Source organism: Copidosoma floridanum, unplaced genomic scaffold, assembly GCF_036245765.1.
Source record: "Copidosoma floridanum isolate Cflo_tuat_1 unplaced genomic scaffold, Cflo_Japanese_pri ptg000019l, whole genome shotgun sequence".
NCBI classification, from domain to species: Eukaryota; Metazoa; Arthropoda; class Insecta; order Hymenoptera; family Encyrtidae; genus Copidosoma; species Copidosoma floridanum.
In genome coordinates, this window is record NW_028321896.1 from 11,987,764 (window position 1) to 12,059,852 (window position 72,089).

Sequence of the window (72,089 nt, forward strand, 5' to 3'; positions counted from 1 at the left end):
CCGGCATGGGACAAACACCGCCAAGAGAGAGAGAGAGAGAGAGAGAAAAGCAGCGCTTGAAAGTCGTATCGCGTTACGTAACGGCGCAGCAGCCGGTGCATTAGGCTCTCCCCGATATTTGCATATGCCCGCCCGACGACGATATTTATCGCGACTCGACGCTCTTTTCGCTGCTGTCTCGGCGGATCTTCTCGATTACGATCGTATCAGCATTAGTGCACGTACAACCAGAGATGCGCATTGAAAAAAAAAAAAAAAAAAAAAAAAAAAATAGCATCCCCCATTAGAGTACGTTATTTGACGCGGGCAAACACAATTTTGTCGCGCGACTCTTTCCGATTTGTTCGCATCTCGCTTCAATAATTCAGTATACTTACGTACACTCTTGCACACGATATAGTCCGGAGTCTAGATTCTCCATCGCGCAAACGTATAACGATCCATCACGCGCTCGTCATCGCGTCGTTTCATATGTGTACGAGGTACATTGCACAAGCATCAGCTAATAAGCCAATTTTTTTTTTTTCGCTTGCTTTCTAGAGCGAGTGACGTTAATTTGTTTGCGCTCGTACATCTGATTGATAAATGTTGAGATTTTGCCTCGTTTCATCGTGTGTACCCGCTGTAGCGAACGAACGATGGAAATAATCCTTCGTATACTTGAAAACAATGATTTTGAGAGCATGTGCTTCAATGTAATTGTCTTTTCCAACCGAAGCGAGGAATTTTTCATTTATAGCGTAAAACAATCGAAACGAGGAGAGGCTGCTGATGATCATCTCGGCGAGCCTCCACGACGCGACGCGTGATAAATCGAAACATATATATATATGCATCATATAGACGCGTAAATCACGCGAATTAACGAGAAAATGTTGTGTATTATACGTATACCTACTTTGTTTCGTTAACGATATATATATTTCCACGTAACAACAACAACTTCCCCGCAGCTAGTAACGACGACAATTTCCAAGTGGCGCGTAATACGCGCAGAAGCGTCATTTTTCAACGTCTCGTAATATTATGTAGCCGAGTCGGGCCTGCACTTAAAATCTCATTTCGCGCACACTCCATGTATATGTATGGTGTACCTATATAGTGCGCGATATAAGACTGCGTACGTATAAGGCCGACACTTGTATTTACACGCTAGTGCCATCGGCGCGCAATTTTCCCGTCTCCTTCTCAATTGATGCTCGTATAACAAGCCGTCGCGCGAGTACTTAGTGCTTCGTTTCGCACGCCCAAAAGTGCGCTTATAGACACGTGCATAGCTTTTCCGCAAACTCTCGCTCCTTCCCTTGTCCCTCGACACCTCTTTCCCTTCATTTTTCATCCGTACGAAAAAAAGCGTTGTATTCCATACGTGGATTAGGCACACCCACCTCTGTCGCGCGTCGCGTAGTCGCGTATGCATAATACAATAAACTTTACGCACGTATTGTTCGCTACTATGATTTCACACATACGCACGGCTGCCATGTGTGAAGTACTAGTAACACCCACCGCATTCAAATTTTAATGCCACACGTGCGCGCTTCTGTGTTATAATAATAGTATACACACCCACAACAGTGGGCGCTTTTGAAACTCGAGTGCGTCTTCCATGATATTATAACTACTCTAAAACTCACGTGTGTGTATAATATACACAACGCAAAGTTGAGACTGCCGAGAGCGCCAAGAGAGAGAGAGCAAAAGCTCGGAGGCAATCATGAGCTTTCGAATGCAAAACAGCCGAGCAGCTTTCGCGCGCATACGCCCACGGAGCATATACATGTGTATATGATGTATGGTTGAGCTGACTGACACGCGCCGACTCCCACTTTTACATTTAAATGTAAGCTCGCAAAGTGCGCGTCTGAGGATATACGTATGATATGTCTTGCCTTTATATACATTGAAAGTCACAAGTGAGACAGAAGAAGATCATACACCACGTATATGTGCGCGTTTCGAAGGTGAATGGTATTTTGACGGGAAGTGCAGGAAATATCAAACGCGTGTCCTTATATTATATTGTACGTTAGTGTGAGAGAGGCTGTTTCTTTTTTTTTTGCCCTTCAAATATTTATATAACCGAGATATATGCGTTATTGCGCATCGGTGTAGGCACTGGAAACGTAATAAATATGATAATCCGGACGCGAGTCGTAAAATGAATCATGATGGTTTTTGGAATTACCTGGTGTCTCTCGAGTCAAAAGATAAGGTTGATTTTGTTGTGCTCCAAGCAAAATGTGGATCAAAAAAATTTTTTTAAATAATAATAACACGACGTAAGTATAATCTTATCGCTGTGTTTACGATGGGTGACTTCATAAATTACGAGACTGAATCTCTGGAAGATAACATTACAAACCCCTTTGGTCTACTCTGATGCGCGTCAACACCCCCGCGGTGCTGAAAAATGCAGATCCCTGTAACTATGAGTTACGAGAGTAAAAAGGTCTGCCGCCCACCCAAACGAGGCTGGATGATTCACAAGCAAAAGTGGTGCGTATATACACGCGCGACATCAGCCGGGGTAAAGAAAAAAAAAAACAAAAAAAAAAAAAAACAGACACCGTCATCATCAGCGAGTGGCCTTAAAAAGGCAGAACTTTAATATTTTACACCTCGAATGCGCGAGAAATGCAAATTGGCTGATGCAGCCTGGTGTCCGCCTCCAATTTGTCGCCGCGGCTGCCACGGCATTAATTTTGGAGTTTTGAGAGCGCCCGTGCCCCCCCCCCTTTTTTTTTTATTAGGGACCGGGTGAGAAAAAGAGTTGACGCGGACAAAACTAACTTACGAGCTGGATGCTAATGAGCTCGACTCTCTCTCTCTCTGTGTCTCTCTCTTTTGCCTCTCCGCGAGCTTTAATGCAAAGTGGAGAGCTTCGGGTCTGATAACGTTTAATTGCGCTCGAGTTTCGGCCCTCCCTCAGTTATGTACAGTATCGGAGAGTAAGTGGCGCTTTTGTTTTTCGTATATTATTGTATGAATATATATAAAAAGAAAAACATTCACAATAAAGTGAGACGGGCAAAATTATTATGAAAAAAAAAAAAAGTATACGGGGATGAGCAAAGGACTCAAAGCAAAAGCCGAGCTAACGAGCCAACAGTAGGAGCCAGCGGGAGGGAATTAAGCTGCACATAAAGCGCGAATTTTTCGCAAACGTAATCTCGGAGGTGTAAAGTGTGACCTTTTATGTATACGTATATACATATACACGCTATATATATGCTGTTATACCACCCACTGGAGAGGAGTCGCGCGAGATAATTGAGCAAAATAACAAGACAGAGGGGGGGGAGGAGAGAAGCGCCGTGGCGCGCCCCCGCTTTATAATGTATATACATGTATAGCGGCGCAAAGGGGATTCACGCACACGCGGAGGCTGGGCTCGCATCTAAATTTAAAATCTGCTTTGCATAATGCCCGAGTCGAGTCGGTGCCGCCCCCTTCCTCCCCGGCTATACGTGGGGAGGAAGAAAACACATATACACGAGGTGTCGTACGAGTGCCGCGGAGGCCTAATTGCCGGGAATGACGCGTTGGGCAAGGAGCGAGGGACTTTTCGACACCTCCGCAGCTCTCCCTCTCGGCAGCCATTTTAATGAAAGAGGTGAGTAAGAGCCGACGATGGCTCTCTTATAAATATACCTTTTTTTTTTTTTTTTTTTTTTTTTTCGGAGACTCGCGAGCGAGGCGCGGCTCTCTGCAGTGTATATATAGGTATGACTTCCGCTCGTGTTGCGATTTTCTCGCTCAGTATGTGGATCGTGACGTTGTAGAGGGAGGAAAATGTGGCCCCTACATATTTTTTTTTTTCTACATTATTAAACTAAGTTTTAAAATCGACTCGATTACAGTTGGTTGTTTGAAAAATGTTGACGAGGCGCATTATTTTGTCATTATCCTTAACTTTGATGTTTACAGTTTGCACGATTGTTTCTTTTTGTTTATGTATACTTTTCTCTCCCAAAGGCTGTCCAACGTATCGCGCGACTGATTGACGGGTGGAACAGCAGTAACGTTACAGCACCCCCTGAAAACGGATTGTTTTACAAGGTTTATGTCTTCCTGTGCGCGAAAATCCGCGCACTCGTAATTAAAACCTCCCATACATCTCAGGGATGAGCGGGAGTTGTGGTTTGAAATACGTGCGCTCGGTAAAATTTTTCTTTTTCTTTTTTTCCTCCTTGCGTTTGCCGCAAGTACATCAGCGCAATCGTATCTTCGAGAATGCCGAGGGATTTATGGGGCGCGCGCGCGCAAATATTAAAAATTATTATATTGACCTTTTTTCGAAGCGAGCCATGCTTTGCGCAAAATATGTGGACCGGAAGGTTATTAAATTTATTAGAAGGTATTTATTTCTTCGCAGTTGGCTGGCTACGTATGCGTGGGTATACAATACATGTTCGTGCACTCTCGTAATGATACGGTGTTTATGAAAAGGCAGTTATGCGAGTAGGTATACATGGGAATCGCGCGCGTCGGGCGCTTTATGTCCTTCCGTACTTACGTCTGTCAGTGCAGTGTTTGTTATTAGATATTGCATACTGTTCCCTCTCTATCTATATACTCGACTTGAGTTTACACCCGATGAGCAAATAAATAGGTGTACCTATATGACTATAAATGCATTTACTTTACAACAATAAGCTTTCATGAGTTTCAATCTTAAATGTACATCCAAACTCGTCCAAACTCGATTTTAATTTTATACTCACGTTGTTTTGTCAAACGCGTGTACATGAATCATTTTATTTTCGCAGCGTGGATCAAAACTATTACTTGCTTATTTGCTATTACATTAGCACTTGTTGACATTGCACAGTTGGTGTGTAGAAAGTCCGTCATGTAAGATAGATAATAAGGTTTCAATACCCGCACGTATCTGATGCATATAAATGGCAGCGCGAGATATAACAGCCACGATCCTTTGAAGTGACGAAAATGGTTTTGGTCAGTAATTGTGATTTTTTTTTTTAATTATTAATTAAAATTGTGCAATTAAAGCGTTTTAAACATAGTGATACATCATAATATGTCCAAAAAAATATCTTATAACTATACGATGGATCAGGCTTTCAATCATAAATATTTAATTTTAAAATATACTATTTGAACAATAAAATAATACAATGTTTATAAGAGAAAAACGCGAACCTGTTGAAATATGGTCAAACTTTCATTCATTAAACCACACTCAAGTCCTTGCGTCACGTAAATGGCCATTATAACACTGTTTTCAAATCCAGTTCAAGTTTTTATGCTCTTCAGTTCACAGAGGGATGCTTTTGAGAGGTTTAGAAAAGAAATCACAACTGCATACGAGTATGGAAGAAATTTTTCTCTTAAAAGACAAACGGTTCGGACCACATGAGTGACAGAAAGTAGTAAAAAAATTGGTGTTTGTATTCATAATAAATTTTAATCGCGTCAATGTTGAAAAAAACACACACGCACCATATCGTATTATAATTTCTTTGTTTTAAAATTAAAACAAAAATCGTTTATTCTAAAAAAAAAAAAACAACCTTTTTCACGCAAACAATCAAAAAGTGAAAAAAAATAGTAACGTACACACACGCGATGGTTGAAAAAAAAGGTAAAAAAGCGCTCTGATACACTCGTATTCTCAATCGATTAGCCGCGCCGCGACGAATCGCCCACAGTCATTTTCTCACACGTTGTCCGTAATAGCTCCGTGCCATCCATCGCCGACGCGCCCTTCTCCGCATTTTCCATCAAATTTCCCATTATTGCATCCACTTCCGTCAAACATTCACTACCGTACACTACACGGTCCAACCGGCACGCGTATACATTCGGTACACGATTTTCCTCTTCCGAATGACCGATCGGTGCGTCAACTGTATACATGTACACAGGCGAGGCCGATAGCTCAATGTACTGTTAAATCTCTCTGGCATTGTGGAACGCTACATGTGTGTATACATACAAGCCTCTCCTATGGGTCTGTCGTGCAAATTCGGGCCAAAAGAAACTCACCCCCGTGTAATGCATCCGATCGACGGCACGTGCCGCTAATACTGCCCCCCCCCCCTCCACCCCTCCTTTTGTTCATCTTCTCTATAAATTTGGGAAAGCAAATTCAGGGAGCCACTGCGCTTTTTTTTCCTGTACCCCGATTGTTCCGTTCCCGCCTTCGTTGACACACAGGGTCAAGTGAGTCGGCGAAAAATCGAAAATCTGTTTCACTGCACTGTTTATGTCAGCTTCGTTCTGATAGAGTTTAAAATATACATTAAAACAATTCATATGGTCTATGTAATCTCGAGAGTTCGGATGTATATATGTATCGTCCGATTAGGGCAAAGCGCCTATTTTTCCTCATACAGCTCTAGCGGAGTTATTTATGCGATCGCGGCAGGAGGAGGAGGAAGAAGAAGCGAGCAAATGGCCAAGGTCCATATTTTATGCGGACTCGGGTGTACGAAGAGCGTCTCTCCTCTCGACGGTAATGGTGGTGGAGTTTTCGAGTCGGTTGGCAAGGGAGCGAGCAAAGAACACGCGACAGAGACGGGCTCCTTTTGGGATGTATAGCTTCTGCTTTTCCAAACTTTCCGAGCGAGGAAAGCCTCGTGGCATCTCTCCTTTGGGTGCTCGTGGGTACGTGTGCGAACTTTCGCGTAAAAAATATGTCGAGTTGTACAAGTTACCATGTACCGATGGGGGACAAAAGTATATATTATTACGTCGTTTGATGAAAAGAAGAAAAAAAAGTGTACATAAACGATCATTTGATACTGCTGATGATATAATACCAAAAGATTCGTCAGAGCGTGTACAATCTATGTATACACGGCCATGACGTGCAGTGGCAAAAAAGCGAATCTAAAGCCTGTTTTGTGCATATACATTTAAATGGTCGTGCGCGTATAAGCTGACCTTTTAGACGACCATTACAGGCAGTTTCCTGATGCCGGGGTGGCCACAGCATCAGCAGACACGGGGGAGGGGAAAAAAAAGTGCGGACGCGTCACAATGGCCCGACGTACAAATTAGGCTCGGTCGCGCGTTTATAGCCGATTCCGGCCATCCGTTTTTTTTTTTTTTTTTTTTTTTCAATCGGAGCTGTGCACGCACGAAGGGAAAATACAATCGGACGCGCGCGCGTATTTTAGCATTGGTTAGCTTTATGGGCCGTTCAGTTCCGGAGTCCCGACTACTCCGGGGAGAGTCAGTCGCCGGTGGATCGATAAAATCAGTCCGCGCGGGAAAAGTGATGCCAAATCGACTGTCCCTCTTTCGCTCGCACTTGTGCTATACCTCCTTTTTTTCTCCATCTACTCGAGCGCAACTTTTGCCGAGCGAAGCTTTTTTTTTTTTTATACATACAGTTTCCAAATCCTCTGATTTTCTTGATCGGTATATAATATATACAGAGGGTCGAGGTTTCAACTCTGGTGTGAAAGCCAATTCGTGACGATTACCAGAGAAAAAAAAAGTAAATTTTTGTTGTTTCCAAGTTAGCTTGAATAATAATCAGGAGCCTTAGTAGAGAAAAGGGTTGACACTCTCGCTCGTACACGACACGCTTGCAAGCACGAGTCGGTGATGGCTGAGGGCAATTAATCTTCGCTCCGACCTATGACGGCCGAAGAGAGCAACACCACATCCCACTTAGCTCGCTCGCCGTGGCCAACAATTAATGCGAAATCGATTAATATAATTACACTCCCCCAACTCCCATATACGCGCTTGTATTGATTCCCAGCGTCGCCGGTAATTCATCACCTTCTCCGTACATTGCGGGCGAAAATTATAAATTAATTCTGCGCGAAAACAGATACGATTGCATCACTCCCTTGTATTTTGTATGCACAAGGACCGATCGTCGCTTGGATCCAGATATACAAGCTTCATTGCTCCTCGTGACCCTCGAACCCACCACCACGTATACGATAGAAAAAAAAAAATACAGGGTGAAAATCGAGAAAGAAGTGCTCGGTTGGTTGGCGGTGGCTGCGCGGCTTTTAGCAGAAAAAAAAAAGGAAAAAGAGCCGAGAGCCAATTTGTAGGCTGTCGCAAAGTTTTAAAAACACTATAGTTGACAGCCGGGAGACGCTCCGCGCCCCGTTGACGTCGGACCCGATGGATTGTAAAATAAAACTAACTTGGCTCTTTCCTTCCCTTTCCGAGTCTCCTTCGCCACCCACGCGCCGATGGTAAATCTCATTCCACCCGGGGTTCGGGAGGCGAGGGAATTTTCTTTCCTCCGCTTCTTGAAAGAGGAGCAAGTAGAGAGAAGGGGTGCTTTGATCGTCACAGTTTTGCACTCGGGATTGGCTTGATGAGGTAATAATTTGTGTTTTCTGGCTCTACCTTTTTTTTTTCTTTTCCTTTTCTTTTTTTACCAGAGTTGCCTATACATAAATTCTGGATTCACGGAGGGATATTAAAACAGCAGCCCCAACGGCTCGTCGATCGGATTCACGTCAAACAATAAAAGTTGGTTCATTTTGTCATTCGCAAACGTCAAATGTTGGGCCCAGCCTCGCTTTTACCAGTCACGAGTCCATTACGAGCCGGGTAGAGCCAAAGTACGGAAGTCGGGGTAATTTCCTAACAAATCGCCGTACTTACTACTCGCCCTCTTGCTCCCTCCTCCATTGCATCTCTCGAGCATAAAAGTAAAAAAAATAAAATAAAAGAGAGAGAGAGAGAAATAAGAATCCCTTTAGTCGCTCCAGCTTCGTCCTGGGGGAATATGCGAGCAGCGATCGGGCGATTGAAATCCGGGAAAAGTTTTAAAGCGTATTTTGACGTTAGAGCACCCCAACCCACGTACTATACCTACCCTTTTCTCTCTCCACCCTCTGGGCCATGTTTTTCCCTTTTTCCTGCGTATTAGCGCCAGAACGACTAGACTGATTTATATCGGTGATGTAGTTGCAGCTTAAGAGGAGGCGAATTATCGGCCGATCCCGTGGGAGATGCTTTTTAAAGAATAAAATACGTCCAGGATAAAAAGTGGCTATCGGCAGATCGATCGCCCGTCACATGTGTCTCGTGTCGTTGCTGATGTTCCTTTTTGTGGGTATATGAAATATTAGGTTGAAAGAGAGAGAGAGAGAGAGAAGGGAATCCGTAAGGACTTGGAAGCAATGCCGATTTACGGGATACATAAGTGATTGGTACGGGAGTAGGTTTGGATTAATAATGAATGAACGATAGCCCTCTGTGTAGGTATCTTTTTCGATCGCAAAGTGGTTCCAGATACAAGTTTCTGAATTTTCGTCCAAACACTGATCGGCTCATTCAATATTCACTGTATCGTTGATACGTAGTTTACGTGACTCTGATGCTCTTTTTTTTTGGGTCGATAAGACGTTGCTTAGTCCGTATCTTCATTACATAATGTGTGCCGCACAGATTATTATTTTAGTGAAACTCAAGTGGGTCTATTAGTTGTTAATTTTGTTTATAATAAATAAACTTTCATATTGAAAAAAAAGTAGGTATATAATTATGCAAGACTTATTAAATATATATATATATATATATATCAATAATATACACATATGCCGAAAATGATGTGGATCGGAAATATCCTCGCTTTTATGCTATCAGTCAGTTCAGAATTATTCCGCTTTGTCACTAGCCTATAGGTATATTTACAGTATGGTAACGACCTTACATATAATAAAAAATAATAAGTACGACCGAAACGCAAAAGTTTATCGTTTTTTTTTTTTTTTTTGTTTCAGCTTCTATAGATCAGACAACCTCATGATTGCGGGGTCGTATCACAGGCTGAGGGTGGTCGAAAACGTAGGCGATATCACAAGACAGGTACGAAGGTGTTTTGGGTACATTGGAGTCTCTCAAGCTACGCCCGGCCGGCGACGAGGTTACCATAGTACTTGTTCTTCCTCTGCTTTCGCTTTCGAGTTCGTTCATGTACTCTTGTCGCGCCGATGAAACCAACATCCAAAAGTATGAACTAAGTACTGTGACGAAGAAATAAATTTTTTTTACATTTCATGTAATCATATATTATACGTATGTGTAGTTTTCATTCGTCCATATTTAAAGAGTGAAGTTGCGCACTACTTTGTCGCGTGATAAACAGGAAAAGCGAGATTCTTGATAAAAACTCTGATTTACGATTCTGTGCGCGCAAGCAAAGATAAAACGCGATAATTGTAGTTTCTTTGAATTTCTACGTAATAATCGATGAAAATCCAAAATCCAAACTCACCCAAATAAATACTGCAGGCAGGTAAGTACAAGCCCCATTTGTCCGGTGCATCGTTGCTGCTCAATTGCACAGCAAGTGATATCGTTTGGTCGATTATGCTGATCATCTGCATGTACATCCACGGCAGGAGATAGTCTGGTTTTTTCTGAAAACAAAAAAAAAAAAAACTAGTTTGGCTTTTATTCTTTCATTTACACAAAAAAATATCGACTAGTTTGGCTTTTATTCTTTCATTTACTTAATATTAAGAAAAAAATTTTAAAAGCATCACAAACAGAGCTCGATTAAAGTGCGAACGACTAATTGTCAAAGCAACAGGGGGATCATTTGGATTTTCGTACAGTTTGCCAAGCTCCGGTGAATAAATATTTGTGTGTCACACTTACCAAAAGAGAGCCCAAGGTCATGAGAGCATTGGCAACGAGAAAGAGAGACGAGTAGATAAGCACGCAAATCAACAGCATGCGGGCTGTAAAAATACGTTTGTTTGATTTCTCATCGTTTTTAACCTGTTTTTTTTTTTAATTTTTTGAGTCACATAAGTATATACCTGTCTCCACGACTTTCATGCTCTTTATGACAAAAGTCCAGTTGAATCCGAGAAGCATCCACGACTCGAGGGCTATGATTAACTTATCTTCCTTCCGGCTCGAGAAAAAGTTGCTTATAAGCATATTTATCATTAGGATCGAGAGGGACTGAAAATCCAAAGAAAAATGTCCTTTGTGAAATTGAATTGAAACATCCAACCGTAACTTGATCTTGACGCTTATATATTTGAAGAAAAAAAACAATACTCACCATTCCATAAGTCCCAATCAGCTTCACAGCCAGAGTCAAACTCATGCAACACATTTTCTCTGTTATGCTTATTAATTGTTCTGTTCATGTGAAAATTAAAGTCGCGCTAAAGTCATAACTACTTTAATCAGCGTGTACATAAATATTTATACAATATAGTCACTCGTTAATTAACGAGCAATCGTCACCGGGCACTGTATTTTAAAAGAACTTGACTTTAAGTAAAATAGCTATACCTTCTTATACACAACTGTTATCGAGTACCCCACGTAATAATGATATACACACTGTACGTACTGTACGTATGTGCTACGAGACACGCGCGAAAAGTCACCACAGCGGCACAGCTTGATAACTATTTATAATACAAATCGTCGTACACGACCGTCGTCGTCTGATGATGTAAATTAATGTGGGTGTGATAATACGTACGTTTATACGAATGTAAATACAATAATCTACGGTCAACTATACACTTGCGAGGATATACGGAGCACTGATCCTCTCGTTCTCTCTGTTTACCGTTTAAACTCGTTTATTGTCGCTGCTTTCCTTCTTCTGCCGCAAATGTAGCGTATGTAGGTATTTTTTCTCCAAATAATGTTTTGTGTTGAATTAATAAATTTTCGCTGCGTCGCAAACATAAACGAGGAATCGTCTTGACTCTCGATTGCACGGCGTTCTTTAACACAACTGTCCATCGATGAGTACCGGAAGAGTACAAACTATTGAATAAAGAACGCGTTTACTCGATTACATTGATCTCATCGTCACCAATAACACTCGAGGACGCGCGTTCGTTCTTTTCTTTCTACCGTTACTTATTGTAAATGATATTAATGCTCGTTGCTCTTTTGTATAGCTCCAAATGCGCGTGTGTGGGCATAAAGACTCGAATTTACATATTGATAAGAGCTATGATGAATTTTCAAACGAGAGAGAACATCTGCGCCGGTTTTTCAAGCGCATGCGCAATGCAGCCTTTTTTCCGGAGTTTCTTCTGCATCGTCGTGCGCTCTGTGTTTTGATTAGCTATATATATATATATGTCTGCACGTGCTTTTGAGGTTAAGCCTCAGTTGTGGACTGTTGCTGATGGTGTCTGTGATTTTTGGTTTTTATAAGTTTTTGGTGAAAGAAATATAGTTGATCGTGTGTACAAATAGTTACTGTGCAAAAAATGGCAGTCATGGATGATATTGATATTTGTCTGAACATAAAAGGGGCGGATGAAAGCAGCAAAAAGGTAAGGGATGCATGTGATACCCTTTTCGTTTCACTAAGCATGTGTTTGACATATTATTTAATCGTTATTCGGGTGTCTATGCTTGTTTGTCTTTTTAAAAACAGTCCACGACGATTAAGAATAGTAACGTTAAAATTAAGAGAGTCAAGGAGACTGGTGCAGTGAAAAAGCCTTTTCAGAAAAAACAGTCAATCGACTCTTCGAAAAGCCTCCTAGTTGGGGCCAAAAAGAGAATAAAACAGAAAAATCTGGCTGCTATTGTGGCTAAACAATCAGCTAACTCATCAGAGCAGTCAATATTAAAGAAGCCTACTTTTAATTTCAACAATCTGATTAAAAACAAAAAAGCTAATGATAATAAAAAAGTCAGCTTTTCTCAGAGTAAAGATAAAGAGTCGAGTGAGCCTCTTGTTAAATTCACAAAGCCTACTATAGAGAGTATTGGCCAAACTATTTTGGCTAAAAAGAGAAAAGTTGATGGCACTGAGCCAAAAAAGTCTCTTTCCAGTATATTTAAATTCGGTTCATCTGACAAAAAACTTGAAGCAGACACTCAATTGCTTAAACCTATCCCTCATACAGATGAAAGTAATCAAAAAGCTGTTAATACTGAAAAAATATTTACCTTTCAAAGTGATGCTGTACACTCTGAAAAAACAAATAATCTTGGAAAAAAGTTTAAAAAGCTGAAAGATAAAATTGAAAAAAATAAAAATGTCAAAAAGGATTCCAAAGCAGCTAATTCATATTCTCGACCAAGTAATAAGATATCCTCTCTCTTTGGCAACAACCCAGAAGTTCCAAATATAGGCCAGAGACTTGTAAAGCCAGTCAACGAGAAAGTATTCACCATAGAAAAGTTTAGTGAACTAGGCATTCATGCCTATGCAGTATCTAATTTGGAACAGAACATGAAAATTACAACTATGACAACTGTTCAGAAAAAATCTATCCCTGTCATACTCTCTGGAGAAGATGTTTTAATAAGATCTCAAACAGGGTCTGGAAAAACGCTTGCATATGCTTTACCCATTATTGAAAGCTTGCAAGCTATCAGACCAAAACTGACCAGAGATTGTGGCACCAAGGCTCTTGTCATTGTACCTACAAGAGAACTGGCTCTCCAAACATATGAATGCTTCTTGAAATTGATAAAAGTAAGTTGTAAATTTAGAAAGCATTTTTAATTTCTTTTCAGAGAAGTTGATTGATGCATTTCATTAAATTTCAGCCTTTCACATGGATTGTACCAGGCTATTTGATTGGTGGAGAGAAAAGAAAAGCTGAAAAAGCTAGATTAAGAAAAGGTTGCATTGTTTTAGTAGCAACACCAGGAAGGTTATTAGATCATATTAGGCACACAAAAGCCCTAAGACTCGATGGTATAAAATATTTTGTTTTGGATGAGGCAGACAGAATGCTTGACATGGGATATGAAAAAGACATTTCTCAGTATGTTATCAATTTTTAACTATACATTGAATTAATTGTGTAATATTATGACCATTATAAATATACTCTTACAGGATCGTGACGGCTCTTGAAAATATTCCATCAGAATTTAACAATTATGGCTATGATGCATTAAAAATGTTGAAAGAGCATGTCAAATCTGATTCTAATAGTCATATAAAATATGAAAACAAAGAAGATGAAGAGAAAGCAGATAAAAGTAGTCAGGAAGATGATACAGAAGACAAATTTACCAACAAACGGCAGGACAAAAATGAGAGCTATGATGCATTACAGATGTTGAGGCACCATATGAAATCTGATCTGAAAAATGAACCTCAAAGTGAAAGACATGACTCGTCTAAAGAAAGAAAATCGTTTTCAAAGAAACATTATCCTGATACTGAAAGTAAGCAGGATGTTACAAAGAACAAAAAATTAGCCGAAAGCAAGAGAGATACTTCTGACGAAGATAATAACGGAGCTGACAGCGATAGTAATTCAGTTACCAAATCTAAATTAAGTACCTCGGAATCTTTAGATACACCGAAAAATAGCGCGGAAGAAACTGGTGATGTTAATGCGTTAAAAAAGCGAAACACTATCTTGTTATCTGCAACGTTGACTCATGCAGTAGAAAAACTTGCCGGTCTGACAATGAAAAATCCTGTCTTTATCGATGCAGCCAAAGACAACATTGAAGCCACCAGTGGCAATATGAGTGAAATAAATGAAGATTTAATCGTACCTCAAAGTGTCGTACAAAGTTACATTGTAACACCACCAAAATTAAGGATGGTTACTCTGAGCGCCTTCATTGCTGGAAAATGCCAGGTAATATAATATATAACACCCTATTGTATAAGGTATCAAAGTAAGTGATGGTATTTTAATTTTCAACATTTGTTCACCAGAGTCATGGAAACCATAAGATCATAGTTTTCATGGCCACTCAGGACATGATCGACTACCACGCAGAGGTATTATCGGGCATCTTGACGAAACCGATAAACGAGGAGGACGAAGATTCAGATCCGCTGGTTGACGTTGAATTTCACAAACTGCACGGGAGCATGACGCAAAAGGAGAGAACAGAAGTTTTTAAGGCTTTCAGACAGGCCAAGAGCGGCGTCCTTCTGTGCACGGTAAGTTCAAATGTCCCTGTCATCGGACGTTCGATCAAACTTCTGAGTCAATGGCTAATTTACCACATATACCGCTTTGAATCATGAAAATCATTTAAAAAATCCCATTATTTGCTTGAAAAAACACAAAAAAAAAAAAATTCGAGAAAGCGAATTCGCAAAGCAAAGAGAGAAAGAGAGAATTGGAGATGGGGAGGGATAAATAAAAGAGAGCGAGTGGAAAGCGATGTAAGCGTGGACGTCAGCGACGGTGGAGCAACCGGAGCTGTAAATTAGCCTACCCGGCCGGAGAGCTGCTGTGCTCTCCTCCCCGCACTATTATACAAATGCGCGCGGCTGGAGGTTAACGCGAACGAGTGGAGCAGAGAGGAAGAAAAAAAAAAAAAAATTACGAAGCAACGGGGAAATTATACGCAAAGTCTCTCTCTCTTTTTTTTTTACGCTAGTAATAATGAGTATAATTACAATCTTTGCTTGTATGCGTGTGGAAAGGCATGAAAATATTTATGCATTATAACGCTTTCTAAGCCATCGCGTATAATAATACTTTTATTATGGATACGAGCTGTTGCTTAAGAGTTCGCACGCTTGTGCTCGTTTGCTTCATTGGTGGCATACCTAATTCACGTAAGACGATAAAAAAAGATCGGACGACAGTTTTATGCTGCTTTTTTGTTATTTTTAGCTACTTGCATGTACACAACCGATTGTACGATGGTTTTCGCGACAAACCAAGTACGTATTTTTTTTTCTTTCGAATGTACAAACCACGAGTTATTAATACGCTCGTATGGTATCTCTAGATTACGCGAAATAAGAAATTCGAGGAACCTTATCGTTAATAACAAAAATGAGCAGCAGTTATCGCGTGTGCTTGATAATGTTTTGTTTTACAGGTCCCACTACATGTACCGTTGAAACGATTTTCTTCAAAAAACCGTCGGCCGCACTGATCTCGCTCATACATGTGCCACTACTAATTTTCGACAGTCATTACACACAGTCGATTAATCGTTTCTCAAATAAATAACGTGGATTGGTTCATTGCCTAATGACAGGGCACGTCGTCGGCGGCGGCTCTATTTTTCGTTTGCCGCTCCATCGGCTCTCCTCGTCGATGACAAATTACGAATTAAAAGAAAACGATTACATGTAACAGTCTCCTCGCGAGCGGGCGGGTGTGTGTGTGTTTTTTTTATCTGAAAAATCGCGTGGGAAATAAAACCCCGCGCTCGTTCGACGAATTACCTCTCTCCGTCGTTACTTACTTAATTGATACACGAGAAAGAAGAAGAAGAAAAAACGGGACAAGAACTTCTCAGCGTGTCCAACTCCAACCACTTTTCTCGACTACATCTGTGTGTATGTAATTACTCTCGCGCAAACCATTTCTCGTCCATCATTCCATCTGACGATCGCGTTGGAGATATCTATCTGTCATCGGCAATAATGACATCAACGTTATACGATGGAAATTGGTGAAAACACGATAGAAGAAGAAGAAGAAAAATATATATAATAAACATGTGGCCTCGCGGAGGAGCTACGTAGCTTTGGGGATGGGAAATCGGTGTTCCCAAGCTTCCATTAATATATAATAGTATGAAGAGTGTAGGGGGTCATGACGCAACGTGTGTGCGTTTGATGGCCCGGCGCGTAATGACTTTATTGACGCAAAACGTGATCCTTGACTCATCATGAAAGAAGATAATATTAGGCGGTACCAGTGCTTATTTATTTATAGAGACTCGCAATCAGACTTTTCTTACCTTATTGTTATTAGTCATTGACTTTGAGACGATGAATTAAATTAATTTCATCTAGGTGTATTTTTGTCGTGCCACATATATTAATTCGTTCTACGCTTTTTTTCTTTCTCGTGTGACCTCGACACTTGTTCTGTAATTATACTAAAAATAACTACAATTTGAACGGGACATTTGACCCTTTTTTTTTGTTCCTTCCATAGACTTTTTATACGTGTGATTTTCTTTGAAGTTCAATAATGTCGTGTTATGATCAAATCATCAAGAGCCGATGGTGTATCATCATTTTCACCAAAATTATTATTTCCTTCCAAATGAATTGTGATTGTACAGTAAGTAATTTATTAAAATTTATAGATTTTACATCCCGTGACGTGAAATTTTGAAATAATGTATAAAAGAGCATTTTTCATTCATTTTTTTCTTTCTTTCCACTCGTATACGATGCGATTAGTCAGAATCGAATCTTTTTTTTTTTTTTCGTTTGTCGACCGATTTTTGATCGCGCGCAGCACGAGACGAACGGTCAACAACACGCGAACCTCACTCCGAACGACAATTTCTCGTTAGAAGCAGTTTTTTTTTTTTTTTTTTTTTTTTTTTTTTTTTTTTTTTTTTTTGCTAATGTTCTTAATAACTAGTGCCATTTCGCAATGCCGTAGTACCTTATTTTCGGACGTTAACTCGCGTAAGTGTGCCCAAAAGCTCATCGAATTCATATGTAGCGATAAAAAATCTTGATTCGCGTAGTAGGTAGTTGGAATTACATAAAACTCATAACTTGAAAGTAACGATCAGAATAACACAAAAAAAAGAAGAAAAATGTCCGACGTATAGAGCATAAAAAATTCCCAAAAATTGCATACCTGTGTATCATATTAGCGATCGAAAAAAGATACTATGCTTGACGAGGAAAAAAAACTAATCGTTCGCATCCAAACGAGCTCTCGGTCGATTGTTTATACGCCTCATAACAACTACAGCAACAGCAAAAGCAACAAAAAGCACGAGAGATAAAGAGCAAAAGGGCATCATCAGCCGCCCACGTTATCGAGCGGTGCCGCTTGCACCGGTATAAATATATATGTGTATATATACGTAGGTATTATTAATACCAGCGGCGAAAGAGTGCATCGGTTGCAGTGAGGAGCAATCGGTTTTGTCGCATATATAGTTATACATCGAGTTGGGGGCCCCTGGAGAGGTGAACGGGGCCCTTTTTGATCTATGGACCTAGTGAGATGTTCTGAGGGGCCATTCGTTACACGGCTCATGTGGCTTTCGTACTCCATAACATCGTGCCGGGGTGATGCTCTAGCCTACACGGGATGCGATCTTAAACGGGACCATTTGCTCCCTCTCCTCCCCTTGCTTAATTGGTTTTTATCGGAACAATAATTTGCTGGGGTTTTCGAGAAAAAATAAAATTATTTTTTCCTTAAATTTAACTGCAAACACCAGTAAATTTTGCTTGTCGGCTCTATTGGTTTTATACACGCCAACCAGTGTTGTATCTACGTGATAAAAACGTAATTTTTAACTGAAATAATAAATAATAATAATAATAATAATAATAAAAAAAAAAAAAAAAAAAAAAAAAAAAAAAAAACTAGTTGTGAAAAACATTCCAATGCTTGTTTTCGCGAAAATGAATAATTCGACGGCCCAAGAGGAGGAGGAGAAGAGTCCGAAAGAGAGCGAATCGGCCTCCTACGGATCCGAGTCGATAAAACCCCCGCGGTATATGGCCCCCGTCCGTTTCACCCTCTCCCGTCGAGCAGTAGTAGTTGGTACACTAAATCACCGTCCGCGAGCCAGCACAGCAGCAGTAGGCTATAGTCGAGTGCTGCAGAAAGTAGGGGCGGGGGGAGGGGGACGATCGGGCAAACGTTCATCGCTTGGGGTCCACGTAGCGGCGGCGACTCCTCGCCGCGAGAGCCCACCGTCGCCCATTACCAATACCAGCGGGATTACAAAGTGGCGCGCGGGGGCGAGCGCCTTTTGTAAGACATTTGTTAAGTCGGCTCCCGCTGCCACACTTGCCTGTATCACGGCCTCTTATCGATGCTGTACGTGTACATATGGGTATATAATATCATGGTGGTGGTGGTAGTTCTGTCCCGATACTGTTTGTCCTGCCAATTGAGGTGGTAAAGGGGACTCCACCTCAAATATTTGCTCTCGAGTCCACACGCCTATAATATATAGACACCTCGATCAGAGGAACAACCCGAGAGCAAGAACAATCTGTCCTGATTGTATACTTGGGAATGGATCGGATTGAAAGAAAAAAAAAAAATTAAACTTATTCGCTCCTTCCAACCTTAATATAACGCCCACATTTTCAATTCCAGGACGTAGCGGCGCGCGGCCTTGACCTTCCGAGGGTCGACACAGTGGTGCAGTACACGGGGCCAACCTCGACCCGAGACTACGTGCACAGGATCGGCCGGACGGCGAGGGCCGGCTCGTCGGGCTCGGCCACGATATTCCTGACGCCTCCAGAGGTGCAGTTCGTCCGGATGCTCGAAGCGCGCAGGATACGCATCAAGCAGGAGGCCATGGACGACGTGCTCTCCAAGCTACTGGTGCCTTTGTCGAGGCACAATTCCGTACAAGCCGCGGCCATCGCTTTGCAAAACGACTTCGAGAACCTCGTGCTGGAGAACAAGAAGATTTACGGCATGGCTTGCAAAGGTGACTATTATTGGGTGGTGTTGAATTTCTATGCTGCTGTAGGGTTGAGTTTAACGAAGGGACAAAGATTACCAATGCTCCTTTCGCAAGAGATTCTCTTCACTTGTTCTCCCTTGCAACGATGCATAATGTATTATCAAGTGGGAGTCGGTAGTTGTCGCATTACAATAATAACCCATATAGCACAGCACCAAATTACGGTATGCGTGTGCTCCCTTTCCCCCTCTTGTCTCTGCATACAAGTCAGTCGAGCAGTTGTTCCCCCCATTGCTGCTCGGGCACGCGTATATTTACATAGCCAAAGTGAGAGAGAGGAGGGTGGCTCTGATCTTGTTTGCCGTGCGATGGTTACTCTATTAGGGTTATTAAGGGCCGAGAATTTATTTTGCGCAATAATAAATCCATTACGATGCGAGGGAGAAGGAGATGTATAAATACTAGGGTGTGTTTTGTATACGTGTATTACGTGCGCCATGAGCACAGTAGCGAGGGATGATGTGCTGTATGTACCGTGTGTCTATATGTCTATGTATATATACGTGCCGACGCCCTCGTTCGCACATGAAAGGAAAGCGCGTGCAAATCTCTCTGTGTCTTACTCGCTTGTCTTCGCACCACTTGGGCGAAGGTTTGGAATTTATTCATGGTTTTTGCCTTTTATATGGTGGAAGCGGGGGGAGGGGTGAATGTTTTTTTTAATGCTTTTGCTCCAATGGATTTTTTTTTTTTTTTTTTTTTTTTTTCTTGCGAGTACAGTTATCAAAATGTATTTGTTCAATTAAATATACGCTGTGCAAGTATATCGTACGTGTGAGCTCTTACGCGCATTTTCTTTTTCCTCCCCCCCCCCTTCTTTTCACACAGTTACAACGTTTCAGAGCTAATTAGTCGAGTTTTTACAGCCGTATAATAAAATGCCCTTTATTTTATAATTTATATTGTGCCGTATATTGTATCATCACCGCGTCCTCATTGAGGAAATCGTTAAAATAACGAGCTCAAATATTACAATGCTTCTCCCCCCCCCCTCGCCCCGAATTATTATGATTACCCGCCGCGTGTGTGCGAGGCGGCGGTTGAATTTGCGCTTAAAGATAATCGTTCATCCGACACAGGTGTATATTATACGTAATGGCGAAGCCGGATATGAACCGCAGCGCAGCGCGCATTCCCTGTTATTGTGTTACATACTTGCGGGCACCCCAAAAAGCCGCATATATTTATGGAATCATTAATTTTTCCTCCTCGCGAGCTAACTCGTTACTCCGTTGCTCTATAGTAAGTTACGCGTGTGTGGAGAAAGCATACGCAGTCAATGTTACATATATAAATATACACGGTCAAGGAAACGAATCGAAACGTGGTAATAAATTTAATCGGCCGAACGATGGCGATGGTCAGAAGTGAGCGAGGGAAAACTTTGCCGAAGGAGAGGCTGGTATACCTATGACTACCCGTGGGGCCTATGTACGCGAGAAATAATATATCGCTCCCGCGTACATAATATAGGCGCGCCGTAAAAGGGCCGGCGAAATCAATCGGCGACGGGAGCGCATCATTTAAATCGGCGAGCGGCTCGTCTATAAAGCATGCACACGCGGGTGAATCAGAAAAGGGAGGGGGGGAGGGAGAGAGAGACTGGCGCACCATAAATCTTCCTAAAAGGTTTTTCGGGGGCGGCGCCAGGGAGCGCTTGCACGTATGTACATATACACGCGCATCGGAGAAATCGCTCGGCGTCGCGGATTAACCACGGTTTTTAAGCCTACGCTGTGGCGAACTCGACTCCAGCGGCTGTACACAGTTAACCACTTGACCGTCTCTCTCCCTCGATCGTGATTGATGGAATAATTGTGCGCGGGAGACGAGACACCCTACGTCGATGGTCAACCGATTTTCTTTCTTTCCTCCGTGTGTGTGTGTATGCGCGTTAGCCGTGAAATATCAACGCCCTGATTTATCGTGCTTTTCATGCCGCGTATACGAATCAAGCTCGAGTCGAGTGGTTTTACCCATTTTTGATGTTTGCTCGTAGTTACCCGAATGAAAAATTCACTCGACCGTATCATACTGTGATTCAAAGCTCTAGCTCTGTATGTACAATTATTATCCACTGATTTTCCGGGCACCCGTGCCCCGCGCACCACTGAATTTTTTGGGAGTAAGAGAAAAAAAAAATTCTCCAGTGTATAGTATACATAATATCCACAAATGAAAAAGGAAGCACGAGAAGAGCGAGAATCGAAAGAGAGAAAGGGGCAAGGGCGAGAAATCTCGCTAATTCGCGACATTATCACCCCAACGGTATACACCGGATCCCCGACCCCTGTATATATGTGCAAGCTCTCGAGGCACCCCCTCGCGCGCACTACTTTGCGGGGCGCTTGCGGCTATACATAACGAACGAGGTTCATCCACTCGACTCGACGCTCGAGTACATGGTACTCGCGCATATACACATGGGCGGCGCAGCCTCCCTCTCTCGTTTATTGCTGCTCCGTCGACTGCACCCCTCTTTGGGGGCTAATTCGACGCCTGTGCCCCTCTGTTTCTCCTTTTTTTTTCTTCCCCCCACCCCACCCTCTCCTTTTCACTCTGAATCGATGAACTGAATGATTAAAATGCGCCAGAGAGTCGTCGATTCGTTATACCCACTCGAGTGAGACTGACACGTATGGGTGGCATAATTGACACGTACGAGCTTCTGATACTTTGATTACACAATGTACAACACGAATATAGTCACGATGACGGGAAGTTGGATTTCGACGATGGAAAATCAAAATTATATTTTTAAAAAACAACCTTGGAGGTATGTGTTGCTTTGCAGCTCACGTCCACCAGAAAAAAAAAAAAAAAAAAAAAAAACCGAGAAGAGCTGACAACTGCCGTTGCTCGTACCTGTTTATATAATACCTAATACGTATACTTACTGGGCGTAGAAGTCGTACGTCGCGAGGGGTGTAAGGAGAGAAAATCGAGCTAACAACAACAACGGAGTATAGCACATAGCAGTAGAGCAACATAAGAACGAGAAACAAGCAGGGGGGTGGGGTAGAGTGGGTGTGGTGTGTGTGTGGGGGGGAAGTATGGCGCGCACAATCCGAGCGCCTGAATGCGGCTTCCGCCGAAACCACTTACGCCTCGGAGAGGGAAGAATGAGAGAGGCTCTTGACACAATGCGATACACAGGATACAAATACAATAAGACGCAGTTACATCACTTAGGAACAATGCCATCGCGTATCTCAAGCCCCACCCCTTCGCCTCCTGGTATCCTCGTATGGACCGTAACGCTTGTATATATATATATGTGTGTGCGCGCGCGAACCTACCAGATTTATGTGTTAAATGGAGAAAAACATTTTTTCTTTCTATGGCTTTTATTGCGCTGTAAGTACACTTGAGGGGTGGGCGAAGGAGTTTTCTTTCTCTTCTTCTTTCCCCCCCGGAGAAAAGAGCTTTTCATTCGCGCGAGCAGGAAATGCGCGGAACTACTCGACGGAAGTCGAACTGCTGTGAAAGCCCGGCAATTCTCGTTCCACCTTTCTTTTCCTCCACACGTATATACTTGGCTTTTGATTTTTCTCTCTCGCTGATCCACGTTTTTGACGCCCGCAGTGGTAAGTACATCTTTGTTTCGTTCCCAAAAAAAGAAAAAATACGCTCGTGTTTTTTTTTTCTCGCTTCGACCCCCCCCCCAAAAAAATAATATACGGTACCCAGCTGTTGTTAATTTTCATTGGTTATTAATAGACCGCAGGAGTGGATCATGAGGAGGGTGGGGGGGGGATGAAAAACAAACAAAGCAATAAAAAAAAAATAACGTGTAGGCGGCCCCAAACTTTTTTCACACACTAATTAGCTGCAATGCGGCACCGGAATGCAGTGCTGTATCAGTTAATACGTCGAAGATGACTCGGCAATTTTGCTCTGGAAAGAAAAAAAAAAAAGGTACGGGCACTTTAACCACCCCTGCTTCCGTGAAAACACCCGAACCCACCCTCCCCCCTCGCATAGATCGGTAAACGGCCGATGATGATGATTATGATTCCCGCAAACGGACTTTCGCACGTTCGCAAGTGGCACACTTGTGTTTATGAAACGCTGCGGCACATGTCACCCCTTATACCATTGGTGTAAAACTTCCCTTGGATTGTAACACTCGAAACTTTCTCAGGCTCGCCTCTTGACATTTCCACCACAGCTGTACGTGGCACTTGACTCTCGAGCTTTTCACGCGTCGGTGTATAATGTATATATGTATTTACGTGGGTACAGACGCGGAAGTTAATGGTTCGCGGTGCGATTAGTACTACGGGAGAGGGTGATTTTTCTTGCGCGGTCGCGTGTGCGTGCATCGGGAGAGGCGGTCGAGATAAAACGAGAGTTGTGTACATCAATGTAGCCCGTATACCTATTATCCTTCAGTGGCGGAGCGAGAGGGAGAAGAGTATATCGTTCACGGGTTGCTCCCCCGAGTTTTTCGCGCACGTGCGTCGATTAATATTTCTCTCTTGGTGGTGCACTGCGCGTAGTCGTGTCAGTGGAGGGCTCGTTCTCCCGCTGGTCGAGGTTGGCTGCAATTGCCACCGCTTCAGCGTTTAATCGATGGCACCGTATAAATGTCGAGAAATCGTCTCTTTTTTTTTTTTTTTTTACGAACTGTTGGTCAATGCCATTTATAATAACAACTTGGTCGGGTCCATGTATGTATTTACACGGCCTGTGGAGTCACCCCTTACTATATCCTAAAATTCGACCTTTTTTTCTTAAATTTTTACATCAACCCGACGGCACTTTGGCTTGAAGAATGAACATCGCAGCAGCAACAATAAAATCCATTGATAAATATACCTCATACCTACACTCGCTCACACAGTGTTTTAATATTAATTTTCCAGCCTACACGTCCTGGGTGCGCTTCTACTCGAGCTATCCTCGCGAGATGCGCGAAGTCTTCAACCGGAAGGACCTCCATCTGGGTCACTACGCGAAGAGTTTCGCGCTGAGGGATCCACCGCAAAAAATCGGCGGAGCCGGCAAAGCCGCACAGGATAAGGACGAGGCGCCCAGACATCAGAATAGGCTGTCCAATCAGAGGTGAGTGGTATATTTTTTTTTTTTCTTTTTTCAAACTGTCTTTTTTTTTTTTTTTTTTTTTTTTTTTTTTTTTTTTTTTTTTTTTTTTAAGTGCATTGTTGCTCGTGGTGGTTGTGGTGTATACGAACTTGGCTAACGTATCGGAAGATTTTTGTTTCCTGAAAATTTGCAGAGCACTCGTGTCGATGTGATTGGATTAAAACAAACGTTTAAGATAATTGTGTACTCTCCAAAAAACTAATTTTAAAGGGATTAAATAATGCAGTTTCGCCGAATATTCATACGAACGCCAAGCGTCACGTAGAAATGACAGGTGTTATTTCTAAAAATAGAAGACGAGCGTCACCGGCGTTGTGCTGCACTGGTCTAAAGTACGTTTACGTAAACTCGCTGGCAAATAAGCGTCCGTCAATTAGGCGGTCGAAACCGCCCATTGTCACGCCATGGTAGCTCTGTCTCTCTCTGATGGCTCGCTATTGCGAAACGGAAACCAAAAGTCGAACACAATGCAGCTCGTAACGCCCGTACGGTGAATAAAAAAGCGCGATTTTCGCGTACCTATGTGCATTCGTTGCATCCATTCGTGTGTATGTATATGGAAGAGTCGGTGTCCGCTCCGTCTATACACTGCCGCCGGCGGCTCATTAATGACGGATTCACGCGTGGCTTCGCGTCCGTGCGTGCCGAGTTTGGTGCACCGTACATTGTACCTGCGCTGCATGGCTGCTGCTGCTGGATGCTACTCTCTCGGAAAATCCACGCGTTTACGTGAACGTGGAGAGAGAGAAAATGGCAGCAACAACCTCGCACAGCCTGCACGCTAATGGGGAAAAGGTTGCGCAACTTTTGCAAGCTGCGTGCTCACTTTGTTTCCTTCCCGCGGCTCTTCTATACCGCATATATACTTACCGATGCGGTGTTTTTTTTTTTTTTTTTTTTTTTTTTTTCTCATACCCTGTGTGAATTTAACGTGGAGGATCTGTGCGTATTTTTTTGTTTGTTTGAAAGGTTTGATGCCTCTCGGGTATGAAATTCTGTCGATTAAGCTATCAATCGATCGGCTAATCGCTGTGATGGGAGATTACTTTTGCTCATTATCCCTTGTGGTGATTAAATAAATTATCTTGTACGATTGAATTTTTTTTTTTTTTTTTTTTTTTTTTTTTTTTTTTTTTTTTTTTTTTTTTTTTAATGGATAAAAGAGCGCCGAAAGTTGATTGGCACTCTGATTGCCATGACTTTTTTAAATATTGCAATTTAATTAAACTTGCAATGTGATAACGTTTTTGTTCTACCATTGTTTCCTTTGATTTTTGGATGTTTTGATGAAAAAACCGAGAATTTAACTCGTTAACTGCAGTTGTATAAAAATTTCTGTAACGAATCGTAATGAAATGTCACCTCATATATTTTAGGCAGTGCTTCGCAACGAAAACTCCAAATCACACTCGTAGCATTTTAATAGTGTCGTATGCGTTCAAAAAAAATCTGTAAAACAAAAACTTTGTCGCCCATGTACTTGTGCTCGTACAATGTGACGCGACAAGTTCAGCATTTACATCAGTCAGATGGACGTCACATTAGCATCCTCGACGGCACCAGCAGCACTGTAACCTTATGCCCGTAGTTGTATATATACGCATCGAGCGTACCGAAGCGAGGCCCAGGCAACGTCAAAACTGTCCGATGGCACGGCTGCTGCCGCTACAGCTCGCGTCCATCCGTCACACCGCGACGTCCCATCCCATAAATATCTCCACCATCACTAAGACTCACATAACGCATCACTCTGGTCCTCCCTCGGAGAGGCACACGTTACGAATAGGACACGCGCCCTCTTACCGTGCGCCTATATAACGTGCTCTCTCTCTCTCTCTCTGGTGTGCACTTCACGTGCTGCACTCGTGCGTACATCACCTTCTCTCTCTCTCTCTCTTCATCCCTTTCCTGCTCGACTACACTCTGCCCATTGTTCATAATTGTACAATACACCAGCTATTAAACAGACTGAGCGACCACCACTTCCGGCCGCAAGAGTCGGGACGCCTGCCCCACGTCACTTAGTGCATATTATACATATACGGACGAGCAACATGACAGCGTCGCTCCAGCCGATGGGCTCCATGTGGGCAGAGACACCTGCACTGTATGAAATCGCAGGTGGCGAGAAATCTCTAATTCGAACCGTTGTCGCTAATGGCGATGGTTTTTTTTTTTTTTTTTTTTTTTTTTTTTCAAAGGATGATTTGACTATCGGTTCAAGGATCGGTGCTTTTTTTTACCAGAGCACGGGGGTGGTGGCGCGTTGATTTGAATTTTTCCGTGTCAACGAGCGGCTCTTTTGGCCTATCGAGGCTTTTGCTCGCGCCCGACTGGCCGCGTTACGTGAAAAATCTCACTGTGCGATGGTGGATCCTGATGGGGGCAATTTACCGCTGATTGGCAGAGTTTCACGAATATCCGCAAACTGAATTTCGACAGTAGCCTGTTTGTTCTTTTTGTCGCAATAAAAGAAAACAAAAACAACTTCAATGTTTAATGTGTCGTTTACAAAACGCGATTGGCTGTTGTTGTTATTTTACTGCACTCAAAGTATGTTACAGCCTACTTGTCATTGATTGATTGGTTTAATTAATTTTTCTCTTCGGACTGATCACTTATCACCTTGAATTTCCTAATTTTTCTCTTATTTGGTGGCAGATTACCGTATCACAGTTATTAAAGAAAAAAAAAAAAAAAAAAAGATACAGAGAGCGATGTTTATTTTTTTTATCCTCAAAAGAATATAATTTCGATAAGCGTCTTTCTTAACGAGTGTCGCGTTTATGAAAAAAAAAAAAAAAAAAAAAAAGCTGTGTACACGCGACTCTTCATTGAATAAACTTCTGAGCTACCGGCGTTGAGACTACCATGCACACATCACTCTTTTAATTACAACGATTCGACATTATCCATACTTGGAAACGTGTACCATCGACATCAAATTTTTTTTATACATGTTCCCTAAAAACTGAAAGTGCTGATAACACGATCATTACATATGTTTAAGGCATTCAATTTGACGATGACAATCGTGTAACAATTCATCGATTAAAGGAGAAAAAACAATAAAAAATATGATCGAAACAAGTGCGCTTTTGAGTTTTCGTACTAAGTATACATATTATATATTAAGATCGCAGCCAGTGTCGGGGAAGTGCGTTGTGGTGCGTGGGCGTGCGAAAACTAAAAGGAAGCGCGGGCAAAGAGAGAGAAGCGGGATGTGGCTGCTGCCACGGCCTCGGTACATAGGTATATAAGTATAGGTTTACCGTGCACATGGTGTATGTATGTATATATACATTTGTACATCCTACACCAGTAACCGGCAAGTTGACGAGTGCGTATATATGTATGGGTACCTACACTTTTAATGGGTGAAAGGCGGGCTGGTGACGGTCCAATGAGTCGAGAGGCCGAGCCATTCCAAGCGCGCGATTACCCTATAATGCCTCCTCCCCTTGTATACTCCCCCTTCGTCTGTGCTCCTTTCATGTATGAGTGTTTGATCGCTTATGTATATGTTGCCGGGATCCTGCATATGTATATAGCTCTCCTTCTCACCTCTCTCTCTCTCTTTGTGGTGTTATAGTGTACAGCAAAAATGTACTCTCGCACCATCTGCGTGAATATTTCTGATTTGTCGATGCGTGCTCATTATAATCGACAGCTGGAACTTATTTGTATTATTTTGCTGCTTCGTGTTGGGCAGTCGTAAATTTTTTTTTTTTTTTTGTCATGACAGTGGTAGTTAATAGCAAGCCAATCAGATTATCACAATAAATTGGTGGTTTATTGAATATATTGGTTTTTAGTTCACGAAGAAATCTTTTCAAGTGTTTTGGTCACCAATTTTTATGAGAAATTTTGACAAAACGCAACGAAAAAACTTAAAGAAGTGAGATAATTACTAAGCCAAACCCTAGAGATTAAAGAACATTTTTTTTTTTTTCAATTAAATATAGTTACAAGGGTTTAAAGTAAAAAAACGGAAATCAACGTAAAATTCGCATTCCCTTGCACAATATATTGATCCTTCGATTGTTGTTAAACAACAAAAGAGCTTAAAATCCTCGTAACTTGTGTGGAATCGTTTATGGTATTCGCAAATAAATAAAAAATTTGTCACCCTACGTAGAGCTTTCTCTTAGCCTTCATTTAAGTAAGTCTGGTTGATAAATTACATCAACACCGAGATTCAGTGCATTTTCCTGACAAATAAAGTAAAAAAATTGTTTTGCTCAGTTTGCCCCTAATCGCCATCGATAAGTCCCACAGACGAAAATCCTCAGCGACTCTGTAAATATTCGTGGAATCAAACAATTAATGTCCATTGAAAAACGTATATATGTATATGCACGCCGATTCCCGAGCATTTACAATAACTCGACCCAAATCCATGCACATTACACGCCATGCGGGCAAAAAGACGTGTTCGCGTGCGCGCTTCGTAAGCACACATGCACTGCAGCCCTGGATTTTAATATATTCTCGTGTACTCGAGGACGTGTGGGTATATATATATATATATATAAGTATATGGGCGAGAGTTTTGCACTCCTGTATATAAGTATATACAAAACAGCCGCGCCTTTCTCTCTCTCTTTTAGCCGGCACTTCTCAGCAGGTGGCGCGAGCGGACAGGTGCGCGTCGATACATCGCGCGCACCCGATGCGAGAATATCTCGGTCGTTGTATAATGTACATAAATAACATCGGGCGTGTAAGTGGACATTATACAGGTACGTGCATGCGAGGCACAGAGTGCGGTGTGTGCGAGCGATAATGCAATGTCGCGGTATTGTTGGAATTATTTCCGGGGGATGAGGGGTTTTGCCGGAACACGTGACGCGAGACGTTGCCAAACGCTGACGGCACGAGGGAGGTGGTGTTTTTTGTTTTTTCATCGAGATGTTCTTTGATTTCTGGAATTTATATTTAAACAAATAAGTGTACTCATATTATTGTTCAACGCTAGTTTTTTTTTCATCCATCGCCATTTATTGAATTCAATCGCAACACTTGCCGTTCGATAAAATCTATATCAAGAAATTTTCCAATAAATGGATCAAATCTAAAAAAATCTTACCACCGACGTTATAAGCATTATAAATTGTATAAGTATTCACCTTCTTGTCGTTAAAATAATTTAACTGAATTACTATTTTAAAGTTTTACCTCCAAAATCTCAATTGACAGAGACTTATCGTTCAAGCTGAAATGAAGCAGCTCTACATCCTTGATATTTATCAAAGACTTTCAAATCACCAAAAGGTAACGAAGTTACAAAGAAAACAACTCAAAATTACTCGGAGCAACATTGGTCAGAGAAATCATATATGCTTCGTGGAGTGAAAAAACCCTTATTATCGAGCTTATTATCGACTTATCAGCTAGATCGAGCGGTATCATTGGCCTGAAAACCACTAAAGAAACGCGAATAAGCAACACCAGCTCGTACTCTTCCGCGAATCTTCCTTTCTCCCTGTCCGTGCATTCGGCATATCGATATGCGCACGACCTTCTCGTGATATAATCATCGGTTAGCGCAGCACTTACCTGCTTGTGCCCATACAGCGACGTAGAATAAGAAAAATAATAAAAAGGGAGGCGGCTGGCCACACTCTCGCGAGAACATACGTGCAGCAACGGAGTTTACACGTATGCATATATGTATATTATATATACAGAGCGGTGCGTCTCGGCGTGAAATGCGCTCCTCGAAGAAGAACAAGAGGGTGAGGAAAAGAAGTAGGTAGAAAAAGTTTGCGCAGAGGAGAAAGAAAGGGAGGTGATTCGACACGCCAGTTGTTACAGTATGGTCCCTCTTCTCTCGCGTTTTTCTTTTTTTTGTTAATTCCATTTCTAAACACCCTACTGTGGTGGGCGCAGCGCTGGGGATTTTTTGTCAATTTCCCATTAGGCCGGGACACACGTCGCCTCGCAAAAATAGCGGCTTGCGGGGCCCTAATGCGGCATTTAGGGCGTTGCGCCTTGCTTTTAATTTTTGCTCAATTTTTTTTTTTTTTTCACTTGTTTCAGGGCCGAGGAGAGGGCACAGAGTCGTAGTCCTGGACAACAGCAGAAACATCAGCAGGACAAAAGGAACGGTATGCTGAAGAAGGTGCTCATGCTCAACACCTCGGAGTACGACAGTGGACTCGAGCCCGTGAATAAGAAGAAACGTATGCACACGTAGATGTGTACAATGAGTCGCTGCATATCTCTGAATTTTTATCAGCTTCTCTTTTTCTTTCAACACGCGTCGTTTCCTTTTTTTTTTGTGACTATATTTTCTATTGAAATTCAGTACTCTTGATTAGTACTGCTTATTTTTATGACTTGGTACACATGTGTCTCGACAATTTTTAGTTCGGGGTCCCACTCGTTTTACCGTTTATATACGAGCAAAGTGGTAAGTTTATAATGATTCCGTTAGAGTGTGAGTATCTCGATGGAAATATGATGGAACTACACTCCACGATTTGTACATATAAATCTGTACATTATACATGTACAGGTAAATTAATTTGTCGTAGAAAACTTCAAGTGTAAATATCAAATGTAAATATACATCCTGTAATCGACGAAAAAAAACATTGTTAAAGAACATTCGAGGCCTCGATTTCCCACGATCGTTTGTTTCCTTTCGATATCCCTTCACGGTACACTTAAGCTAGAATAACGTGTGATTAACAATTTTCCTTGTATCGTAAACCAACCGCCTCTGCTAAATCGATCAAATCCTCCACCAATCTCCAAGCGAACGCATGGAAAAAAAAGGTGAAACAAACTCCAAATGACAAATCGCAGAAACTCGCAATTTCCATCCCGTGCACGCGCAAGTATAAATCCGAAGCGGGTACCGGCCAACCGGTAGATTATACCTATACGTATATTTATACGCACTCGTGTTCCCACACATTATCGCGGTGCACACGTACATTATATAAAGATTCAATTTCGAGAGCAGCGCCTATACATATACACCAGAACTGGCTGCCTCGTACAATGGTAATTACGCGTGCGCGCACACCTCGCACTGCGCTATATTTATATATAAGCTTGCATATATTTGCCCGCTTAATATACGAACGGGGAGCTGGGGGGAGCGGAAAAGGCGAATAACTCTCTCGATTGGCCGCAGTTGTCGAGGGGCTGCTACATGTATATGTATACACGCGTGTGGAGTGCCGGGGCCGAGGGGTGCGGATAAGAGAGCTGCATGATTGATATCTCCACTTTTTGCAGTCGCAGTAGTCGATGAGATTGCACGCGAATCAAACAAGTATACATACATACATGCGTATATCTGCGGTCGATTTTTTTGCCCAGAAGTCGATGAGGAGTATCGGAGGGTAAGTACGCGCCGATTTCGCGAAAAACGCGATACAATGAAGCTGCGGTCACTTGATTTAATTACAGCTTTTCTTTGCACAGTCCACGAGGGAAGAGGCGGGAGGAGAGATGGATGGCAAGCGGCGCGTCTTATCCTTTTGGAAGAGTAAAACGCGAGTGGATTAATCAGAGAGAGAGCGAGAGGAGGGGGTGTTGCGCGGACAGGTGATAGAATGGGGCCTGCACCCGCTGGGAGATCGTTTATTTCCTCGTCCCCGCCTTTGTTGTGCGGGTAACGCTCGCGGAGACACTTTTCTGCCGCGGCGCTGTTCCGTTTCGATTATACAGGCCTGACCTTTCGCTTTGTTATTTGCGCTTTGATTCGCTGCCTTTCTGTGGACTTTCGTACCGGTACTTTGTCATTTTTGTCGTGAAACTTTTGACGCGCCAACCATGGAAATTGTTTCTCGATGGGGTTGCTTTGTTTGTTTTTAATTGCGTTTGTCTTGGCTTGCCATCTGTAGAAAAACATTTTTCAACCGTGCAGCTCATGTAGGTGGCCTAGTTGGTAATAAAAATGTAAAAAAAAAAACAAATTGCAACGAAATACGTATTAGCAACGTGAACACTTGTTTCCTTTTTGTTAAATTTCAAATGTATCATGCAAGAAGCGAGATACTTTGATTTCGAGTTTCAAAAAGTTAGTCTCTGATTATTTGTTTGATATAAGTATTTATTTAGAATTTGGACAGCCAACCATACCGTGCGACGTGCAATACGTAGTACGCGAGGATGTACTACAATGTATTCGATTCGATGATGATAAATTTTAAGACAATGACATTTTCGACCGATATCTACAAAGATTTCTCTACAACCAACTGTTGGGGGAAAAAGGAGCGAGAAATCAATTGATTTTTACAAGATACTACCTTTTCAAACATATAAACCGACATAATATATACCTTTCGTTATGGGCCAAGGCGTGAAAATATTCCTCATCCGATTTCTGTGATTCCGTATCCAAAAAAAAAAATCAACATCGATCTTGTACGCACACAGCAGATACGGTATAAATAACGACTGCCTATATGGGTGCAAAATATTCCTCGATTATCATTACAATCGCATTATCGCCGCATTTTGATACACGCCCCAGCTCCCCCTGTACAGCGCCGCAAAATTACTTCATCATCGGGCCAATTAATTATCTCGCTGTGGCGGCAGTGCCTGTGTGTGTACGTATAGGTATATCACACAACGACGACGTGCAATACTACAACCTGCGGCGCGGCGAGATTTCACGCTCGAGATTTAACGACGGCGCACGCATGTAACGCGAAAATTGCCGCGACGAAACCCGGGAGAAAATCGCGCTTTGGCATCGCGATTACGCCAGTTAATTGCGCAAAAAAAAAAAAAAAAAAAAAAAAAAATACGTATACTCCTGGGTTCTTTGTTTCTTTCCTCTTTATTCATCGAAAAAAAAGGGGGAAACGGATGAGCTCCGAGTTTTATTGAACCTATACACTATGTACGTACGAGGCATATATGTATAGACTCGTATAGGCATACATGTAAGTACACGAGATTTCGACGGATGAAGAAAAGTGTCAAAAAGAGTTCAAGGAAGAAAGAAAAAATAAAACCTTGATTGCACCCCCGCACGCACTGCGCATCACCGTTAGATGAAGAAACTCCCGAGTAGACGTTACGGGCGTATACAGGTACATCCCGGAAAGGCAGCCCGAGCCAAGTCCGTTTGGAAACGCGTTAGAATAATCGGCGCGGCCGAATTAGCATTTTACGGACGCGCTCCTTCTTCTTTCTCCGCGGCTGCAGGTATAAGAGTATACATACAGGTATATACGAGCGGCAAGCTCGTTTTATTGGCCTGTCGTGCGAAGAAGCCGTACCCGGCACGCCACACCGTGCACAACACCTTTTCGCGCAATAATGCACCTCTACTTAGCCGATCGGCGACGCTCTCTCCTTGTACACATACATGTGCTGTATAGTCTTTCTCCTTTCTCGTGCAAATGTTGTACGTATTATATATACGTAGGGCTCTTCGCCTAAACTGCGGGCTCTTTCCCTCGATTTTACCTTATCGCTGACGTTGTATGCAGTGCGCCTGCTTAGCGAGCGAGACGTGTTAATCCACAGTGAGGGTTGTTGCTGCGGAGGGTAGGTACGAGTGGAGGCCGTATATCGATCCTATAGGATATATACTAGTCCCCCCCTTCTATTTTACCCTTTTTTTATCTCGTGTATACTCGCTAGCAGTTGTGACATCTCGAAAATCAGCTACAGACTGTTCCGCATTCAGTATAATATCATATAGCTTTATTACCGATTTCTCGGTTGGAGCGCGCGAGGAGGCTCTTACGAGATGTTTTTACGGAGCGAGCGAAACTTTATCGCGTCGAAACGATCGTTTTAATTTTTTTTTCGCACCTCCTGCGTGTACAGTGATCGCGATTTCTTAGGGAGAAAATAAAATAATATACTCGTTTCACGTTAAACTGTGCTTGGATTGTAACGACTCTTTTAATTGGAGTTTCTTTAATTAGATCTCCGATGTCTCTGCTCGATCTCTCTCTCTCTCTCTCTCTCTCTCTCTCTCTCTCTCTCTCGAGACTCTCTGGGAACGTAAAAGTCGTGGAAATGCGTTTAAAGAGGGGGACATGAAAAAGAAAAGGAAAAAATTACGCTGAATCGTTCCTAATCTCACCTAATGTCGCGTCTCTCGGAACAGAGGCAACGACATGATAAAATAACCCCTCTCGTTATAATACACACCGACAAATGAGCGCGTTGTTGTTCCGTGAAACAAAAAAAAAAAAAGGCTCGAGGCTCATTAGGAAAGTCATTAAACGTACAACGACGCAATTATTCAACATAATTTAATATCGAATCTCCATGAATAAATGGCTCTGGTGACGGGCAAAAAGTAATATTTTTCCATGATTGTCCTTTGAAAGCGCGCGCAAAAACATCACACATGTATATATATAATACACGTTACAATGCTTAAAAAAGGGGACAGCCATATACAAACGCGGGACAGAGAGACGAGGGCAAAATTGTATTAACGAGCCCCACGTTACACGGACACGAGAGGCCCGAAACTTTTATCTCCATCGTTGTCACAGCGCGATAGATTAAATTAGCAGTAAAGATTTTCCCGACGCGTCAAAACACACACATACACGAGTAGGCCGATTACTTAACGTCCATTATAATTATAGCGCCAACTTTCCCAAGCGCGGTGTACGAAAAGTGAGAGTAAGCGCGAACATAAATATATAATCGCTCGCCTGTGCATGATTTCCGGACGCGTTGCAGCGCACCGTCGCCGATGCCGTATCACGCTTGGCCGGAGTGACTCGCCCGCGAGCTCTGTTTAACGCGTGAGCATATGGCACATACTTATGCTCGCGTAGATATACGTACAAACGGAGTGGCACCTAAATTATTGTTTTTCTACCGTAGCTCAAGTTCGGCTTTTCATTTTTTGTCTCCTTCGTTTCCAGCAGAGTTCTCCTGGCCATAAGTACATATATTATGTAGTCTGTGTGCCATTGTTAACATGAAAGGCGAACGAGGATGTACTTATGGTTTTTGAAGCGTAACGGGGAGTCTTGCAATTTGATGGATCTGGCACGTTAACGCTTGTTAATTGAATGCTCGTTGTTTGGCGAGTATTTTTTTTGTTTTGTTTTCGGGTTGATCCTATCGTATATATAGTTGGCGTGTACACGCGTAACGCGAATTTATAGACCAGCGTTATTTTTAATTGCGTCGGTGTTGCAAGACTAAAAATTGGCTCGCTTCAAAGTGTGCGTATAGCCAGAAAAAAGTTGATTTCCGTAAATCAATTCCCGACTATTGTATTGTACGTTTCTTCTTTTCGCAGGAACGTCTTCTATTTTCAACGCAGTAAGAAATGTAGCCATTCATTTTTTTTTTGCGTGAGATCAATTTTTGGTTGTGTATGTATGGTGTATTGGTTTGTCCACACATAGTTTAGAAAATTATAGTTAAAAAGTAAGTAGATCCATAAGTAATAAGAGTCCACCAACAACTGTGTTTTACAAAATCTCGATCTTTTTATCTTGGTCATGTACTAACTTGTGTGTCAAAACGACATAAAAGGGCCATTCAAGCCCGAGTGTCGTACAACTTGAGTATGCCTAAATCGATTAATTTATTGCTCTGATGAAAAATGTACGTATACATTATAACTCTCGGTTTGCACGTAAAAACGTAGTCTTTTTCAACTATGGTCGTTTCAATTTTACAAGATGTGCAATAGAAAAACTTATATAACGATGCGTGTAAATCACATCGTGCCTAGTGCCTATTTTACGCGAGAAAAAAAAGAGATCGAGAGCAAAAAGCTATAAGTACACGCGTTAACCGCTTCTCGGCGCTCAATATCACGGCACTCGTGATGGTGTAAAATCGCGGAGAGGCCATTAGGCTGCAAAAGATTCATGTAACAGTGACGGAAGCACGACGCGTATATATATATATATATATATATACAAGCTGCAGGGGTGAAAGCTGCATAGTCCTCAGCAGGAGGTTTCGCGCGCGTTATTAGACGCGTTCCAGAACAATTAACCGATGCAATTAAGACGTATCTTTTCTTTCCTTTTCCTTCGAAATTAATTCGCCCGCGCACACCGCACGCGAGAATTCGTGCCCACACACACGCGCGCGCGCTCTTCGGTTTGCGGAGCGCCGGGGCCATATAATAATTGAGCGGGTTCTCACATCGGGAGGCGCGCGAGGCTTTACACGCGCCGCGTACACCGTAATCGTAACAATTACTTTATTTTACCCGCGCGAGTGTGCACCTTCTTGCGCAGCCGACTACACCAGTTAGGTAGGTATATATATATATGTACACATACATGCACTTCCTAATAAATGATATATGTGTAGACTGTACTCTTTCTCGGAGGAGGAAACAAAAGGGGGACCGACGGCAATCTCGGGGCTCGCGTTTTGTCCCGAGAGAAACGCGCCTTTCGTAAGCCTCGAAGCCTGTATCGGCACAATGACGCGCCTCTTCCTGCCGGTTTTTCCCCGTAACGCGTGCGTGACGCTTGATTTTTATCTCGCGGAACGATCCGCCACTGGTTGCGTTGACGCGCATACTTCAGTTTTCCCGCGAATGGATATATATATTATAGCCGGGTGATGCAAGGAGCTCCGCCGTGTGGAAAACAACCCGCGAGGTGGCAGCCAATTGTTTCGAGGGGGACGAGGAAACGCGACAATCGCCTCTCTCTTGATTAATTTTAATTTTGCAAACAGATGGGTGGAAGCTCGGGGTGAAACACTTACATGTTGACATTTTTCATCCACGTGCCGTGCGTTATGTGAACTATCGTACATTTTCAACGTGTACGTAATCAATCACTCGTGAAACGCACGTTAAATACAAAAATAATAATCCTCTTGCGCGTACTTTATAAAGTATACTTACCCCCCCAAAATGTAAGATAAGTTGATAATAACCAGCTCGATCGAGCGCTTCCACGTGTGTAACATCACCCAAAAAGGGGGGGGGGGCAACGTCTTTTCAACGGCCAACACTCGCCGATGGTATAATTGTCGCGTTTTTCACGCCCGTTTTCTCCCCTCTCTTCTCTCTTTCTTTCTCCTCAAAAGCAAGCTTTCGACTGCACCGGTACCACGTTGCACCTGCTCGATCGTCGCTCGATCTGAACGACAATGCGTGCATCTCTCATTAAAAAAAAAAAAAAAAAAAAAAACAACGTTTAACCGGTAGACCGATTCCGAGTCAATCTCCCAAGAGAATCTCGAACTTAGTATTGGCGGCCTATACGTATACCAGAGTCAAGCTGTACGAATAATACTACATTGTGATTTTTTTTTTTTTGTTTATATAAAATTAAAGGTGATACATTACGCGAAGAACAACATACACATGATGACGTTTTTGCACACGTGCTTTATAATTCATAAACTTTTTACTGTATACCAAGTATCTACTTTTGTGAATACTGTCACCCACCTCCGGCACTTTGAATCCCATTTACCACTAAAAACTGTTGATTATGCCTACGACCACAAGCACAGAGGTATATATGTGCTCGGGAAGGAAAAAGTTTTCCTAGTCCGGGATATTACTGACGTATATATATAATACACGGGTGGGGTCGCGGCGCGGCAAATTATTCGAATGCGCGACGATAACGATAAAAACTCACCCTATCAGAGCTGCTTGATGCTCCGACGAGGGAGCGAGTATCAAAGAAGCCAATTTAAAAATCCCCCCTTTTCGAGAATATATTCGACGAGGGGGAGAAAAAAAAGGTGCCAACAACTTCTCCTCGGTGATATTCGTCCTCGTACACATTTATATATATACGTGATATAAAGCACCTTTGAGCTGCTCTCTTAGGCGCGCAATCTACTGGCTCCCTTTGCGTCTAAATTTTGCATTGGGAATAATTTCTTTTAATCGACCCTAACACTATTGCCGGTCTTTGACTCGCTTCGGCAAAACTTACCGTTGGGGTGGAGCTCTCGGCGTATAGTATAAAACAGTAAGAGCGCGCCAAGAACTAAACCAAGTGTTTTGTTACGCTTATAAAAACGCAAAAACGAAGCCGCTCCTCTCGGAGGCTCGAACAAAAATAAAAAAACTTTATTGCACGACGTACGTTTCTGCAAACGTATCCGAAAAAAAGGGGGATCCCAGCACCGACACCTCGAGGCTCGTCTCGAAAAACCGAGGCCATTACGCGCGCGCGCTCGTACGTGTAAGGCCACAGGAGAGCGCCAATAGTGCCGTAAACCGTTTCCGCACAGCCACCGGCTACACGCGCCCCGTGATGATGCAGTTAAACAATTAGAGGCTGGTGCTGCGTCATCGCGCAAAAACGGGGCTTCGGAGCGCGCGATCAACGAATTTAGCTGCTGGAGATGAAAAATAAGGGAACAGGAAAAAACCGTACGCGGATGGGGACGGAAAACGCTGGAGGGAAGAAGAAGGCGCTTTTGGCGAGCCGCGTGCTCGATCTTTATTGCATGCGTATCTACACGTATACACACGCGTTTGAGAGATCCTTTTTTTTTTTTTTTTTTTTTTTTTTTACAACGTACACATTTTTTTTTTTTTTTCGTCCTTACGCGTTTGTACCCCCTTTTCTTAACTTTATTCAGCAATTATAAGTAGCGCCACCTTCAGGAAAAATGTGTCGATATTAACTAACAACAATATACAGCCTCTAATGGACAATGATCTATTACAAGCGTTATTTACTTCAACATTAATGTTTGGATTTGAATATAATTTGGAGCTGAAAAGTACCTATTTAAAAGTGCATTATTAAAAAAAAAGTTTTTTCTCCTCATATACTTGTACTTCTTGAGCGAGTATTGCGGTTTTTCTCAAATGTTAATATTTTTCGTGGAGTACTTGTAAGTCAGCACATTAAAAAGTAGTATTTATTATGATCATTCATACATCACATCCATTTCATACGAAACATTTACTTTTTTTATCACGAAATTATAAAAAAACGCATTTTTTACTGTTAATATTCTATTTGAGACTGAAAGAACTTGATTTTGTTACAGAAGATACATTATTGTTGAAATAAACTGATTATTGTCCATAAGGGACTGTGTATTCTTGTTAGTTAGTATCGACATCTTGTCCCCTGCAGGTGGCGTTGTTTCAAACTGCCGTACGAAGCGAATATTTACACATACATGTAGTATATTTCTTGTATTGAAGTGTAGTAATTACGAAGAAACGTACACTGATAAGCGAATATATATGATGATGTTACAGTTATCATTGGCCTGAGTTGATTTGGATTATGTTATTATTTAGCATCGTCGCGTTTGTTCTCGTTCACGAATCGTCGTTTGATTTTCACCTTTAATTAGCTTCCTCGTGTGTATACACGCGTTGTTGAATCGTGATCGTTGAATTTTAAGTTTACTGTATACATTCGCGTGATCGTTGGATGGAAACGAAACGATAGCTCATTAACTTCATGGATATACATGAGTAAATAATACAATATCGATATATATATATATAGACATGAAGATATAAGTGAGTGCGTGTCTCTTGTAATCCAATAAAATTTAACGATTGGACGGATAATTGGTATATATTTACGTAGAGATAGCAGATAGGGGTATAATATGGGTATAAATATAAGGTTACTCGTTTTGCAAAACTGCTCGGTATGTATAAACCTCAAGACGCTTTAGGCGCGTTTATTTTAATTTGTTTTTCAATTCTCGCGCAAAACCATAAACATTTTTCCCGCGAGGTCGTGTCCGTCTGTTACACATACACACATATATGTATCATATATACTCACGCGCGAGATCGCGAGTAAGTCGATACCGATATACAACACAAGCGCTTTTCAATTGATAATCGTGTGTAATTGCATCTCCGGGTGCCCGTCGTACAGACATACTCATGACTCGTCAGTGAAAAAATGACGAGGAAAAAAAAAGAAAAAAAAAAAAAAAAAAGGAGGAACTGCGCAAAGATCGACATCGATCGATCGCGCAAACGCAAAACCGCTCGACCATTAAGCGCGATATATACCAAGTATCGATTACGCACAGCAGCGGAAAGCTGAGATATGCGTATGTTGCGTGCGTGAGTCGGTTTTCCCGAGCTATTGAGAGATCGAGCCCAGTCCAGGTTGTAATGTATATATTATATACGTAACGACCCGCGAGATTCCGATTATAATATTAAATTTGATACGATTACATCATTTTACTATGCGCCTACGTTTGTTAACTAGTTTCTTTGAATCAACCCTCACAACAGTGTCTAGATACTAACAATCCAAAACAGGTAGAAACCCAAAGTGATTTATTTTACTTTATTTTTTAACGAAGCAGTTATACGTAAAAAGGCACCTATTTATATGTACGTGGCTCAAAGAGAAACAAAAGAAATAATCAACCAAGCTCTATTAAGAGCATGCTCGTCCGCGATTGCTCTGTAACACTCTGTCCGTAATACAAGCTCGTCGCAACAATGCATCATTTACCAAAAAAAAAAAAAAAAAAAAAAACGCGTTACGTAAAGGAAGCACATCGCGCAATGTGCTGCAACATACGTGTGTATCGAGTAGAGGAGCACGCGATAAATGAGAGGGACGCTGAGCTGACAAAAGCACGCATTGTAAAATTTAGCCTTATCCCTTGTAAGACCTCAAGCGAGTTTATGTATATAACGTATATAAATGCTTAGTGTCGCTACGGTGAACGATTCGAGCGTTGATTGGGGAGCCACTGGATTGCGGGTCGCTCAATTGTATATACGCGAGGAGCGCGGGGGCGTTCGGTGCACGCCATTCCCTCGTTATGTACTTTTGCGCGAGTCGGAGGGCTTCTCTCTCTGGAGTAGCGCGCGTCTAGCTTTAATATGCTGCCTCTATTAGTTGGCGTGACCAATGAGTGCCCGTGCCATTAATCAAGCGAACTGACTTGGCTGTCGCTGCTTGCGTATTACATACATACGCCTTCGCGTAATGGCACTTTTACCTCTCTTATGTCCCTCTCCATCCGCGCTGTCGTTTATTTGGAATTAAGTTGGGTATATAGAAGCTGTTTGCGGTATCCTATTGGTTATACACCTATTCGATGTGTATGCAAAATTTCATCGAATGCACAAGTTTAGTTTGCATATACAGTTCAAGTGAAACTTTGTATTTTTAAACTTATACCTACCTTCTCAAGTAAATATAATACTTACCAAACGAATTACAGCGCACTTTTTTTTTTTTTTTTTTTTTTAAAGAATCCAACGATATTGGTGTTCCCAGAAGTAAGATAAACCATGTGCGAAAAAAAAGAGACGTTTCATCGATAAAATAAATTTTCATCTTCCAAATCGAGTTGAGTATAGTGGTATACGTAGCTTTTCAAAGGAATCCTCGGCAATTCATAGTCCTGAGAGTGTGCCATTAGCTTACTTCCACACGTAGAGCAAATTACCACCTCGGCATCAACGATTGGTGAATAATTTCAATATACCCACACACACACACACATATACAAGTATATATACCTACTCTCGCGCTCAATTCGATCTCATCGCGCGCAGCACAATCTATATTCCATGTGAAAGTTCTTTCGCGCGCAAGTATATACGTGTATACGTATATTATATACCTATCTGCCGATCATCGTCTCCGGTGCATACGATGCATTCCGCTCGTGCCAATCTATCGGTTTGTTGATGGCCGCGCACAGAGCTGCCGTTCGCGCTGGAAATTGCCCCGAAACAACTATCTTCTTCTTCTCTTTCTCTTCGGGGGTATATATACATGCACATACATATACGGAATGTATCCAATGTAGCACGAGCTGTGTACGTACAGAAACTCGCAATGACTATGATTGTGGCTAATCAACGTGATTGTGAAATTAAAGAGATTGATTTCAAAGTGCCCATCGCGAAATGAGGAAGGCATGTATATATACATACATATATATATATACGTGTAAACCAACGTCTTTGCGCCGTGCGATTTTCACATTCGTATATATTTGCGTGCGATGTCTCGTGCGTTATGTACCCGTCATTGTTGTTATCGTGTATTATATTGGCTCGATGCAGCGATTTTTGCGTAATGCGCGTATATTGCCTGTATACTTACCCGAAGAGAGTATGACCATCCGATCGAAGGCACGCAAAGTACCCTGTGTAACTGTGGTTGTACCGAAAATTGGGAGTATGATCATCCTCATTATCGTTTTGATTCCCAACTTCGATGATATTTTCTCCTCTCGACGTTTTATTCATACATATAGGAATCACGGGTGATTGTCTACGTTCGCACGTGTGTTGGCAAAAAGGCTGTACACATTAACATCATCCTATTCAAGGTGAGACGCGACTACTTGCGCCGAATAGCCTGTACAAAAATAAATGAAGTCGCCAAAGTTAAAACTAAAATTTGTCCTATTCGACGTGTTCAAAAAAAAAAAAAAAAAAAAAAAAAAGCGCCAATTTAGCGCCAAAACCTGTCCTACGAGTCTCACCTCGAATACCTTAAAATTATAAATCAAGGGGGGAAATATTTAAAGACCCATTTTCGCGATTAAGAGCCAAGTTGGACATTACTCGCGTGTATGTACGTATATATACGTACCGTAACAAAAGCACCCGAGCGCGCGCGGCTCGAACGAAAATTATGCAAATGCACATTGTGCGCCGTACTCTTTTCATTTTATCGGGGCTAGGTGGCATTCTCGGGGAGACAAAAGCCCGCGGCGGCCGACGTGGAAACAAAAGCGATACGCGTGCAAAGGATTTAACTGCCAACCCCCCGTGTACTCTCTTTTCTTCTCCCTTTTATCCCTCGCTACACCTGTATGCTCGTCTTTTCTCTGCGTGTATATGAGAGAGGTGACTTTTTTCACGGCAAAATAGGAGGCTGTTTCCCTTTTTTTCTTTTTTTTTTTTTTTCCTTGAGCGGTTTTATTTCCGTGCACCGCCCGTTTATACAAATTTTAGGACATAGTTAAACAATTATTCAGCTGGACGTGTTTAATTATAATCAATACCCATTACCGTGCACCCCGTCTCCCATCGATACCTCGAGCTGCGTGGCCGTATAATACACGAGGGTGACCCCAAAGTTTCACTCAATTAATCAATCCGCCAAAGTCGTCGGTAATTCACGCGGGCCAAGTTGAACCTAATTAATTACACCGAGCCGAGCTCCTTAAAAGAGGACCCTTTTCTCCTGAAAACTCGGCTAATCCTTTGACAATGAACTCTATATATATATATGTATGTACTTACACGTCGAAGTGGGAAAACATCGTTTCAAGGCGCGTCGAGGTGGGGCGAGAAACTTTGCTTGGATGATGAATCGACGTTTTTGATGTAACTTTATTTCGTATATATATACACCATTGTTGCTCCATTGATGCTCGATTTCAGGTATAAAGGCAATTCATTATCTTTGGACGCTTGTTTACCCCCCTCACTCGCCGAGTTGAATTAAATGCCAGCCTTTTACCATTATCCGCGTAATCTCGTGTAAAAGATTCTTCTTTTTTAAAAACTAAAATATATTCAGCAATAACTCTGCCCGTAAAAACAAAAAATATACGTAACGAAGCAAAAACGTTTTTCCATCTCATAATATACATATACATTGTGTTTCGCCTCGTTCATCATCCTTAATTTTACGTACGAGGCAAAAAAAGTCACACCGTTGTTCCAATCAAAAAACCGATCAAAGACAAGGGGCCAGCAATATATAATACATACATATTATATACACGTGACAACGAAACGAGAGACTCAGTGAAATGTAGTTACGGCACGGGGCGTGACCGTACACCGCAAAAAGTTGCACGACGTCGCACCGACTCCTCTTCCTTCGAGCAGAAAGGGAGAGGACGGGTTAATGAAGCTCCGGTGGGCGGGGGAGCCCTAAGCGACTTTTCACTTTGTAATTAATCAATATTATCATCGACAATGGACCCTCGACTCCCTTATATACTCACCGCGGTCTTTCGCACGCCAAAGTTCATTGTACATTACGTCCGTTTAATTATTCTTCCTTGGCCTCACCGTCGATCGGCCTCATTATGTTATTCATCGCCCGGTATATCGAGTGATAATCGCTCGTGTGTATACGTATATACGCTCAACGTGGGCCCGTCGAAGCTCCCACAATAGGGTACAACGGACCAGTTGATACACGTCTCTTTGTACAACTTTTGTATATATACGGTACAAGGACCTTTTATCCAGTGCGTGTTGTAACGACCGATCGCGCTGCAATTTACTTCCCACCCGTGATTTATCGGCCGATTGATTTTGTGCGGAGCCAAAGGATGCATTGAAAGCGTTTGCTTTTCACTGGTCGCGTGAATCGGTTCAACACAGGCGGGATGGAAATTAAGAAATGAAGAAAAATAAGCCCAAGCTCAATAAACGCCCTATTATCCTTTTTTTTTTTCCTTTCAACGCACGCTTTTCTGTACGCGTTGAATAATAGCCGCGGCGGCGCGTCGTCATTATCGTTATTAATAACGTGAAATCGACGTGCTCGTACGTACAGAAAAGATCGGCCTTTATATCATTCGGCTCGTACACCTATGTGTGAGCGTCCATTGTGTCCTCAGCGTACTCTTTATTGCGCGCTGCGTCGGTGGAAATAAAAAAAATCGACTCAAGCGCGCACCGGAGAGACAGAGAAGGGCTACCGGAGGCGCGCGTCAAAAGGGCCGACTCCTCCGGCCTCATTTGTTTCCTCGGGCGTATACATGCTTGCCCGCGGGAATAACCCGACTCAACCCACCCACTTTTGACGGATGCCGGAGTGCTTTTCTTCCTCTTCTCTTACGAATTAGCGTCCGAGTCGTTTAGCGTTGAATTAGAAACGTTTGGGATACCGAGAAAAATGACCTTCGTTTAAAATCGAATGAAGCTGAGCACGGGCATACCTTTTTTCAAAAGCTCTTTGCTAAAAGAAAGCGGAAGAGGGTACGGGGTGCTGGGAAGTAAAAGCCGACGCGCGATTAATTTCATGCATGTATTGCGTTGCATCTGCGTGCAACCTCGCGTATATATAACACGGCGTGGTTAGTTACGCAAGTTAATGGAATGGTGTTTAAAAGGGTCTCATCATAGCGCTGTAACGACGCACGTGCGCGAGTATTAGTTGCAGTGGCAGCACGTAAATATAGTACGTGTACTCGAGGCTTCGCGGAGAATTAAAGGGGATTTTTCCCAAAAGGCATTATGCAAATGTTTCCCCCAAAGCCGGGGGTGCAATAAAGTTACCGAGCCGATTATGCTCGTTTGGAATAATCCGCGATGGCTTGATGTACCGGAAAATGAAGGGCAACGATGCGAGTTTCCGTGAAACAGCTACTACAGTTGTTGTTGTTATTGTGGAAAAAAAATGAGTTAAAAAAAAAAAAAATTAAAGAACGAGCGAACCCAAGAAAAAGCCGAGAGAGAAACGATCGTTATTATTCGCACAAATTGCGCTTCCGTAAGCTGAATCATTATGCGCGCGAACGTGCTACCGGTCCGTGTATGTATTATACGTGGGTCTCCCTTTATATTTTTTTTTCCTTTCTCACTCGAGACGCTCCGCAGATCTATACTGTGGGGCAGCGAAAATCGGCGAAATTATCGGTGCGGATTTTTCCGCGCGTGCTCCTTTCTCACCGGCAAACCACCGACCGACAAAGGAAGATCGGTAGCGCGCTCGGTCTTTTATTTTTCTTGGGTGTTTGCTCAGTGCGAGAAAAAGATTGCCTTCTTTGCGTGCCCCCCCCCCCTTACGAAATTGGACCCAAAGATTACTGCGGCCAGCCGAGGTTTGCACAGGGGCCGCTTAAATTCTCCGCGGGGACCCCGATCGGCCACCGCAAAAAGCATCATTGGATATACCTCCCCCCCCTGCCCCACCTTCCATGGACTTTGTAATCGAAAAGGGCCAAGATCGTCCGTTTATCTCGACTCCACTCTCCTCCCATGGCGAGCGCGTTGCATCAGCGTCCTCGACCGACGAAGCTTTACCAGGCGTGAATAATCAGAATAATCTTGAATAAAAAGTTCAATGATATTATATTATGAATTACAACTCCCGGTAAGTATCAGATCCCGATCCATCGGCTGTGTTTTTTTATGCAGCGTGCGCGCTTCTCTCTTTGCCACCACCATCAGCACGTCGGGATGAAAACGACGACGTTCGAGAGTCACTAATATATGTATATAATATATGGTGCACGTGGAATCTTTGATACACAATACCTCCGGGTGGTTAGCCGTTGCGCTCGGTCCGTCGATTCCGATCGGTTCCTACAGAGACGGGTGTAGGGGAACGACCGCTCACCGCGAGACGACAGGCTAGGAGGAGGAGGAGGAAGACGATGAGGTAAATAAGCGCTCGTAATGAGCTTACGTGTACATGTATACGTGTATACATATTAAGCGAGCTTGTATATACCCTGGAAAGTTGGGTGGCTCACTCCGTTTTGGGGGGAGAGGGGGATCATGGGTGTCGATCGGGGAGTTCTTCTTCGGGGGATACGGTACATTCTCGCCATTTTGACAGCCCGATCGCTCATGGTGCTGCTGATGTTCCTTTTTTTTTTCTTTTTTCACGTGTTTGTTTTAATGATGGATATTAGCAGCCGCGATATGAGAGGCTAGATCGATCGGACGCGCGATCTCGGCTAAAAGGTTTTTTCTGAGCTGTCTGGTCTGTTGTGTACTGTATATAGGTGTATACAAGAGTTTGTACCTTTAAACATTTAGATTTCACTCGGTGTATCTCGCGATGAACGATACCGATTTTCAAAGCTGAGCGATATGAACAATCAACAAAATGATAGACAATAATTTTTTCTTTTTCCTCCATTTTTGCCTTACCTCCGAAACTATCGGTAACAATTACAAATATCGTTGTCGCGTAGCGAGAAAAAAACACGTAATAGATACATATATACTATGAGCTGCGGGTCGCGCACCGCAAGCCTTACAAGAAAAGACCGAGCATGTGCTAACCACGAGCCGTAATGTATAGTAAAAGCACATCGGACAGGCTGGTGGTGCGCGTGGGACTCGCAGTTTGAATTAATCCCATAATTCGCCCAGCCGGAGCTTGTGTATTTGTGTATACGCGAAAATTGTCACGGAGGCGAGAATCGGTGTGACAACGATCGCCGATCGATGATGGGTAGTGTGAGTATTACAGAGAGGCACACTGATCTATCGGGTTACGTCAGCGTGGTCCCGTCGCCGATGATGCCAATATTAAGATCCGAGGAGCGAGAATCGGTGTGCTCGGTGTCGATGATACGGGGGGGAGATCGGTTGCAGAGAGAGGGCTCCAAGAGGAGGCGGGCACGGGAGATCGGCTCGGGTTACCGGCTCAAAACGCCATGATTAACGCAAGGTAAACGAATCTAACGCGATGTCCGACCGCAGCTTGTTCTGTAGCAATTTAGAGCCTCGTGTATATATACATACATTTGGTCACTGTGCACTTGTTCTCTCTATATATATACATACATATACGTGTACGTGCGTATGTGCGTTGCAGCGAGAACGTCTCTCTTCCTCCTTCTTCGAGCTTGTGGTTTCTTGTTTCACGATCTAATCTCTGTGCGTCTCATTTTTCCTTGCGATGATACGTCCATGCGTACGGACACGTGCATTGGTTCTCGCGTCGATCGAAGAGCTGTTGATGTTGATGAAACAGCTTGATTCCAACAACTATCTATTTTGTTTCAATAACATTCATTGGTTTTTAAAGCATGTAGACTAAATTACTCAGATGAAGTATTTAAATGAGAATAATAAATCAAATTTGAACAAAATCGGTGTAGCAGAGTATGGGTGTAGTATCGATCTTTTTTTTCTTCAACCAATCGAATCAATCAAACAGGCATTGTTGATTTGTTTATTGATCTTTTTTTGTACACGAACAATCCAACGTGGTTTCATTGGGTGGCGAAACTGAAAAACAGAGATACCGATTTTCCCGGTCACACGCGGCATGCCAACTAATTGCAAAAAAAAAGCCACGGGCGGATTATAAAACCGATCCCTCCTCCTCGTCCCAAAGGAAGAAGAGAAAGAAATCGCGTGTAATCCCCGGGCACTTTGGAGTCACTTTCTCGTGTCATCGAGCACCCATACCCCGGACAGCTCAACGGCTCAAGCTGTGCGACTCGCCGACATGTCCGTATCCGCGTACGAGCCCTCGGAGAGACGGACGTCAAGGCAACACACGATACATATGGGAACGCAAGCCCTCTGCGGTCGAGAAGCCCCGCGTGCGGTCGCCGGAGGAGGAAGCCCGGGGAACGATATCGCGCGGCTAAAAAGGACGATCGCAACTGCTGTGTGTGTGTTATAAGGGTGTACCTATATATAAGTACTCTCCGCGCGGTGCAAGGGCTACGGGAAAAGTTTTATGTGTATACCTATACGTGTTGCCTGCAGAAAAGCGCTTCTCACGAAATTTTACAAGTACACGATATATATTTTTATAAAACGATCGTACATCGAGCGGTCCCATCATCACCATGTCTTGGCTGAGCTGCTATACTCATATATACGTTTAGATGGAACGTGCGCCTTTTGCTCGCAGCTTCCATTTTCAAGGAGCAGGGATCTCCGGCAGAGGAGGCCGTGCCGACGCCGATTCGCGAATCGGGGGAAAAAAATCTTGGCAGAGTTACTACAACGTGGTGGAAACGGAAGACTCAGGAGCGCGAGAAATCCCACGCATGCCGCGCGCGCTCACGTATATGGGTATACGTGTGTAATAAGCGTGTACCTGTTGTACACACGCGTTGCGCAATGTACGGGCGCGCTCGACGATTGGCCGATCGCTTTGCGCTCAAAGCGCCCATGTATGCACACTCATATATAGGTATACTATACCCTGAGAACTGCATTCCACCTCCTCCCTTGACCGGTCCCTCTTTACGTTAGGTGTGTACCTTATGCCTATAACATTGCAGCTGCCCGCCGATTCGATCTGCCGGCTATATCGGCATGTGTTGCGGTTCGGTATACGCGCTTGAGTGCATACGCGTACATGCTCGCGTATATGGGCAATGATTCTGTATCGCGTGCATGGGCTTATGTACGTACGTATATATATACCAAGGCGGCTTCTTTATATATCCTTTGGGTATACATATACTCCCTCTCGTCTCGATCTCGCATCGCATGATAGGATACGGGTGCATCAGGTGGTGCTGGTGGATTACATGCCTTTCGAGGAGTGCGTGATTTTTGAGCTCTCATTGGCAAAGTGCCGATCCCTCATTTGTGCAAGTATATATAGTTACTGTATATATACGTATGAATGCATGTTTGTATAGTTTCGTGATTGAGAGATCGGTGCAGAGCTTTGCTAGATTGAACGTTGGGCTTTCCACGAATAATCGATAATTTTTTATTTCCGTCCCTAAGTAATTATAGTAACAGTGTTTAATGTTTTTTTTGTTGTTGTTGTTGTTTTACGTGGGTTGTTTTCAATTTGTGTACTTGAATGTGACCATTACACAAGAAATAATAATTTAGGCACGTATAGTTTTGAAATTACAATTTTGCGTCGGTATAGAAGTATTTCACATCAAAGGTCATCATCTGCCTGCAGCTGACATGTGGTTGCTTATTTTAGCTTACGTGTAAGTGCTTTGTAAATCAATCAATTTTTTTTCTACCTTTTTGTACTTGACAAACAATATACACACCGTACACGAACCCAACTTGAGCCGCAGGCCGAATTTTTCGATTATCTCGCACAATAGTGCTTTAATTAGCTAATTATTAAATCACGGTGACCCTAATAGTGTTTTCTCAAGTCTGTATTTACGAGTGGGCGATCAAAAAAAAAAAAAAAAAAATACAACGTAGCGTGAAGATTGTCGGACAAATCAGCTGAAACGGACGGTAGCCCGCATCCATATACGGCTAATGACGCGTGACGAAATTGTTTTTTCTTGGTCAAGAATAAAATCGGCGTGTTTGGCAGGCTTAGCAACTTCGAATGGCGACGTGTTTGCATTGAGGTTTTTTTTTTTTTTTGGCCCATGACAAAAATAGCGGACCGTAGAATCAACCCGAATAATTGGACCTTCGAGATAAGTACCGAACGAAAGTCACGAATGTTCCTCCACTCCATGCTGAGCATTGAACGCTTCTGACCAGGAGTATACAACACAAACACCAGATCTGAGGGATGGAAGGTCCCAAAGTGAATTTTTTCGCACCGGGCAAGGTCTCGTAATTGCAAAAACCCGCTTCTGAACTGCCGCTGGGGTCCAACGTAGCATATTGTTCCCTCGAACTCTTTGGCCGGGGAAAACAAAAAAAAAAAAAAAAAAAAAAAAAAAAACAAAAAAAAATGGTAGGGCGAGAAAAGGGCCGCCTAATTGGCTTCCTTGCCGCGCCTATATGCAACATCTCTCGGGTACTACTCCCTCTTTTGCTGATGCGACCCGAGTGACTTTTTACGCGAACACATATAGATTAATCATCCTCGTAAAAATCGAAGGATATAGCGAGAGAGGAAGGCGCGAGGATGATGGATTCACGGGAGCGATGCCCGCGTCTATATGTATACGTGCGAGAGATTTTCATATACGGAGGCACAAAATTCACGGGGAGGAGGAGAAGAAGGGACGGCAAATAATTTTTCATTCGGTCTCTTTTTTTTCACTCTCGCTCGCGTTTTCGCCGATATTGCTACTACTATGGTTATAGTCCCTCTCATGTGGCTGCTGACGACGCATAAATCATTAAATCAGGGCGGTTGCCGTGTGTTACATCCACGCAGAGAACGGAGGGAGCACGTGCATAAAAACTTAATTACCTTCATTAAGCGAAGTCGGCTTCTTCTTCTTCTTCTTCTTCTTCTTTGTCTTGGTCCGCTGTGATAATAGCTTCACCAGATCGGATCGCTCGGTAAAAGGGATGAAAATTTTGCATTGTCTCCATATATTATGATACGTACAGGTGTATGGGCCACTTTACGAAAATAAATTTCTCTGGTCACGGTCATTTGAAATAATGCATTTATTGTTTTACATCGAAAAATTATAACAAGTACAGCGTTTTGTTTCCCGAAGAAATGTGGGAAGACGTAACAAGTTTTCATGTCACGTCAAAACCACTCTTCCGTTGAAATTTATGCAAATACTACTGTTTATTTGTCTACGGTTTCAAGTAGTTTTTACAAAGCATTAAATTTTACTGACAATAAATTAACATTTTATGCATAACTAAGTCATTTTTTGAGCAGACGTATTTTTTTTCAAGAAAGAGGTAATAAAAAAACAAATTAAATAATAATTCACAGCCATGGCTGCCAATAGATTGTTGGTGCATTGGTGCTTGAGTCGCTATTATTTTTTGGCTCCGAGTGACAATTTTCGCCAGTATCATCGTGAGAATTATCTTTCGAAATAGTGATCTCTTTTGTCTGCTCGTGTCCGGGGGCGTGTACATCCAAAGGATCTTTTTGAGCGAATGATTTGTCGCAATCTTTACACTCGTACGGTGGCTTTAAAGTTACGTCTTCATTTTGAGTGTATTTTTGTGTCGGTTCGTCCACACTTGGATGTAAATTATGTTCATCTAAGTGTTCCTTTTGAGCAAAAGATTTGTTGCTAATTTCACATTTGTACGTGATTGGTGGCTCAACGGTATGAACACCCGTATGTCTATTGAGAACATCTTTTCGAGTAAAAGCTTTGTTGCATTGTGTACACTGATACGATTTTTCGCCGATATGGATGCTACAAATATGATTTTTAAGAACGCGCTTGTATGCAAAGGTGTTACCGCAATCGTGACATTCGAATGATCGTTTATCAGTATACATGACAGCGTGTACTTTCAGAGTTGAGTTGTGAGTAAAAAATTTGTGGCAAATTTTACATTGATACCGCTTTTTGTCGGTCCACTTGCGAGAACTCATATTTATTTTACTTTTAAGGATTATATGCACGAATTTCTTCTTCGTATGTATGGACAGACTTTGCTGCTATGAATCTATTGCCTTTTTGATGACAATCTTCGTGGAAGTAAAATAGTCGCTGTCTTTCAGTTTTCGATCCAACGCCTGGAAGTTAAAATTTTATTTTGTAAATTTCATATGTACAACAGTAAGACAGAAATTATAGCACATATTTTTTCAAATACTTTAATTATAATTTAGGCAAAAAATCTTTTTTTTTCAATGAATAAACATAAGTAGTATTACAATGTCAATTTATCACGCAACATTGATGGAAATTAATGTCCCGACGTTTTTAAATGTATCAATACCAATATGTTTATTGAGACAATCTTTTCGAATATGTTGGATGCTAATTCTATGGAACGATTCAAAGAATGTTATTTATTTGAAAGCTTGTGAAAATTTCTAAAATGTACTTATGAATTTTCCTGTATTAACAGGTGTCCTGTACTAGCTGGTCAAGAAAAGTTATGTTAAAAAACTCACCTCTATGTATTCGTTTGAAAATCAATCAAAACACGTGGACTTTTACTGTTTCTCTTTAAGTAAAACTGAGCAATTGATAAATATACTCAATGTGCAAAATAACTTGTATCATTGAGAATTAATTCACTGCATCTTAAATGTTTCGAATTGAAGTTTGTTTGATAGTAAAAGTTCTTTCCACTTTTACTCGCAAGATTAGAGAACCAAACAGCTAATATGTGTCGTTAATTTTCTTCCCGAGCAGGAAATATCGTTAGAGACCCGAATAGGGCACAGTCCACCGTAAAACTAAGGACGGAAATGCACAGGAAAATGATCTTTATGCGTAACTGTGCAGTATCTGATAAACTACTGCTGATCGTGTATACTTTGCACTTCTCACTGAACACAATATTCCACTTTGCCTTTCATGGTAACTTGAAGCTAACAAATTTATCATATAAAAGTGAAAATTCCGAATTGAATATACTTTAGAACTCCTTGGTTATCGACTTCGTAAAACTGAAATCATTTTTTTCCGAGTACGATTTATTGTAGATGTTCACGAGGGAAGAGGTTTTATGCTGCTCCCAATCCAGTTCAGTCGTGTGGAGGTGGAAGTGGTTTACGGCAAAATAAATGTAACGCAAATGTGCAATAAAAATTTATACAATATATTTACAGTGCTTAAATTAGGAAAATGTGCTCAAGTGAAGGCAAGCGGAGAGAAGCTTTCTCTGCTGCCGCGGCGCGCTAACTAACATACTATGCTCGCAGAGCAATATTTATAGAGACAAAAGTTAAAGTAGAAATTCTAGTACATTGATAAATAAAGGTACAAGAGTAAAGGTAAAACGGTCTCTTGGGCATTGCAAATGTACGCGATGATAAAGGCGTATGATCGGAAAATTACTTCAACTTTAATATAAGAATAACGAACGTGACGCAATTTGAATTTAGAAAAGGTTTGTCGGCAAATATTCAGGTACAAAACTGAACAGTAGATGACCATAATTAACGAAAAGTGAAAATTTCTAAATGACACATACCGATAATAGTTTAGGTATGTATCTATGTATAATTTTTCGGAATTTCAACCTTTCTAAAGATAGTCATTTATGAACCAATCGTATACTGGAAATTAAATGATTTGAGTTGTATGAAATCGTCAACTCACGATTTCTAAATGATGTTCAATTCGGAGTTCAAACATTTCTTACAAAAGACACTGATCCTAATCGTAATTACGATTTATTTTGAACACTGAAAAAGACATCAGTTATCGTCAAAAAGGGAAAACAATAGAAAAATAAGATCGAAAACCAAAGGTCTGTCATTTTTCAGCAAAATCACACGAACATTTAAACATGTAAAATAACCAAAAATAGGTAAAAATACAAGGGCTGAATATGTATGGGATAAAACTTATACTAGGAGCAGTGATTATTCATAATAACTCAGTTCAATACTGTACATTTAATGTACTTAATAACAATAGAGGTTTTAGGGCGGGCCATATTTTTCCCCACACATAATTGCCAAACCTACATACCTACTCAAAAGCTCATTCACCAAACCCCACGAACGCTTAGGATTCTTTTTACTCCGCTGATCACCACTCACATTCACGTGTATTGTCCCCATTTCGAAGACGTTGCAAAGTACTTTCTAGACCCCGGCCCGAGCGATCATTCGAACATTATCCCAGTGCACCGCAAAAACGAGCTCTGAAAAAGCTCGAAACACGTTCATTAGCTGCTCGCTCGACCGAACATTCACGGCATCCCCTCCCCCCTCGATGATGATCGAATACCGCGCCGATACACATATAATACTCGCCGCGTCTGAATACCCGGCAATCAGTACGGCAATTATCAACGTTATCATTGCGCCGCCGCGCACCCGAAGAGCGAGTCCCAAGTGATGCTTTTAACGGGCGTTTGCCTCGCGGCGATTTGTTGTTGAAACGAGCAGCTGCGCGTACACATGTGTACAGTAAAGGGTACAATGTACGTACCTTGCATACGTATAGTAATGTACTCTCTTTTGTTAGCGCGGGCATCGCTGTACATGGATTGACTTTTGATGCGCCCGAGCCGATCTTTTGTGCCCGGCTCTCAAAGGACCGATACGATTTATTTGTTTTTTCTTTTCTTTTTGCCTTCGTTAAAAAAAAGCCCCTGATATCTCAGCCATACATATACACGTGGGACCTTTGCAGTTTTTCGGAGAACACCGAGACCAGCTTTCGGTGGATCGAATCGCGGATTCGCGCCGCTTACCCTAAATAATGTCCCTCTGCCGAAAAGCCACAATATAATAACCCACGGTCCCTCTCTCATCAGTCCGCGTCAGTACAAGGATGTAAATGCCAAGGCGAGAGACGTGCCGCCGCAGTCGCTTGCGCGGGGGGGGGGGGGTGCCAAACCTCCGCGGAAGTCGAATAACACGCCGCGCCGGAGAGAGAGAGTCATTAGGGGATTACTGTATACAGCTCGCTCTTCGTTGTATGGATCTCCCGCGCCGCCAAACGCACACTCGTATATACCCTTTGATGTAACCATCCGAGGGAATTGAATAACTGCGCAGGACGCTATATAATGTTGTATGTATAAGCAACGGTCTTTAAGTGCCCGCAGCTGCTCATCCTCGGTAGAGTCTTAATTTTAGGATTCGATTGCGGGGTGTTGGTTATGAAAAATGATAAATGTATGTCGTTGAACAATATAACGCCCGTATGTGCATCAACTCGCGGGAAACGCGCTTTTTCAGCCAGCACTGCCAGAAATCCAAATTTAGTGGTGTCCCTCGCTTTACACGGGGCGTAAAAACACGATAGGCACACGCGCGCGCGAGTCTCGTGCTTTTGGCATATATCGACGGTGCATATATACTATTGGATGTACACGGCGATCTGGAGGAGCTGCGCTGGCTGGATAGCGGCCAAAAAAAAAGAGGAACGTGAGCTCGAAACCTCGATTTCACACGTGGGATGTTGTTGGTTGTGTGTACGTCGAAATAATCTCTGATTGAATGTGGAAGCATCTGTTTCAGTGCTACACACGTCTAAATCTCATCTCCATTGACGATCGCTTGCATCATTTCATCCGTAAAAATTTTTATTTATTTATTAACTAATTTAAATCGTGTAGGTATATAACTTGCCTAAACCTCATTAAAACATTTTTTTTCCCTCATCAGAGCATATTTACTCTACGCTGTAAATCCAAGTGTGCTAAAGTATACGTTTAAAGTGCGTGCAGTTGAAATTTTTGTTTCTTATAAAATACATCGTAGTGGCGTGGATTATAATTTTAAGGGTAACCAAAGCTATGGTGTACCAAGTGGTTAACAAGTGTAAAACCAATGACAGAAATCTTTTACTAATAGGTAAAACAGTTTACGAATCATCAATTTGGAATACCAAGACCACCATATATAGTGTATTTTATAAAAAAAAAAAAAAAAGCAATTTCGACTACACGCCTAAAAACGTGTACTTTAACACTCTTGGATTTTGCAGTGTATATTCAAGGTGAAAATACATTTTTGAGAGATTCTGATCTACGTATACACATACCGATCTCCGAGCATCCCTATAGTTCTTTCTGGCCGTCAGCGTTTCACTCTCGAGTTACCAACTTTTTTAAATCCATTCTCGAGGAGATTTCTCGCCCGATCGCGACTCAATCCGAGCGTTATATTTACGCGCCTCGTTTCTCTCTCCTTCCTCCCTCATATGTAAGGTTTTTCGGGGATCGTGACCACAACAGTGATTACGTGGCCTATTCGTTTTCAGACGGTCACTCCAAAAAAGTGACTAATCGTACACGCGTATGGGATATTCTTTAGAGGAAAAATTAAAAAAAAAAAAAAAAGGTGTCTCTGTTGCCGATTTTTCTTATCTGCGTCGCAGTGTGCGTTGTCTTTCAACTTTCACTGCAACGTAAGTATCAGCGAAAAGCCGTAAGGGTTTAAACGTACACCGGCTATAAAAAGCGCAAAAAGGTAACGAGGCTAACAATTAATTCAATCAAGCGAATTCCAGGAAGGTAAATAAGCCACCCAGTCATATATGCACGTAGAGCCGAATAAGCTGTACAAATTGCGTTAGTCTATCGGCTTGACGCGCAGAGCGAGCTCGAAGCCAGGGCGCGCCCACCCCTCCTCGCGCAACGCTAACGTTTTCATTTATTCCGGCTCGGTGAGGGAGCCTCTATACCCACAGCGCAGAGAAGCTCTCCGTGTTTTTCCAGCGGAATGTGTGTGCCCGATCGGAGGAAGCCCCGCGAATCGGATTTCTTTTTCTTTTTCTTTTTTTTTTTTTTTTTCTCGTAATACCCAAGCAGCAGGCGACCGTCCCTCTTTCAAATCCATCGATTATACTCAGGGGGGGTCTTTTGTCGACTTCTCGACGCCCCCGCCGTTAACTACACGCAACGGGTGAACGTATCACCGATTCGATGACATTGGACTTCTCGGCCGGGGAATGAACGAGGATTCAATCATCCGATCCGATCGACCGCCCGTGATGACGTTTGTTTTCCATTAGCATTTGTGCATGTATCGCACATACACCTATACATACTCCCGTTGTTCTTTCGCAAATGGAAGGAAATGAAATTCATTCGAAGCTAAATAACTCGCCTCGATGTGGCAACCAAGTCGCGCATCCGCACTTATTGTTACGCGCCCATCACGTATAAATGATAAAAGTGCAATCACTCCGGCGGACGTACACGTACTGTAGATTATTCACCTGTGAGCTTTGAAATTTAGCGCGTGGCAAATGAAAATTGCTCGTTTGATTGGATCGTTTACGCGTGTACGTACACATACATATATATTCAACTCTCTCTTGCCGAATGCACATCCCTCGATCGCTGCTGTATAGTAGCTTTCCCCCCCTGCTCTGTCTTAATCCATTTCTTTTTTTTTTTTTAATCCTTAAAGCCCACGGCAGCAAAGGAGTTGGAGAAATTCTCGCGCCTTTCCATCAAATGATCCTCCACCTGAGCTCGGAACTCGTAATACATCTTCGCTCGAATGAGGTATACAGCTCTCACCCTTCCCCCCAACCATACGTATACATTTGTATTTGTGTATGCATCCTTGCGGTCGGGAGCCATCATCCGCTCGGGGGGGGGGGGGGGCCCAGCGAATTACCGATATGATTGCTACTGAATAATATTTCCCACTCGCGCCGACAAAGCCGTGCGCGTTTTTGCATACACACGCGGGTACCAACGTGTAGCTGTTTGTTGTTGGCTGGATTTTTTTGTTGTTTGCCCAATCGTCGGGGGCGATTTGCCCGCGAGGCCAAAAGGATAAAGAAGGAGAGAGGCCGTTTTTGCGATCGTTCCACATTGATGATCGCGAAATTGGATTTTGCTAAAACAATCAATGGGTACATATACTGTCGGTTCGGCTGCGCTACATTATCGTACTTTGTGGTGCAATGCACGTACATTATCAACGCGAGATGTTTGCTTTGTCCTTTGTTATTGTGTTCGACAATCGATTTCGATGATTTTTCAAAGCGAGGATATCGAGCACGGGGTCCACCTGAAAGTGTATATCGACGTATCGGAGAAACGTAACGGAAAGATTAAACGAGCGAGCGGAGGAGAGTATTTCGAAAAAAACGTGTAATCCTTGCGGCCGCACGATTCGTATCTCATATACGCATGTGAGTCGAATCCATTAATCACATAGGCAGCCATATGGAGAGAGAGAGAGTCAGTTTCCACTCGATCCTCGAGTGTAAAAAGGAAGACGAGCGGAAGAGGGGGGGGGGACCACCAGCGAGTGCAAGGCCGAGCTTTCCACCCGCGCGAGGAAGAGAAAATCTCCTCTCGCCCGTGCTTCCTTACTTCTCCCCCCCCACCCCCTTTTTTTTGGAAATCGCTCCGTGGATGGTTCCCAAGGAGCTTATTAAATTAGGACGATGGATACAATGTCCGATCGAATACGCGCACGCGCTCAATTAGGCAGGATATCGTCATCGGCCAATGTTCGCCCGTCGCCCCGTCATCGGTGAGCTTTTCGGTACCTACGAGATGTGTGTGTATATACTCTGGGTCTTAAAGTGGTATCGGGTTACCCCTTTAAAGTCAGCAGCGTGTGCCCTCGACGTGGGAGGTCCGGCGGATCGCTTCCAGAGGAGCGGACCCTAGGAATTCCGCACCGGAGGCGCTGCCGATGACGACGCTTTTTTTTTTTTTTTTTTTTTTCCTTTGCTCAAATACATCCCCACATTGCCGGGGTTAATCTTCGCACTGTAGGCTCTCTTTTTTTTTTTTTACTCTTACGAGGCGAATCCTAAAAGTTTTCCCGCATATTTGCCGATTATTCGGCCCTGGTACTTATATATATGATGGAGGACGAGGTTTGACATGGTGTATAAGATTTCACTTAGTCGTCACGGGGAGAATCAAGGGGGAGCTTTGTTTTTTCTTTTTTTTTTTTTTAAATTCTTTCATGCGCAAGGGCAGTGTATGTACGCGAGCACGTAACGAGCGGTGCACTTTTAATTTTCAACGAGGTATAAAATTACTCGCATTGTGCTCGCGTATACGGATGCCGACCACAAGCCCTGGCTGCTCGTGGTGGTTTTTCTTTTTTTTTTTTTTTTTTTTTTTTTTTCATATTTACAAATGCCGAAGCCCACGGCGCGATTCGTGTAAAATCAGAGCTCGTGTTTTTCATGCTGAAAATCGTTGTCGATCGACGGCCCATTACGTACGCGTATCCGCGGTATCAAATGTACCCACTGGTATTTCCATGCGTAAAAATTTCGCAGTGGGCCACAAACTTTTACCAATCTCCGGCTGACTTTTTTCTTCATTGAAAAATCTCCGAAAGATTTCCAAGTAGATCGAGTTGCCCCTCGTAGATACAGTTGATATATACTCAACAAGCAACAGGTAATAATTCAACGTAGCGTAAACAATTTTCGTTCTTCAACCGCGTAAATTATTTATACAGCGCGCATAAATTACCACCTATCGGGCTAATCGCAAAAATTACATAACGAGTCGGGTAATGGCTCTCCCACTCGTCTTCCACATCGTACGCGAAACGTTAATAAATAACAGCCCTGCCATTGTGTTGTTGCTCGATATGGAATTGCAAAAGTACAACCCGTAAGAGCTAATTGCACGTAAACGCGCGTACCTTATACACACGCGTTGGAAAAATAACTCAGGCTCCTCCGTACGTTGCACGGTCTCCGTGAACTGTCTAACAATGTTAACAGCCCTCATTCATCTCATCGTTTAATCTTCCCTTCTCCTCCGTCTACACACGTGTAACTCGATGCGTGTGCTAATCGCACTTCACGCATTGCGAAGCTCACAAGTGCACCCGCTTATACACCACGGAACTCATTATACATGGCTCTATATATTATATCGTTGAACGGAAGGGCCGATTGAAAACAAAATTTTCATGCGAGATTAGATTGGTATGTGTGCGGTGCGAGAACTCATGGAAGTTGTGTACAAACTCGCCGAGATGAGTGGAGGGCGAACCGGCGAACCCGTTGGGAATCGGTTGGGAAATATTTGTGTGAAAAACATAAAGAAGAAGAAAATTGGGTCTCGCGCGTATATACAAAACCAGAGAAATTCTCGTTCCTCAAAAAGATAAACACTCGGTGTTTCTTGAGGGTGTGTACACCCAAGTTTTTTCATTTTCAGCAAAACGTACGTATATACGAAGCCAAGCCGGCAATATTGCAAATTTCGACGGAACGATCCACGTATACGACAAAAGGGGCGTCCGCGAGCATACGCGTATATACACGTGGAATATGCACCACACACGCATACATATATTATAATGAGAGCAGGGAAAGACCTGTGTAACGAGAGTGTACTTTGCCACTTTGAAGATTCTTCCCTCTTTCAATAAATATGGTTAAAGCAGTGAGCGGGAGGGGGGGGGAGGGAAGGAAGGGAGGGTAACGAGACCGAAATCAATTACAAAGATCCCCCGGACGGATAAGGGGTGTAATGTGTGACGGGGCGCGCGCATAAGTTTGCAATTTCGAAGATATTGTTATACGAGAGGCACTTCTTACTCGAGCAGGTATATGGTTTTTAAACAGCGCGCAAAGCCCCAAAGCGGCTTATTAACGGCAGTGCATATTAGGTATATATGGGAGCGAGAGCCGCGAAGTCGTATAGGTGGTACCTGCGGCATATGTGCTACACACACACGTACCGCGCTCTGGTTCCGCTTGGTTAACATTACGGCGTCGTTTTTGTGTAAATACTGGCGTTTAAGGAAATTAAGGGTGGGAATAACGCGCTACGGAGAGATCCGGGAGCTAATATGGCTCGTATATATACCCACAACACCCGCGGCTAATGGGTTTTGCCGCGCGGCTCTCGTTTTTTTTTCCTACCTGGCGCGTTGGTATTATGTACCCATACACACATATAATGTGGTATGTATATTATACGCGCGCGTTATAATGAGGCGAGGAAGACCTTTTCGCGTATATATATCCAATACATATAATAGGGGGAGCTGAGTCAAAAGGGAAATCGACTTGTTTACGAGTTATTTGCCCCGGGTTTTTCCGTAGCGGAAGAAGAAGAAGAAGAAACGACGATATTGAGGAAGGGCCAATCGGGGCGCCATACCAGCGCAAGTGTTTTCTCACGGGCCGAGAATGACTCGGGGAAAAAGTGTCGATGGAGACTTAAACGGGCCATTATCGAGAATACGACGACGCGGTCCACGGACCATTCATGGCTTACCAATTACTCCCTCGTGGTAAATGTTTTTCATCTTTCCCATCACTTGAACGTTCTGTGTGTCGCATGCCGCCTTTTATATGCACACAATACGGAGCGGGCCCATAAGGTCCACACCATAATATACACGAGAAAGAAAGTGCCATTCATCATTATGGTTTTGTCTTTATGGCCCGATGGAAGCTCGAGATCGGCAAAAGCGGCGCGCGAGCGAACGACCAACACTCCCTCTCTCTCTCTAAGGTGACGAGCGTGCAGTGCAACGCACGCGTTTCAAACAACAACAATTGGAGTTGCCTTCCACGTATACGCGCGTGAGAGCGTTACTTTTGGCTATGTCCATCCTACCCCTTTCCTCCACCGCCCACGCCCACGCAGTAAAGCATCGCAGGAACGACAAGCCGTGAGAGTGGACCCGGAGAAATTCTATCGAAAGAGCGAGAAAAGCCCTCCCGAGGGGCCCTCTCTATCTGTATGAAACGAAGGGGAGACGATGACACTGCCCGGAGTCTTTTTCCTTCAATGAATACAAGGTATTAAATCGCCGGGCTGATAATCGTCAGCTGCGTGTGGCTGATGTCCCGTTTACCTTTACGGGTGGCCGATCTTTCGAAACAGGTGTTGTAAATTTTTTGTACACCCCCGGCTTATGGGCGGCGCTTGTGCTTGGTGCGCGTACCCCCTGCAGGCCAATTTTCGCCACGCGGATCAACCGTTCTCTTTTCTCGGTACTCCGTCAATGGCTTTTTATTCTCTGGTCCATCGGACATACGTCGCAAATTGTTGATTTGATGAAAAATCGTGATTCCTGTATATATACTTACAGACGGTATAGAGCGCGTGATGGTCGTCAATGGGCTTCAGCCTCCCGTGGATGTAGCTCTGCAGTCACCGGTTTAATAAACCCCCCCACTCGCATGTTATAATGTATATATACGTACCAATATAGGCACATACGAGAGTGGAAAGGCTAAAAATCTCGGACGGTCCACGCGGGGAGTATTCCTCGATAGATAGACAGATTACGTTGCAATTGGCGGAGGGATGTATGATATTATACTCGTCTCCCTCCTCTTTTTCTCTCGGAGGCGGAGGGATTAGTGCGAAATTACAGAGATTCAGCTCAAAGTACCTGTGTTCATCCCGAGAGAGAGAGAGGCTCTTTATTTTTCCGGTGGTTCTCACACGCTATGGCCTGGCCGTGGCCTTATTATTTCGCGGGTACCCCGTGTGTCTCTGTGTGTTATCATCGACGCGAAGAGAAAGATACGTTGGTACTTATGTCGTTGTGGCGAGCCGTAATGGGTGTATGTGTGTACCCTTTTGTCATTTGGCCTCGTCTTCAGTGAAATTGCGGGGTACACGCGACGGATCGACGATATAATCATGGGAATCGAGGGACGCTTTTAATACAACTCATCGCTTCGTTCTTCGTCTTTGTTTTTTTTTTTTTTTTTTTTTTTTTTCATCTCATCGTACCTCTTATACATTATACACTCGGAGAAAATTACTCGCGTTACCAAGAAATTAATTTCGTCTAGTAGTAATGTAATTGTTCCATAAATCGGTAATTTTTTTCCTACAACACGTATTTCAAAATTTGTCTCCCCTCGAGCTTTCACTATACATTACTATAGATAAACAAAATTGTTCATATCGGTGGACACAAAAAATAAGAGAGAAAGAGAGAGACGTGTCCAACAATCACTCGTGCCTATATATTATAAATTCTCGATCTGATCCGGTTTCCCGAATGTGCCATTGGTATAAGCGCAAGGTATATTTATAATGTACATTAGAAGAGCCAGGCGTTCGCGTTTTCAGTTTGTGATATACACGCCCCATGGCATGGTCAGCACCACTTCCAAAGAGGAAGAAATAGCGTGTTGTCATGTCGCTACGCACAGATGTGTGTCCTCCCTGTATTATACACTGCGCCTAATTAGCCGACGATGCCCGCACATATATACCTATAGGTACCTATACCTAAAATTACACGTTTCGTGCATCGCATAGCCACGCAGTGATGGACAAAATGCAATTCATTTGTCCGATGTCGGGTATATATAAGTACAACGTGTCCCCGGGTAACACTGTCTTTTACCTTTTCAAATACATGGTGTATATATATGGTATACCAACACGTGCATCGTGGATACAGATAATTAGCCGTCGCGTCGCAGCTGTACCGCATTTGGCCCCAGCTGGACTCGGAGATTTTCACTTTGTTGGAGAAAAATTTTTCCAGCACCGGTCGTCGACGCTCGTGAAACGTACCTCTGCCTACATGTACTTGCACGTGTGTATGCACAGTTAAAGATTTTCTCGGCCAACTCATATATATATATATATTATACATGCCTGCGCAAAAAAACAAATAGCACGTACAGTAACGAGCCAAACCAAATTATCGGCATTAGCGTTCAACGGGGAGAAAGTTTAATGAACGGAAAAGCGCGTGCAGATTGCCGATTTCTACACCTCCGGTGTACGCACCTATAGTATACGATAAACGCGTCCGGATTGGGTTCGATGTGTGCAGAGGCCGCTAATGATATCGTTCGGTGCGCGCTGCCAACTTTCTATGTATAAGCTTCCATCGACCCGTTACCTAAATATCCTCGCGCCGAGCTTTTATCATCAAACTGTTGCAGTTCTCCCACGATATACACCCTCCAAAATTAAACGACATGATGAACATCTGCGGCCAAATGTCAAGCCTTTCCTCCTCCTCCCCTTCGCAATGGCAATCACGATATAATTACGACGAATCGAATTACATATAGAGAGCAAAAGAGTAGAGCCGAAAACGCTATTCGAAATATGCCAGGCATGCGAGCAAAGCCCCGCGCGCCAAGCGGGTACGTGTGTGTGTTTACAATACGTATGCGTGACCCCCGTAAACCGCAAATAATTAATAGAGGGCCACTTTATGTGTATAGGTATATATAAACAACACAAGAGAATCCTACACATATACACGCGACGCGCACGACAACGGCCCTTGTTATTACGCAAGTTTGGCATCCCTTTTGCTAAAATGTATATATATATATACACATAAGTATACACATGTCTATATGCATTGATCTGATTGCAAGAATTGCCCATAGCTCCGCGCGTATATTGTATACACATAGGCGTGACAAGCTCTCGCGTCTCTTTGAGGGTGTATAATAAACGTGATGTGTGGGTCGAGGGATCGGTAATGACTGATGCCGATCGCTGAGGATCGTCGGTCGTGGTGCCCGATTAGATACGCGCGAAGGTGATCATTAAAGACGTACGAGATCGCGGTGCATCGTAGAAGACCCGTATATACGGCAGGTCACCGCGTGCAGTAATTGGGGAGGGCGCGCGCAGGGGCAAAAAGGACCGGTCCACTTAATTTACCGAACTTTATAGCCGATGCACGTGGGAGAAATGCTTTCGTGCGCGGCCTCGATCGTGGGGGTGTCGGCAGTGTGCAGGAAGAAACGAAAGGGGTATATATAAATATATACCTCTCTATACGAGCCGTGGCGCATTCGCATTCGAAATGACAGTGATGAGCCGGCAATCGGGGAGTATACCGGTCGATTTCGTTGCGGTTTCTCGACAGCTATAATACACACACACACACACGCACTAAGGGGGGGGGGGACTTTTGATTACAATACACCGAGCTTCTGCTCGTTCGGTTTAACCCTTGCACCACCACCACCCCTTCCATCCTGTTTCTTTTTTTTTTTTTTCAGCTAATGTGTACTTACGTGTGTGTATACACGGGTACGAGGCCACCCTCGCATTCCTGTAGCTGTCCTCCTGCCTTCCTCGCAGAGGTGCCCTTTTGGGCCCAACCTGATGTTACGCGAGTCGCATAATCCTTTACTTCTCCGCGAGTCGAGATGGCAATCATTGGAGGAGGAGGAGGCGGGAACGAACGAGGTAAAAAAAGACGCGCAAAGCTCTAAATCAAAACCTCGGCGGGTTTACAGGGGCTAGAGTCGAGCAAATACCGTGTACATGTATATAAAGTATATATACGGCGTTCGAGCGCGAGTCGGGCGTAAAACCTCCCTTTTTTTTGGCCAAGAGAGGTTGTGTGCATCAGCAAAGTACACACGTACATACACGGAAAGAGAGAGGGAGAGAGAGACAGCGGGTTGTATCCACATCGTAAAACATTGTTAGGGTTGGCTGCCGATATACGCCGTATCATATAGTCCTACCGAGGTGGATTTTTGCTGTTTATATATATATATGGTACATATAGGTATATATGTATGGTGTATACAGCGCGTTATCGGCAATATAATGCGCCGAACGGCGTCTTTACGATTCTCCCGGTCTTTTCCTTGGCCACCCCCTTCCCGAGGGCCACTCAGGACTTTAATTTATCGGTTTATTGCCGAAAGTGCCTTATACCCGAAACATGAGAAGTAGTAGGAGGTGGGGGGAGGGGGTGAAAAGGGAGGCACACAGAGAGAGAGAGAGAATGGGCCGAGCGAGCGAGACAAATGAACCGCGAAACAAAGGAGGGAATCGAAGGAGAGGGACGATATCGCGCGGGGGGTGGGGGCGTGGCGCCGAGGGTACTAAAAGCAACCGGCTTCGGATGCGTGTGTTCGTTATCGTCGGACCCTCTTATAGACACATACTTGTATACACCGTTACCATATTAATATATACATATATAAATATATATATCGCTACTGGTCTTTTAGCCGTTACGCGTATGTGTGCACAATACACATATAAGCTGTTCGGATTAATTGGATATTCAAGTACAGAGTCGTACGAGTACGCGTTATTGCGGGCGTTTTCGAAAAACAACGATATATATATATACTAAAGACCCGATGGGTGTTCGTCGTCGCCGTATTTGTTTCTTGTTTCACGGGGGCTTAAACTCTCGTTCCCTCCCCTCCGAGTTTATATGGGTAAAGATTTTGGGACCCGAGCCACTGTACATACATATATACAGGATAGCGTTCCGTCGTCGCATCGGGTAAAAAGAAGCAAGCCCTTTTTCTCGGGACCGATTCGGTGTCGCTGATTCTCGAGACATCGATACCCCCCACACCTCGGACTCCGGTGTCCCCCCCCTGGAACTCTTGGACAATGGCCCCTCGTTTGTATATACCTCTCGACCCTCCCGTCGGACGGTGGCGAGAAAATTTCCACCCGTTATACTTATGGCTCCTCCGTTAAACGACCAGCGCTCGCTGCTCAATAAATCAATCACCGAAGCGCGCCAACTCGCCCGTTTGTGTTGCACATGGTACACCCAGCTTGAAGAATCCAACTGTACATCAGCTTATATTATATACTAAAATAGGTAGCACTTTCGCGAAGAAAAAAAAAAAAAAAAAGGGGGGTTGGGGTGAAGGGGAAGCAGCAAAAATCGTGCTCCTGTGCGGAGTTAACAGCTGTAGTATACGCTGCAAAGGGCGAGATGTAGTTTCCGTTTCTTAACGAATGCGCGCATGTGTCATGTATACTTAACAAAACGACCCACGCGAGCACGCACGACCGACAGAGAAGAGAAGAGGTGGGAAGGTGTGTCCGGGCGTCGTGCAATTAGTTGCCCTAACAAGACCCACGGAGGGCCCAGCTTCGTTGTACTTCATATTTGCGAGTCGAGTCCCTTTTTTGCGCCATAAAGAACGCGCTTTGGTGTTTCGCGTTACGGCGCCGCGTGTTCAGCAAAAAAAAAAAAGGGCACGCGTGTGAGTTTTCCACGCGCGTAAGGAACTGCACCTGTATATGTATGCTTGCCTCGTACTTTTCCGTTATTAAAACGGTTTCACAACGCGTTTGGTTATAATTAATTTGGCTCGCAACTTGTTTTCTTTTTTTTTTTTTTCCTTTTCGCGCTTCCATCCGAGGAAGCCGCGCTTGTTGGATGAATTGCAGTTTAGAAGCTCATTAATACTTAATGATCGACGTGTTACATACATACGTGTACCTCCCCCCATTCGCAATTCACAATCGCGCTGATGAAAGTCTGCTCTGTAACTTAGCCCATTCTTTCGGATTCTTCGCGAGGAAAAGCTTTGGTGGCGGGAATATTGCGAGCTAAGCGAAAAGAGCCTCGAGAACCTGGAGGTCACGCACTCCCTAAACGGTCCATGCAAACGACAAAACTATATGCGTAAGCCAAAAGCCAATATGTATATGTATACACGATGAGCAGTGGTAAGTACGGGAGGGTGTGCGAAGGACTGGAAAAACCAGGGTCGAGCGCGTTGTGTGTGTACCTGCATTCATCCACGCGCGAGGATGAGGAAACACCACCTCGAGCCACCACGGCATAAATTAACGGCAGAGAGGCAGCGACGCGTGAGGAAAGGATGCAGGATGTAGGAGCGAAGAGACTCTCGGAGGGGAAGAGTCAAAAAGGAGCAAAAAAAAAAAAAAAAAAAAAAAAACAAGGAGGGACAGGAATAATTTGTCAACGTTGTCAAGGATGAGGACGGCGACGCGAACCAGGAGAGAGAGAGAGGTGAGCACAAGCGTCACGGGCTAATGAAGCGTCGCGAAATTTTTATCCACTCAACTGAGCGGTGGCACTCGTTGGAGGTATATATAGTATTTAATACACACATTTGCGCTCAGCAGAGGCTCTTGAGAACGTTCCTGTTTCACGGGACTTTGCGTACATACAAGTGCGGCCCTGTACCGATTTATACATTCTTTCGCGATTACGAGCCTATACGCGTATGCTTATATATATGTTGTATAGTGGATAAGGTTCAAACTGTACCTATAATGCATATTTGAGAAATTTCTCTTTTTTTTCTTTTCATCTCGAGTATAGGTAATTCAAACGAGGTACTGTACCATTAGAATCAGGTATCACCCCTAGAGATACGGCGGGTAATTAGTCTCGACAAATAAAATGATTAATCTTACACGCGGGGCGTCTATGTGCGCATGGGTGCACACATTACACATCCGTACGCGGTTGATGGATCGAATCAGTCGATTCGGATCGATGTTGGTCGCGCTTACGATTTCGAGTGTGAAGGGGAAAATAAAATGTTCGAAAAAACGAGTACCCAACAGAGAAAAGAGTCATACCTGCAACGCCGTTTATTATACGTAAGTAGGTACATATGAAAAGTTCCTTAATCATCGATGACGCAAGAGAAGGAGGTGCAATTAAGTGCATTGGTCTTACCGGTAGGCATATACGTGTATTATACATGATATATCGTGGGCAAAGAGCATTTTGGTATATTACATAGGAATGAAGCCACGATCGGTATGGAAAGAAAGAGGGAAAAGGGAACGGGAGAGGGAGGGAGGCTCGTCGAATTAGTTTTGTAATTAAAATCAACAACCGGCACGCTGCCAAATTAGCCCCCTAATATCCTTCTCCTCCCCTTCACACCTCACAAAGTACGTGTACATCTGTGTACATATATATATATATATATATATATATATATATATATATATATATATATATATTGTGCACTCACACTCACTTTCCCAATCTCTCTTATACTTATAAACACGGCCACTTATATACATATAGCACTCTCGTGCAGTAGTTGTATACATATACATATTATATAGGCACTGCCTGCACCACCATCATCAATTAGTGTCACAAGCATTGGGCCCGATAGCGCCTTAATTATATCTCGCGCGCGCTCGCTTTTCCATGTATATACTCTTATAACGCGAGCACACCACTGCATATAACTTATACGCGCATAATGCGTACAACGTACGCGATCATTCAAAACGAGATTCTTTTTTTTTTTTTTTTTTTTTTTTTTCTTTCTGCCTTCCTTTACACTGTTGCGCTCTCTGATGTCTGTTGCTGGTATATATTCGAACCTATATCGAAGGACGTTACATCGTTTGGCCATTTCGGTGGACTTTTTTTTTTTGTTAATTTAATATCAACAAATAACGTTATACATACATCGCCCGTCCCTTCGGATCGGATGGTATATAGAACACATAGTGCTCATATCTATAGCTTGTGGGAAGAATACATTCTTACAATCCTACATCGACACGTTTCTTGATTCGTTGGGGGGTAAAAAGGGATGATCCCGACAGGAGTGGGAAAATTGGATGTTCAGTTGTGTAGATCGAAAAACTTTTCATTAGACTCCACGGAAGGAGGATCCTGGGACTTATCAAAAATTCCACATCATTCCTGAACTTCGTTTGGTATCGGGTTGGGCAAGCTACGCTCGAAATATATACTTGCAAAGCGCGAGTCGCTCGGCCACTTCGATAAGCGATAGGTATACATATACATACACACGCGTGTTTATTCAGTAAGAGATGTTAATCATAGTTCGACGGAATTTGCTCGGTTCGTGGGTGCCGTACAATTACACGCAGGGGGCCCAAGTCGAGCGACCAGAGATCGGCTGTGTCGCAACGACGGGGCGCTTGCAAAACACTCGTACACGCGGAGGAGAGCGTGATTTTTCAATCGAGCTCGACAAATGACAATGGGATTCGAGAGAGCGGGTACTCGCGCAAGTGTACCTCGAATAGGGTGTTTGACGTGATTTCGAGCGAAAAAGAGTGATTTCGCGCTTTAACGCTTGTACAAGTGGCCGCTAATGGACGGGGAAAGGACGCGTCGCTGCGAGACAAATCGCGAATAAATCGGACCTCGTTCGCTACATTACACGGTCGTGGGCTGCCGTACTTGTTTATTTTGTTTTACCTCTATAGGGAAATGTTGATAATCGAGCGTTTCATGTGTAAGTATCGAATTTTTCGGTGATTACCGAGGTAGAATCTTTTTTTTTTTTTCAAACGATTAGAGTATGAATAAATCGCTTTGGGAAAAAATAGAAAAGGTAAAACCAGAAGAAAGTTTTTTCAAATGACATTCATCGATTACCTGCTAATAGATCACAGTTTGTATCACGATGGAGAGTATATTTTGTCATTATACACTCACTGGGGGTACAGGTACTTATTCCACGGTAATATTGCAAAGGACACAACACCTTTTTATACGTGACAGTGACACATACCTGGACCATTTTATTTTGTAACTTCACTAAACAAATTGTAACTTGCCGTTAATGACGCGCACATCTAACACCTATATATAATCATAATCAAATGGACAAAGCGTCAGAACAGAGGAAGGAGCGCTACCGCGTTGATATTTCGTTTTTCTTTTTTTTTTCTCTCCTCTCCTTCTGTACTATAAATATAAGCGCGCTCTATGCACTGCGCGGAATTCGAATTAATATTCGGCGCTGACGTACAAAATTGGAGGTATATCCCCACGGTGTCCGCCACCGCTCGCCGGGGAACAAATTGCATATCTCTCGCTTCCTTTCTTCGGCTTCGCTCAACATATCATATTGTATATGTATTACGGTGTATTATAGCTACCAGAAAACGAGTTCGCAGGTGTCTCTCTTTTCGCACTTGAAACGCGCTCTTCGTAGCCGCACACGGGACGTATGTGTGTATATATAATCATGTATACACGTATGGATTTTTTCAAGTTCATTTTTAGCAGTTTTTGTTGCTTTTTTGCGGCTTAATTAATAAAATGTCAAACTTAATCACCTCCAAAGGAGTTTTGCTCCATAAATCATGCGCTCTCCTTTTGCATTTGAGACTTTGTCTCTCTTTTTTTTTTTTTTTTCTTTTTTCATTCGAAAATGGAGAATCTGATGAAAATTCATCGATAATTAGCGTAAAACAGGCACGCCTTTTTGCGGTATATACCCACACACACACAAAGGAGGTGATGAATTCGCTCACGTGTGCGTGTGTAATCAGTTGGTCCACGGGCGGCTCGTCTTTAATCTTTTTCTCTCGATTCGCTTGCCGTGTGCGTATATATATATATTACACTATAACGGGCTACCGGCAATTCGTATACGTGAGCGGGGATGGAGCACAATGATGTGCTGCGTACAAGCCGAGGCTTCGATCATCGATCTTTTTTTCTCGATGTAACGATCCATACACATTGTACGAGTATATAATGTATATGCGAGCGATGCACGTGAAGCCGAAACAAACAATGCAAGGCTTTGGTACTTACCAGAAATACACTTGAACTTGTACACCTGTAACGCACAAAAGCATTTTGTCCATTCAAACTTTATGTACCAATGATATTACTGCGACTTATACTTTTTTCTTTTTTATTCGTAGACTTACCGATTTTCGCGCACTACTTGCATAAAATCAAGTTTTGTGTTGGCTCAGTAATGGAAAAAAAATCAACTCACAGTTGCCGTGTGGGAGATAACTAACAATAACTGTAACTTTTTTAACAAGTGCAGTAAGAGCAAATTTTTTGTGTCTTTCTTGCTTACTGGATTAACCAACGTAATGCAACTTACGAAATGGTTTGAGGAAAAAATTAACTCTGCAACCTAAATCTGACTTTGACAGTTCACATGGTATAACTTACGATAACACAATGGCCATTCGATCTCAACAAAAAAAAAAAAAAAAAAAAAAAAAAAGAACCCATCGAGTTAGGTATTAT

The 72,089-nt window shown here is 42.9% G+C and overlaps 2 protein-coding genes across 2 annotated transcripts; one reads left to right on the top strand and one right to left on the bottom strand.

Moving 5' to 3' along the window:
• Positions 1-9,524: 9,524 nt before the first annotated feature.
• Positions 9,525-11,871, bottom strand: LOC106644046 (uncharacterized). Its single transcript, XM_014359395.2, has 5 exons — positions 11,030-11,871; positions 10,779-10,926; positions 10,615-10,697; positions 10,229-10,373; positions 9,525-9,977 (listed from the first exon to the last, which is right to left on the bottom strand). Exons 1-5 carry the CDS (start codon positions 11,081-11,083, stop codon positions 9,745-9,747), a joined length of 663 nt encoding a protein of 220 aa, XP_014214881.2. The 5' UTR covers positions 11,084-11,871; the 3' UTR covers positions 9,525-9,744.
• Positions 11,872-12,074: 203 nt separating this feature from the next.
• On the top strand, positions 12,075-31,059 carry LOC106643578 (ATP-dependent DNA helicase DDX31). The gene is made up of 8 exons (XM_014358765.2): positions 12,075-12,275; positions 12,380-13,432; positions 13,507-13,727; positions 13,802-14,561; positions 14,642-14,872; positions 18,993-19,335; positions 24,240-24,438; positions 30,520-31,059. The coding sequence occupies exons 1-8, from the start codon at positions 12,210-12,212 to the stop codon at positions 30,674-30,676; spliced, it is 3,030 nt and encodes a 1,009-aa protein (XP_014214251.2). The 5' UTR covers positions 12,075-12,209; the 3' UTR covers positions 30,677-31,059.
• Positions 31,060-72,089: the final 41,030 nt, after the last annotated feature.

Bases quoted from the DNA above. Each gene is read 5' to 3' on its own strand.
- LOC106644046 (XM_014359395.2), bottom strand. From the start codon at position 11,083: ATGTGTTGCATGAGTTTGACTCTGGCTGTGAAGCTGATTGGGACTTAT. The intron at 10,698-10,778 runs GTATATACTTAT...GTATTTTTACAG, and splicing joins CATGAAAGTCGTGGAGACAG to CCCGCATGCTGTTGATTTGC. The intron at 10,374-10,614 runs GTAAGTGTGACA...TTTTGTTTTCAG, and splicing joins TGACCTTGGGCTCTCTTTTG to AAAAAACCAGACTATCTCCT.
- LOC106643578 (XM_014358765.2), top strand. From the start codon at position 12,210: ATGGCAGTCATGGATGATATTGATATTTGTCTGAACATAAAAGGGGCG. The intron at 14,562-14,641 runs GTAATATAATAT...TTTGTTCACCAG, and splicing joins TCATTGCTGGAAAATGCCAG to AGTCATGGAAACCATAAGAT. The intron at 14,873-18,992 runs GTAAGTTCAAAT...TTTCAATTCCAG, and splicing joins GCGGCGTCCTTCTGTGCACG to GACGTAGCGGCGCGCGGCCT.